The sequence below is a fragment of the Dermacentor silvarum genome, chromosome 9 (assembly GCF_013339745.2).
Source record: "Dermacentor silvarum isolate Dsil-2018 chromosome 9, BIME_Dsil_1.4, whole genome shotgun sequence".
Lineage (NCBI taxonomy): Eukaryota > Metazoa > Arthropoda > Arachnida > Ixodida > Ixodidae > Dermacentor > Dermacentor silvarum.
This window is the reverse complement of record NC_051162.1, coordinates 143842555-143914643: the sequence shown is the minus strand read 5'-3', so window position 1 is coordinate 143914643 and position 72089 is coordinate 143842555. Positions and strand designations below refer to the sequence as shown.

The window sequence follows — 72089 nt, the reverse complement described above, 5'->3', positions numbered from 1 at the left end:
AGCAACAATATAAGAGCGCGAACAACGTACGCCATGAAGCAGTTGTTATTGTAGCGCTCGCGACCGTGCCAGACCCAGTTGTGAAAACGGCTGAGTAATCTATGGTTTCCGCAATGAGAAAATAGCGTGAGTTGTGTCAAAGGGTGTTGAATCACCCATTTCTTGTGCTTCCATGCCTTCTTTTTTTTGTTGATTCTAGGAATTCATCGCGTGCATACTAAGGAGGATGTGTGAATGAACTTTTTGTTTGTATACTTCAGAGCTATTTTTATGTACTTTCGAGTTATGAATACAAATGCCGCTATGGCGGCGAAGTGGCTATATCCTTTAGTTGCCAAACCCGAGGTCGTGGACTTAATTCCCAGCCAAGGTAGCCGCATCTTGATGGAGGCGAAATGCAAAACACACTCGTATTCTTCGATTGAACTGCATGTTAAGCAATCCCAGGCTGTGAAAATTAAACCGGATGCTTATAAAACGGCATCTCTCATAGGCCCACAGTTGCTGGAGAACGAATCAATCAATCTCAATACCAGAAAACAAAATTTGTCATTGTATTTTCTTGGTTCTTTCATTTCTTTTATTAGATAGTTTCGCTAGGCGCCCAAACGTTTAGCAAGCTTTATTACAGTCTTCGTTTGGGTGCTGGAACTGGCGTCTTCGCTTGCGTAGATAATCTGCCGCGCTTGTACGCCTCGCTTAGCAATGTATCCTGTATTGATCTGCACAGTATCCGCATGACCAAGGAATGGCGCCGACAAAGTAAGGACCTAAGTGTGTTTTTGCGTGAGCTCACATCGGCGCTTCCGTAATACATCGGCCGAACCTGCAACTATACCCGGTATTGGTGTGCTCTGTACCCTGACGATGAAGGAATGACGGCGATAGTCACGACGAAAGTGCGTTTGTGCTGGGGTTCACGTCTGCGCTTGCGTAGACCATCTTCCGCACCTGCATGCCGCACTTTGCACTATATGTTGTATTGGCTTGCACTGTACGCAGACGTCGAAGAAATGAGGCCGACAAAGGTGACGATGAAAGCGTGTTTGGGGTGAAGCTCACGTCTGCGTTTGTGACCATCTGTCGCATCAGGATGCCTCACTTTTCACTATATCTGATATTGGCGTGGACTGTACCCGGACGGCGAAGCAGTGACAGCAACACAGTGACGACGAAAATGTGCATGTGTTGGAGCTCACGTGTGCGCTTGCGCATATGATTTGCATCACCGGGAGGCCTTGCTTTGCACTCTATCTGGTATTGTCTTGCACTGTGCCCGGACGGCGAATGAATGACGCTGACAACGTGACGAAGAAAGTGCGTTTGTACTCGAGCTCACATCTGTGCGTATGTAGACCACCTTCCACACTGGGATGCTCGCTTTGCACCTTATCCGTATTTGTAATGCACTGCACTCGGAGGGCGCCGGAATCACGGTGATGACGTGACGACAAGACATTCGTATTGCTTGGCCCTCAGCCTCAGAGGACACTAAGGTATGACGAATTCTGCCATTTAATTTAGCGTTGCGCGCTGACACCTAAAAAGTAACAGGGAATCGACGCCGACGTTGGCTGCGCTGTATTCGACATTGATGTGCTTGCCTCGAAGCGGTTCATGTTAGCGATAAGAAGACAAACCAGCGAAAGTGACGTTGTGTGAATTGGCAGTTGTATTTCCTAATGCTAATCGACTTGTCTTCCGAATATGAGAGAGTGAGTTCGACTATTCTGGCGTCTTTATGCCTGAAGAGGAGCGTCGCCATAGAACAGCTTGTTAGTTGGTAAGCAAACGGCATGCCGGCTGGATTGCTTTGTCTGGGATAGGGTTGAAACTAGTCACCATATGCGCCACGTCACTTACCCGTTCTTAATATTCGAAATCACGTACATGCAAGTAAATTAGAGTTGATCTTGCCCGTAAAGGTATTATACCTTGACGGAATAGGGTATACGGAATTATCGGAGATGTGGGCGATAGTAGTAAAGCTACCTGTGACATCCTCTGACATTTTGCCCTTCTAGGACATTTTTGAAATTGTTTTGTGCTTTGCGAGCGTCCTCGTCGGGTGCATGAGTGCATCTTCTGTATTAGGTCACCACCGACGCTTTTCACTAGCAGTTAGGTAGAATATGGCAGTTCATTTCAGTAATAGCTTTGTGTCCTCTCTGGTTAATCGCAGCGCCACAGGATGGCACTGCGAGCATTGGTGCTGCCGTCGCCTCTTCTGCAACCGTATATTCCCGAAAGGGTATGGCGTTTACCGGCAAGTTTAACATCCCTAAAATATACTGAAGTTCAACCACATAACGCGAGCAGACAACGAAGGCAAGGAAAGCATCGGGGAAATTAAGTGTAGTTGAAATTGGAATGTAGGAAATAATGAAGAAAAGGGAAATGAAAGTGGACGAAAAGATAACTTGTCGCCGGCGGGAGCCGAACCCGCAACCTCCGCATTACGCGTGCGTTGCACTACCAATTGTGCTACGGCGACGGCCATCAATTCGTCCACTAACTTGGGTATTTATGTTTACTAGATGTAGCCCTAGGAGTGTTAGCCAGCGCCACTCAGAACCATGGTGGGCGGATGACGGCCGTAAGTTCAACGTAACTCAGTAACGTCTGCGCGGGAAAATACATGTGTATGCCAGGTGCGGTATTTGAAGGCTGCCTCCCATAGAGATATATGTTTTATTATAGGAAAGACAGAGAAGTTCCCTTCAGGAGGTATTTTATAGCCTGGTTACTCTGAACTAGAGAAGGAGGAAAAGTGACAAACACAGAAAGAAAGTTCTGAAGGATGATCTTGAGGTGAAGACAAAGAGATGGATATGTAAAATAACCACCTAAACTTCTGGGTTCCTTAAACAGAATGTTATATTTCTCCTAAGAGCGGGAAACCAGATACGTATACACAGGCCCGAGCAACATCGGCATCGCTATTGTGCGCGGCTAGTAAGGGCAATTGTTAACGATGGTTCGCGGATTCGTAAACCACTGGTGAGCGCGACGTTTTCGCGACATTTCGCCAATGGTCATTATGTCGGCGTTGGCGAAAGCAAACATTACAGGTGGCCGGACTCTTTGATATGGTCACGGATAAAGACATGGTGATGCATGGACCACTGCCGAGCGATTGAAACCAGTTTTAACAGCGAAGCTGTTTAAGCCAGCCGTAATTTGTGGTGCGTATCAAGAAACTACCAAGAAAGAAAAGGAAGTAAACTTTCTTGCCGAGGCGGGATTCGAGCCTGCGTACCCCCGGTCCCAAGGCGAGCATCGTAACCACTAGGCTATACAGCCACGCTTGCAGAACATGCATTAATGCGAACCATATGATTGCGTTCGAGCGTCGTCGTCTTCGTCCACTGCTGGCGCATTCGTACGCTCGTGCTGTGCGAGGTGAAGAGGTTTTGAGCGCAATGAGAGCGCACGCGACAGAGAGAAACGCATTTACGGAGCGGGTCTCCTGGAACGCGGTGTCGGCATTGCATTGCAGCGCGGTGTCGGTGTGGCAAGCTGCGCTATGCAACGCGCAGTGACGGCCGTAAGTCCGAGACGCGCGAAGAGAAATTATCATCATCATGAGTAATAAGATGAAAAGTTCGCGCGCACTTGAAAATGCTGGGCTAAGATCGCCCAGCTTCGCTGTTTCAAGCGTTGCGTGGCTGAGTGCAAGGTTGAACGTTTTTGTTGTTTAGGGCAGAATATCTGCCGTGGTCTTTAAATATTTTGCTGCCTTCTCCTATATGCGGAAGGTAATATACAATAGCACACCGTTATAGTTACTAAAAATTATGCAACGTCCTTGGACACCGGACGGCACCTTCAATTCATCACACGTTTGACGTATCAGCTGCGTCGATGAATGTCTGTGTATATAGGCAGAATGCTTGCAACCTAAAGCTTACCACGTATGGTGTAAATGTTCTGCGAGATAAAGATGTCATTAAAGTTGACTCCGTGGTAAGACATACATCCCCCGCACGGCACATTACGCTTTCCAAGGAAATTGGCCACTGTTAGCAAGGTCTTCGCATCGAGACTCCTTTGTCAGTAGCTGAGGAAGAAATAAACCTTATTTAAAGAGCCGGCACTTTGCTTTTAGTGGCCTCAGGTGTCGGCTCGAAGTCCTTGGACTTGGGCGGCATCTTCGGCTTGCCAGACGGCCCAGAGCTGGTCTTCCAGCTCCGAACTTTTCAGGGCCGTCTCCCAGCGGCGGCGACGCCGACAGAGAAGGTCCCCGGCGGCCCCAGCAGCCGGGGCGACGGCGGGATGGAGCGAGCTCGAAGCTTCCTGTAATCTGGTAACGCCTACCATTATGGGCACGTGGCGAACGGCGGCGGTTCCAGTACCGTTGTTGCCGGCACATTCCCAGAGCATGCGAGTAGCTGAGGCGAAAATAATATTTACGTCTTGCCCTTCATGTACTATAGAATTAGCCAAAGTGTAAAACGTATTACAATCAACTGAGAGAAGACACTGTTGGAGGTGTTCATTACCTCAAACCTTTTGCTTCCCATCATCCAGAGGCCAACGTAACGCTCCTGCAACAGGGGATATATAAATGAAGAACACGTATTTTTTTTTCTTGAGTTCGGCAGTTGTGTTTACCGCTAGACCCCCAGCAATATTATCATGTGATTACAAAATAAGGCGAGCATTATTTGATAATATGATGATATAACAAATCGCACGTCGTCTTCAGCACCATTAACGTATACAATAACTGAACTGGTCGTACTAAATCACATATATACTGGCAAATTCCTTATGCAGCACTGCATCGAAAGCTGTGTGTTTGTAACCTGTTACTCGCGCTTTACGGGCGCTGAGGGGTCGCTACCGGCAACGTGAAAGTATCTGTTCCGGTCAGATGTCGGGACGCGCGACACACGGGAATGCTCGAGTTCGACGGTTATATGGTTTGGCAGCACTATCTATCGGTAACTTTCTCAACTAATAAGTGCGATTCGCAATGCGGATTTCGCAAGACGAGGCCAGCCCATGTTTACAGCGAAAGCTGTATATGGCTTGGCGAAACGAAAAATCGTTCGCCACATGTTTCGATAAAGGTCTTCATTGGCTGCGCCATCAGTTACGTCGTTCTCTACGTCGCACCCAAGCGCGCGCGCCATTGGCAGCGCCGTTAGTGACGTCGTTAGCGAACGCGTTCCCGCCATTGCCACGTTGACGCTGCTCTGCCCGCAACGCCGCTTCCTCGGCTCGCCGTTGTCGCGTGCGTTCGATATCTCGAGTTAGATAGGCGTCGTGGTTAGCAGCATCCGCCCATCATTGGCTCTTGCGTTGCACTAGAAACACAAACATCTAACCAATAATTGAGAAACGCTTCAGTACAGTGTCGGGATTAACCCACTTCTAAACACCGGGGCCGCACGTTTCAGCTTCGCTGGTTAACCATCTGTGCGCAGTGCTTGGGCGGTGTTTTTTTCCCCCTTCCTCCATGCTTGAACACATTTTCGCGCTATTGGTGGTGTGAAGCGCCAACTAGACGGTGACGTTTTCTGCGCATGCGTTTTATGAATGAAATGCCGCCAGAGTTCCGTGCGTCAAAACATAACTTTAGCGCCCTGGATGAATATACAGTTATGCCGGAGATGGTCAAGAAACGTCTTTGGATGAAATCACTTTTGACGAAAGCGACACAAAGCAACCTACGACCTGCAGTGCAAACTGTGCCCTCCATCCAGGAGAGTGCTTCGAGCTCTACGCCACAAAGGTCAAGTACCGCTGAGAGCCTCGGGAATAAATTATTTTCTGAAATAATGAACTTCACATGCATTCGTTTACTAGAGCGCTCTTTCTGATTGGCGTCGAAAAGCACGAAAGGGCTCTTTGCTCGCATGACCACCAATTGGGTAAATGTGCATGGCCGCAAATGGGGAACACAACAAACACTTTATAGCTCTTGTCTGCTCAGGTATGCAAAAGCCGGCACCTACACTATAAATAGTGAATTTCTTTTATTACCTCCATAAATAGGCTTGCAGTATTGGAAATTACATTGCCCCCTCCCAAAATGTTCAATCTTACTGGAAACGGCATTTCAAATAAAAATAAAACAGAAGCGGTTGTAATTAGGACGCAATTGACGCTAAGAAAACCAACTAAATTCGAGAGCGCAATGGTCCAGACAATTTACCCTTTTACTCTAGATGAGTTGAGGCACGTTTCTATCTGTGCGACGCATTTAGCCCTGCCACTTATTGTCAGACATATTGCCTCAATAATATTAGTAAACGTTAGCCTTCTTATTTCTCTCGCTAACACAGAAAGTATATATATATATATACCAGAAAAAAGCGATTCTGGGTCCGGGTAAATATTCACAGTGAAGTAGACGCACGTATGAAGCGGTTTATTGACGTTTCGGCCGGGGTCCGGCCTTCATCAGAATACAATACATGGCGTCAGTACAGTTTATATACATGTGCATATCAACCGAATGAGATATGTTTACATGATAAACGATAAAAATGTGCGAACTAAATGCATGTCAATCGTTCAAAGGACCGCTGATACGTGTATACACAGATGGCGTTTGCAAACACCTAATCTAAAAATACAAAGCATAAAAATGCACAGAAATGAAGTGCAAAAACCAATCGTCAGGTGACAACAAAAGACGTCCCCCAATATGGGCTATGTTATCAAGCAAACAGACAAAAAAAGGATTAGTGACGTACTAGTAGAAAGGAGAAACAAGTGACGGGCTACGATGACAGGCAACTCAATTTTCCTAAACTTTCATTCAAACCACACGCGACGGTATCAAACTTATAGATAAGGAAGGATTCACGGGCTTCTCTATCATAATTTGAACGAAATCCAGATTCAAGCAACGTGACTTTCAGTTTATCGAATGAGTGGTCAGGGAGGTGCACGTTTCTTGAGATGGGCAGGTTGGGCAACGTGTTAGCATGGGATTTATGATTGTTAAAGCGCAATCTAAAAGGCCCTTCTGTTTGTCCGATGTACCGTTTTTTGCACACCGTACATTCAAGCATATATATTACGTTTTTAGTGTCACAGTCGAAATCGCCTTTGATTTTTAAACGAAAATTTGAAGCCGTACTAGTCACCTGTTGCTATGTGCACATGTAGGGGCATACTTTACATCGCGGTTTTCGGCAAGGATGGCATCCGATAGCATCAGGGCAGTCAGTCTTGGATGATGATGATAGTATATCTCGAATATTTCTAGCTTTACGATATACTGCTTTAGGTGGTTCAGCGAAGATGTTTTTGAGGCGTTTACTTTGCATTAAAATATTGTGATGTTTCTTCAGTACATGCGAAACACGTGAGACTGACGCAGAATGGGTTAGGACAAGATTTGTCTGAGGTGAGGGAGTTGGTTTGTTCGCAGTGCAAAGAAGCGTCCTTCGGTCATGCACGTCTGCGCGCTTTATTGCATCGTCAATTAATTGTGGTGGGTAATTTTGTTTGACTAAAGCGTTTTTTAAGGGTCCGCAATTTTTTTGAAACTCTGATTGCTCAGAACAAATTCTTTTAAAACGTAAGGCTTGACTATAAGGAATGCTCGTCTTGCAATGTTTAACGTGACTGCTATCAAAGTGCAAATATTGACATCTATCGGTCGGCTTTTTGTATAGGGCAGTAGATAGTTTATCATTTAGCAATGAAACGCTGACGTCAAGAAAGTTAATAGTAGATGCAGAATACGTGTGAGAAAATGATATGGATGGATGGGCATTGTTAAAGTCAGATATGAAGGAAAGCAGTTCCTGTTCACCATGAGACCAAATCAGAAAAACATCGTCAATGTAACGTTTGTAATAAAAAGGTTTTAAGGCCCTGGTTAGCAAAAATTTATCTTCTAGCTGACCCATAAATATGTTCGCGTAGTTGGGGCCAATTCGCGTACCCATAGACGTCCCACTAACTTGGACATAGTGCTGTCCTTCAAATTCGAAATTATTCAGTTCCAAAATAAGGGTTAGCAACTTTGCCAATGTGTCACTATCGATGAGTTTTTCGGGTGCTACGGCTTCGTAGCAATTGACGACTGCCATGATGCCATCTGAATGAGGAATGTTAGTATACAAAGAAGCAACATCAAGTGTGACCAAAAGAGAACCTTGAGGAATAATGAGATCGATTATATCTGACAGAAAGTCGGTAGTGTCTCTTACGTAAGAAGGAAACGTAGCTGGGATATTACTAATCAGGGAATCTACGTAGCTGGACAAATTTTCTGTGACTGTACCTATACCAGAAATTATGCGATTCAAGCGATTCGAAACACGCGTTACCTTCTGGCAAGCACTGGGTTCCCCCCTCACAGCGCGATAGATTTTTAGACATGTATATCAAAGCAGTACAACGAGACGTCCTGCAATTGTATCAAAACCAAGCACCCTTCCGCCGCAATATGTCCATCAACGAAATGAAAGCACTAGATACTCTGGCATCTCGCAATGACATCGTCATTAAGCCTGCTGACAAAGGTGGTGCCGTAGTCATAATGAACAAGTCCGATTACGCCGCAGAGGCCCACAGACAGCTAGCAGATGCGACGTTTGATAAGCGCCTTGATCATGACCCCACTGAGCAGTACAAATCTCTGCTCAAAAGCACGGTGCTAGATCTCGTCAAGAAGAAAAAGATGCCTGACAATGCGGTACATTCTCTAATTCCACTAAGTCCTGTTGCTGGTCGTTTTTACCTTTTACCTAAAATACATAAGCTAAACAACCCAGGTCGACCCATAATTTCTGGTATAGGTACAGTCACAGAAAATTTGTCCAGCTACGTAGATTCCCTGATTAGTAATATCCCAGCTACGTTTCCTTCTTACGTAAGAGACACTACCGACTTTCTGTCAGATATAATCGATCTCATTATTCCTCAAGGTTCTCTTTTGGTCACACTTGATGTTGCTTCTTTGTATACTAACATTCCTCATTCAGATGGCATCATGGCAGTCGTCAATTGCTACGAAGCCGTAGCACCCGAAAAACTCATCGATAGTGACACATTGGCAAAGTTGCTAACCCTTATTTTGGAACTGAATAATTTCGAATTTGAAGGACAGCACTATGTCCAAGTTAGTGGGACGTCTATGGGTACGCGAATTTGCCCCAACTACGCGAACATATTTATGGGTCAGCTAGAAGATAAATTTTTGCTAACCAGGACCTTAAAACCTTTTTATTACAAACGTTACATTGACGATGTTTTTCTGATTTGGTCTCATGGTGAACAGGAACTGCTTTCCTTCATATCTGACTTTAACAATGCCCATCCATCCATATCATTTTCTCACACGTATTCTGCATCTACTATTAACTTCCTTGACGTCAGCGTTTCATTGCTAAATGATAAACTATCTACTGCCCTATACAAAAAGCCGACCGATAGATGTCAATATTTGCACTTTGATAGCAGTCACGTTAAACATTGCAAGACGAGCATTCCTTATAGTCAAGCCTTACGTTTTAAAAGAATTTGTTCTGAGCAATCAGAGTTTCAAAAAAATTGCGGTACCTTAAAAAACGCTTTAGTCAAACAAAATTACCCACCACAATTAATTGACGATGCAATAAAGCGCGCAGACGTGCATGACCGAAGGACGCTTCTTTGCACTGCGAACAAACCAACTCCCTCACCTCAGACAAATCTTGTCCTAACCCATTCTGCGTCAGTCTCACGTGTTTCGCATGTACTGAAGAAACATCACAATATTTTAATGCAAAGTGAACGCCTCAAAAACATCTTCGCTGAACCACCTAAAGCAGTATATCGTAAAGCTAGAAATATTCGAGATATACTATCATCATCATCCAAGACTGACTGCCCTGATGCTATCGGATGCCATCCTTGCCGAAAACCGCGATGTAAAGTATGCCCCTACATGTGCACATCGCAACAGGTGACTAGTACGGCTTCAAATTTTCGTTTAAAAATCAAAGGCGATTTCGACTGTGACACTAAAAACGTAATATATATGCTTGAATGTACGGTGTGCAAAAAACGGTACATCGGACAAACAGAAGGGCCTTTTAGATTGCGCTTTAACAATCATAAATCCCATGCTAACACGTTGCCCAACCTGCCCATCTCAAGACACGTGCACCTCCCTGACCAATCATTCGATAAACTGAAAGTCACGTTGCTTGAATCTGGATTTCGTTCAAATTATGATAGAAAAGCCCGTGAATCCTTCCTTATCTATAAGTTTGATACCGTCGCGTGTGGTTTGAATGAAAGTTTAGGAAAATTGAGTTGCCTGTCATCGTAGCCCGTCACTTGTTTCTCCTTTCTACTAGTACGTCACTAATCCTTTTTTTGTCTGTTTGCTTGATAACATAGCCCATATTGGGGGACGTCTTTTGTTGTCACCTGACGTTTGGTTTTTGCACTTCATTTCTGTGCATTTTTATGTTTTGTATTTTTAGATTAGGTGTTTGCAAACGCCATCTGTGTATACACGTATCAGCGGTCCTTTGAACGATTGACATGCATTTAGTTCGCACATTTTTATCGTTTATCATGTAAACATATCTCATTCGGTTGATATGCACATGTATATAAACTGTACTGACGCCATGTATTGTATTCTGATGAAGGCCGGACCCCGGCCGAAACGTCAATAAACCGCTTCATACGCGCGTCTACTTCACTGTATATATATATATATATATATATATATATATATATATATATATGATATCATAGGAAGCCAGGAAACAAGGTCACCAAGAACAACATAGGTGAAATTACTTGTACTTATAATTGAATTAAGGTAATGATAAACTAATTGAAGTGAAAGTGGATGAAAAAACTTGCCACAGGTGGGGAACGATCCCACGTCTTCGTATTATGCATGCGATGCTCTTACCAATTGAGCTACCGCGGCGCCCTTTTACCATGAACTTTCTGGGGTATTCATGTTCTACTACTATAACTAACCCGGGAGCGTTAGCCAATGCCACCACTTACAAACCTTGGCGGCGGGTGTGGAAAATCCTTTTTGCCGCAGTACGTTATCCTTTTGGGTGAACGCAACTGGTCAGTAAACCCACACATGCTACATGAAGGCATCATTGTAGCCGCATTCGAAACCCTCGTTATGTATAGAACGAGAAGACAGGGAACCAAGGGGCCCGATTTTATTAATGATATCATAGGAAGCCAACAAACAAAGACACCAACGACAACATAGGGGAAATTGCTTGCACTTACTAAATGAATTGCAGAAAAAAATCAAATATCTCACATATTTTTATTTGCCATAAATACTTATGAAATCACTACAGCTGTGCATTATTGCTTTTTGACCTCTTCAAATACCTTTTGCGGTGTGCCTCATAAATGCCTGTTCCAGAATAATAAAACCGAGATATCCTGCAGAAAAGTAAGCATATGGCTAGCCACAACACGTTGTCATAGGCAATAGTTACGACTGAGCACAAGCGAAGTGAGCTGCATTTAATCTACTTGATTTCGAAAGTCCATTACATCATAAACAGCCTGTAATTGTAGAGAGAGAGAGAGCAAGCGAGAGAGGAAAGGCAGGGAGGTTAACCAGAAGTCAGTTTCCGGTTTGCTACCCTACACTGGGGTGGGGGATAAAGGGGTTGGAGAGAGTACAAAGAGAGAGAGAGAGAGAGCGAAAAAAACAGAAAAAAAAACACAGGCATTGGTAACAAAGGAGGCGTTCCAGTCACAGACGTTCACACAGGCCAGTGGACTTCAGAAACCGCAGGAGCGCTTGCACGGCCTTCTGATGCGATGTTGAGTCGCGTCGATGTTGCAGAATTGTTTCTTCCGAAAACGGCTGGTCATCCAACTGGTTCAGCACGACGGAGAGCGATTGTCTCTGCACACTGTATTGTGGGCACTGTAGAAGGTTTAATAGAACGCAGCAACAAAGCAATAGTTCCTAAGTAACTCACCCGCAAGTCCCAATACACGCGTACACCCTCATCCGCTCCCTGGAAAGTGTTACAAAACAGCACTTTATCGTCCTGTAAAGCTGCGTATTCTCCTTGCGTGCATTTACGATATCACGAAGGTGTATTATTATTGTGAAAGCACTTAAGAAACGGGAAATATTAATCACGGAATACCGCAGAGTAGCTAGGAGTTATCGTGTCTAGACTAAGCACTGAGATGAGGTATTGAAGTGCTACCTATATCTTCTTAGAATGTTCAGTACAGCAAGTACAAAAAAGGCGGTGCTAGCATAGTTTTAGCATTTACTATGAGTTGGCGATATTTTGCAATACATATTTTTTTTAAATATTATACTTTGCTTTCACTGATGTGCGAACATGTACGTTTTCAAGTGGGCTTGTGCGAACTTACCTGCAATAAAAAACTTATTCGTATTTTATTAGTGCTCGATGCTCTAGGCAATAAATGTCATGACAAAGCAATCGCTAAATTGATGAGACGAAAAATTGTAAAATAGGAAATTTGTTGTTGAGGTTGTGCAAAGGAAAGACACAAAGAACTTGAAATTCTTATACATGTACCAGAGTCCAGATTAAGTGGAAGGATTTCCTAACAAGCCTTGGTGCCTGAGAATGAACAAAAAAAAAAGGAAATGGCAAGACAGCTTCACTAGTTGGTTTGGAAACGCGTGCATTAGGGATGCTGTACCTTTAAAACAAATGACCTGTCACCATGCCCACTTCCTTTCTGTTCTACGTCCCGTAGCTCACTACGGGTCACATTGTCAAGTAATTTGTCCTTTCGCTTGTTTCTGCTTGTAAATATTCCTTGCATAAGGTTCACTTTTGAAGAATGCGCCCAGAAGTTAGAATCTTATCGTTTGTTAGTGAGGTATCGTCGATTGCTTTCCGTATAATAGCCGCGATACGAATAGGACGCGAGGGTTAAATATAAAATAAAAAAGACGCACAAGATCGCTGCCACTGGAGTTATTCAATCAGGAAAGGTGAAGAAATTCAGTTCGATAGAGCGGCAGGCTGCATTTACGTGGAGCTGCAAGAGCAAATAATCACACGTATATTCCCCGTCCTGCCTACGAGACAAAACTGAGCGAAGGACACGTGTCAAGTCGCGTGTCAAGCCCTGTCGCACTCACTGAGTCCCGAACACACCGAAACGCACTTCCGCATCAAAAAGAGCTCATAGTGAAACACCTGCGCCGAGCAGCTGATGGAGTTTCGAAATAGTTTACTCAGCTATCGCGGAGTCGATACACTGTTAACTCTTCCATAGGCTTTGTATTTGCCGTTTCTTTAACCTAACCTATACGGGCGCCTAAATGCAGGAGGCTGAAAGTACAGAGGTTTATGAATACTAGAAATGGGTCAAAAGAGTGTTTACTAAATAGTGGACTGGATTCAAAAAACTTTGGCCAAGACACCCATTTGCGTTGCATAGCGAGACATTCGAAAGACCAGGTATAGCTATCGTACCTTCTGAATCACAATTATGTTATTTTGCATGCTGATATATAACAGCTCGATGTTGTTTACATTTCACTGGCGTCATCTTTTGATGCATGGTTGTCAAATCTTTTCTTCTTTCGAATATTTCGAAAACTTTGTTTACAGTTCACACCAGACACGCATCAGATGCCCATCTTTGCTTCTTGTGGTACCAGGTTGCGTGACATGTCCTAACACAAAAAATTGACAATTGTGCTATTACCCGTACTATAGAGCTGGATTTTAAATATTGGTTTTTTTAGTACGTTTCATAAGTATTCCTATCACTATTGACACATAAATATGCTTTCATTCATATTATAAGATCAATAGGAACTCGGTTGCTTGTCCACTAAGATCCGAGTTGTAGATTTTCGTCACGAATGGCTCGAGGTTAAACTATATACGACAGGTCAAATCACAGTACAAACAGTGATCTTAGCTACGCATTTCTAAAATTGCATTGATCTGAAAAAAAATACATTGGTGAAAATCAATGTTCCATATAAGTGTATATACATGTATATGTCTGCTTCTAAAGTATTTATTCCAAGTGGTCATTCGAACTCGCAAAGCCAATCTCTAGAATTTTGGTCCAGAATAAAGTAAATTTCAGTCAACTCGTTTTCCTTTGCTTTGCAATTACAATGTTTATACACCATTGCTGGAGAAGTTAAAATAGCACATGCCTACGTAGTTGCCTTCAAACACACTCAACAATTCTCAGCAGCAGCAGCAAAAAAAGGTGAATTCTGTGCTAACAGAACTTGCGCCATGTCTACAAAACTGTTTCAGTAATTTTCGTGATTGATCATCATCCGGGCACATGAGGAATGGAGGAATCAGCTGGATAACAAGGTCGCTACTGTTGGGATAGCCATTTGCACGCGGCACTTATCTAGGTGAACTTCAGTCAATAGGGGCAGTGGGCCCTATATTAATAAACGTATTTTAGCGCAGTGCGTGCAATCTGTGAAAGGCTATCGGCGCCGCGTGGACTGATTATCACAACGCTCGCTATAGCGAGTGGCTGGTTTCTACACACCTGCAAGTTCTGGTCAATAAAATACCTCTACAACATGTAAGATATATAGCCTTATTACTGGTTATGGTCAGAAAGAAAATTAGTGCAATCAATCGTGTATCAGGACATCTGCTCTGGAATGAACCAGGATGCTCCAGAAACATAATCAGTTAATTAAAAAGGAACCGTAAGAGTTTCATCATCATCAGCCTATATTTATGTACATTGCAGGACGAAGGCCTCTCCATGCGATCTCCAATTACCTCTGTCTTGCGCTAGCTGATTCTGGCTTGCGCCTGCAAATTTCATAACTTCATCACCCCATTAATTTTCTGCCGTCCTCGACTGCGCTTCCCTTCTCTTGATATCCATTCTGTAACTCTAATGGTCCACCGGTTATCTATCGTACGCATTACATGGCCTGCCCAGCTCCATTTTTTCTGCTTGATGTCAACTACAATATCGGCTGTCCGCGTTTGTTCTCTCATCTACACCGCTCTCTTCCTGTCTCTTAACGTTAGGCCTAACATTTTTCGTTCCATCGCTCTTTGTGCGGTCCTTAACTTGTTCTCGAGCTTCTTTGTTAACCTCCAAGTTTCTGCCCCATATGTTAGCACTGGTAGAGTGCAACGATTGTACACTTTTCTTTTCAACGACACTGGTAAGCTCCCAGTGAGGATTTTGCAATGCTATGCGCTCCGGAAGAATTTATTGGGCCCTAAAAAATATTAAAGGAGACGTTGGAAATAGACTCTTCCAGTAGCAGGAACTTTGTTACCAACCTCTGCTCCCCCTTTCGTTTACCTCCAGCGTAGGTTAACAACCCTTCCGCTCGTCTGGTTGACTTGCCTGTCTTCTCTCTACATGCCTTCTCTCTATCTCTTTCCCTCTTACCAGCCTACCAACTCTGAACTTCTGTTTTATGTAGCATTTAACGAGCACACATTATTCTGTGCTAATCGATCTTTGGTAAATTTCTCAGAATGGGTATGTACCATGCCACGATCAGCATCTACAACTTGATACCTATTGAGGTGCAAGTGTCATAGAGCACGACCTACTGCCAGGAAAAAAAAAACACGAATGAACTTACCCATAGAACACTCATCGTCCTCGCAGGTCAATACTGTTTTGCCTGAACTTCTCATTACGAGAAATAAGATAAGAGCGCAAACAGCGCAGGTCATCGTGCCATCAGTAGGGTAGTGCTTGCGGTCGTGTAAGACCCAATTTGGAAAAAGCAGTGTATGTTTATAATTTTCCGTACCGAGAAAATAGCGTAAGTTCAGCCAGTGGGTGAGAAGTTTCGCCCAATGATCGGGATTCCATTCATTTCCTTGTTTTTTTGTTTCTTAGAATCCATCGTGTGCATACCAACGCGGATGTGCAGATGAATACAGACTGCAGAAAACCGTGACTGATGGTAGTGCCGTGGCTTACATGCATTCTACTGAGACGTGCTTCTCTGATGGAAGTGGTAAGCGTTCAATTGATTATAATAATTTCCGCGGCGTGCAATTTTTGCGCCTGTGACGTCGGCTGTTCCCAACGTATTTTTGCGTACCTAAAATTATCGTGAAGACGGAATTTTACCGAAAGGTGGAAGTGAGAATAGAAAGCTCGATCTACGGTGGGAATAGAACGTGCTGGTGCTTATGCGTGCCTTGCCGATCTGTAGTTTCGCAAAAATGAACCGATATGTCGTTTGCACATTGGGGTAAAGTGCTGTTCCTAGGAAGAGCGGACTTTCACACAACATTACAAAAATAATTTTCCGTTGGTATCGTTCTAAACTGATGCCTTGTCTTTGCAAGCGTGGGAAAATTGCGTTTTGACGTTGAAATGTAACGGCAAAGGCATGTGTATTCTACACCGTATCTTTGCCGCAATCAAAACGACCAAGCTGTCATTAACATAGAAATCATTCAAAGCGATATTGCATACTCATCCACCGTGTCCACAGCAAGTGACTCAGAGCCCGAGATCATGGCTTCCATCTGGACTGCAGCGTCCGCATTCCAGTAGGGTGAAATGTTAAAACGCCCGTGTACCCGCACTTAGAGCCTGTAACAATTCCCAGCTGGTCCAAATTGTTCCGGAGTCCCCCACTACGGCGTCGCAAAACCTAAAGAGTATAACAGCTGACACAGTTCTGGCGTAATTAGTGAAGTCTATTGCGTGTCACCATGTCATCTGAACAGCACAGTTGGGATGGCTTAATCTCGTGCGCTCTCAGCAGAGGCTCTGGCGTTGCATGTGTTTCACAAAGCGCACCCTACTAGACAGCATGCAGAGAAGGGCACCTTTTCGCTTCGTTTCCAACGTAACTTCACAATTTTCTTGTACTAAAGTCTCCCTCAAATCAATCAATGCACTGGAGTTGCATACCCTTTAAGTGTATAGCCGAATAGCTCGAAGTCATACATGTAGATCGCGTGCAACAAAAGCACCTGCTGTCGCGTGAGCTGCGCAAAATAATGCGCAGAATCAGCGTCGGCTTCTTCAGCAACCGTCTTTGCATTCTTCTTCGGGAACGACCAGCCGGCTAATCCAATCTTCGGCAGCAAAACGTCCAGGTCACGGTGAAGTGTTTCCACCTTCAGAATGACGTCGTACCTGATCAGTGGGATGAAAAATGCGTACATTATTTATCCGCAATTGAAGATACAACAGTGTGCACAAAAAGAGTTTTACAGCAGATATTCACACGTAAATATATTTCTTTTTTTTAATTTACCGGCATACCTGCCAACCTGTGACCAGTATAATTCTTAAAAACCTCATTGAGTCCTTCGCATTCCCAAACGAGGTACTAAACATCAGCAGCCACTTTTCTTGGGTATGTATATCATATAACTTGTGAAAGTAACTTTATTATGCGCAGCACACCAGCAACAGCAAAATTGAAACAGCCGAAACTGACCGTTGGGATAGCAGAAACTGACAACACGTTGTTTCCACATAACAATAAATGTTTCTGCGACGTTTGTGCGGCCAATTTGGTCTACTTCATGAGTTGGTCTGAATAAGCGGGTTTAAAGCAGGTACTTGTCTTGTATATGACGTCTTGCGCTGCCACAAGAGGGCACCAGATGAACCATCACAGTTTCATTTTTGCGCGAAGTTATCGTTCTTTTGCACTGCCATATCCTTAAACACCTTTACACAATTTTTCACGTAATTAAATTTATTTTTCGAAAACTTTACCTAAGCTTCGTAAAATTGTAGAACGAGCGAAGAATTTTAAACTTTCTAAAAATTCTGAAGCCACACCTGAAGCGCTGGCACTTAGAAAATGAGAAAAGGAAATGCAGATGGCTCATGTTCAACGAGGAATCCACTGTTTAAAAAAGTAATATCAATATTGGCTACTGAAAAGCCCAACCACACCTAAAACGCTTGTAGTTATGTCTTAGATTGAGAACGAGTGGCAAAGCCTGAAGCTTTTTTCGCATTTGCGGCGTGGCTGCGAATGGGTGTACAGAAAAATTATATTTGTACTAAACACGCAGTACATCCAGGAAAAAAAGGTAACATTTTTTTATATTATCCGTGAAAGATAGTGTCATAAAACAATCATTCAGGTCACACCAAACTTTGCAAATAAATTAATTTATTATATTTGCGTTGCGATAATTAAGCACAAATTGTTAGCGACAGATATCATGTCTGCCATTTGTTCAATGCTCATTACAATGATGCGCATGGAATGGTTTGTACTTCTGTATATATCATCGCTTGAATTGTTGACTTGTGATTTGCCCACCCTATGCTTTTTGATTAATGACCTTGATGACAACTTGTTGGCATGTTTCACTGCGTATGTCTGATTAAATGAAAATACAATTCATTCTAGACCTCTTGCATCTTGAGTGCATTCAAGGATAAGAGCTGGGCGCTAAAAGATTTTGATGCCGGCATGCATTACTGGTTTTCTCCCGTTCTTTGCATATTTAATTTGCAGTGTTGTTTGTTTTAGCAGTTTTAATTAGTTTGCACAATAGTTTGAACCATGCTTTATCACGAATCTATACTTGAGGGTGCAGGACGACATAACTGTATGCTCTGTGACAATTTCCACCTAAATCGCCTTATTGGTGTTTGTAGATACTTCAGAACGCACACATTTTAGTGGGAATAGCTGGCCTTATGGTATTACGTAGAAGCGAAGAATTTGGCCGTGTTTGGCTATATTTGCGAGGTGACTGTAGCATAGAAATGGTTACCTGCTCAGAGTTATGCCAGCCATATGCCCTTCTCGTTAACATATCTCTGCCTTTTTTGTTTGTATGTAACGCCGTTGTATTGTCAACAAGCGTAACATTCGATATTTCAGCCAGATCATGTGGCATTCTATACAATACTCTTGTGATCATACCAAAATAGTACCTTTTCTCGCAAGCGCTTTAATGACGGGCAACGGAATTGAAAGTCTCAGGCTCAGCTAAATAGCGGGTAAAGCAAGAGCTAACAAGCAAGAGTTAACAATTATATAGGCTTGTCGGTGCGTTCGAAGTTAGGTGCAGTAAAAGGGCTCTGACACATCGATATAAAACGCGTGCATCTGCATAATAAATTAAGCACGCTGCTTTCGTTAAAGCGTTTTCGCTTCGCGTAAGAGGAGCTTGACTTCTAACTCAATCGTGCAGAGGAATGGAACATGGGCGAAGCCGGGAAAGTAACCGCCGGCTGTTCTGGCAAAGAACACTCTCCATAGTGACATAATCACGAAGGACACAGCGCGTAAGAACAAGAAACCTAGCGAAATATTTTAACATTAAAAACCTTAAAATTCCAGGTGGCAAAGCGACAATACGATGCCTACCCGAGAAGAACCATGTTTGAACAAACGTCAGCGTTCCGCGTGTCGTATTCTTTCGTTTTAGCGAATGCGGAAAGTAAACGTTGGCTCTTGCGCTGAGGATTTCGAATAAGACACAAAATAACAATGGCAACGCGCTCACGGAATTTTCAATGTGCGTGACCGCATGCTGTTTTCAGCACGCGTCGTTCAAGGTTCGCAAAAAAGTGAATTCTTGAATCCACTGCCAACTTCAGGGCCTGGATTTCACTTATAAGCTTTGTCACCGGCTCGAAATCATTGAATTCATTGCAGACGGAATGCAAGAAACAATCTTGCGTTGTAGAGGACAACAATCAAACCACTGAATTTGAGACCGTTTTCCTACATGAATTGGGCTTCATACAGTGTCAAGCGATATACAGATCAGAAGATTTCATCACCACAGTAATTATCGTTCTAAGGAGCTTAATGCATGTGCACTTTTAGGCGAAGGCCACTTTGAGTGATCTCAAGTTGGCCCCTTTCTTGGGTCAGCGGGCTTACTTGCGTGTATTCATGTACTTTTCTAATCTCAGCACAGCTTCAGTTGTCGGCGTCCTGGACTGGTTTCATCAAATTTCCTTCTCTAAATAAATCTGAATAGACCACCTACTATCTGCTCTCCAAATCACAATATGACTTGCCCATCTGCTCCTCGTTTTTGTATTATAAACTACATTATCAGCTACGCCTGTTCGATATCTAATGTATCATGTCATGTTTCTGTCTCTCAACGAAACAGTAATAAAAACTGTTATTAGAGCCAGATGACCATATTAGGCTTCTGTAATGACGAATTCGTCATCAGTATCGAGAAAAACGCTTCTGCAATGAAGAAATACGAAAATGGAATTTCGGGGTAGCTCTAACTTATGGCACCTCTCATGAGACGTTAGTAATGGCTAATTCACTGATCGTGGTAAAGAGCGAGGTCACGTGGCGATTGTATCAACTCCTCTGTTTTTTAGTAGGTGATTCAAATATAAACGCCATGCTGATCGGTGGCAGTGATGCATTAAAGCCATGTATTGGCACTAGGAAAACCATTATTGACCTACAGACAAAAATCTATCAACCTATATCTCAGCCTAATATTTTTTAGTGTCTCCTTAAAGTTACGTGAGCTAACTATTATAAAACTGATTGTTTATTCAAATATATTCGATTGAATTGAAAGATTGCACGTGCAATCTTTGATTACATTGATCGTCACGCAGTCCGCATATATAGTTTCTTCTCATATTTATTTCTTGTCCTCCTATCTACCCTGAAACCCCTAAGTTAGGAATGATAAAAGGCATTCACTATACACCGCTGGCATATATTTTTAATGCTTCTAAGAAAAACGGTGTAGCCCCAGCTCAATAACCATTTTATACTATAAGACTAATTGGGTTACCTCATTGTACAAGGCCTGCATCGGCGTGTGTAGGGCTCCCAATGGGGATCCCAGGTCTCCACAGACGTGTTCAGTATGATGTTCACGAATTCGGCGAACGTGAAAGTACCGTTGGGCCCTCTACCACGGAAGCCACTTTTGTACATTCTTTTGGCACCCTTGATTGTCGGGTGGGTAGTGCGAACCTTGTTCACGTATGCCGAGACCAGTCTTTCAAACGGGTGTCGAACTATGATCCCCTTGGTGTAGTTGGCGACGAGATGATCTCTGACGTAGGCGCTGGGGCACAGAAAACGAAACCTTCTCCGGAAAGCCGTGTATATTCCATCAGCGTCGCCAACGACCGCGGAAACGTTTTCGGCCAGTAGAACGAGGGCCTTGATGCTCGACGTGGCAGCCTTCGGGACAGAGCAGAAAGCAAAGCGGCGACTGTCCACGAGGTACAGAGATTGCGGGCCATGTTTGCACTTTGAACTGCTTGTGTTAACCGAGTTATCCGCGGGGCTGTCTGCCTGTAAGATGCCGGCGTATTTCTTGCAGTAGGCCTCGATTCTTCCGAGCCTTCTAGCTAGATCATCCACCTCGCTGTGTTTTCTTTTAACCTGGGGTAGACAGCTCGGTCGACGGAAGCACTGCAGTCGCTCGTTGAAAGCTGCGTAGCATGAATAAAATTTATGTAGAACACAGTTTCTTTACAGAATCCGAAACTAAATCTTTCGCAGCGCTTCTCTTATGAAATTGTTAATAAATTTACCACGTGCACTGACGCCCCTAATTTGATCTCACGAATGTGAATTACAAGATAATCTTAATCCAGCTCAGTTGTGCAAGATATCAAAATTGAGTTCTGTATGGTCTTTTTCCTGGTCGTACACGATTTAATTTCTTGAATCTCATCGCACACATGCGCCAGTTTGTGTATGCTCTCTGAGAAATACTGAGGGCGTCAACACACCATCAAATCACGCATATTTGTCCTCAACGTAGACATGGTGCCTAATGCATCCCTCTAAAGATTCAGTAAAACTTCCCACAGCAATCATACATACTTGAACGAGCAACCTGCGCCTAAAATGTTCGAGCATCTTTAAATTGGATAATATATTTTGGTTAATTTAGTAGCACTCGTCGTTCATGATTTTTTACTATTATTATCTACTAGAATAGTGATAACAGCCGTGTTCGATAAAACTGAAATAGCTGCGATAAATAAAAATTTACGCTATTTTGGAAAACTCTCCTAGTTTCATACTTGCCTCGGGATTCATAATTAGTTGCTACTGCCATAAACGCTCTTCATTACTTGGTATTATCTTTCTTGGGGTATGACAAATTCATATAGCCTGCAGCCGATACGCAAAAACGTATATAAATAGGCATTCTTAGGGACTGTAAATAACACCACAGTGCGACGCGCAGTCCAGTTAAAAAAAACAGAAAGAAAAATGTTTTCTTTTCTTTTAATAAGGAGAGCAAGAGGAACAAAAATTACAAGGAGCACGGCTGGGGCTGAAATTCTACGTGCATTCATGTTGAATATTGATGTTTATGATAACACTTATCTGTTATGCATCGTTCTTGCAATTTTCAATATCTTTAGGTAGTTTGGGCACTTCTACATTTGGGTTAAAATTTTGTTTGGTGAACTGCTGTAAAGATAAACATACTAACATATATACATTTTAGACGTGGCGCTAATGATAGTGTAATCTTGCATTTTATCTAGCCTACTGACCCGGAAACGAAAGCGTTCATTGTCTACTAAGCGTCACTCATAGTAGCATGAATCGTTAATTATGACACCCACCAATAACATTAGCGTAGTTCAATATCGACTGTCTTCGTAATGCCTGCAATGATCGCTTGTTAAGCAATATAAATGCATCAATAGTGTCCCAATCCTCAGGAAAACATGCACATAATGAGAAAGGCTTCTCATTGGAAGGTTCTACATTCACATTGGATGTTCTGCCTGCTCATAACTGCTTTCATGAGATCCCATATTATTAAAATTGCTATGTCTATTAGGGTTTCGAACGCCGACATCTTGGAAAGTCGCAGTTTGTGCATTGTGTACATTGTAGATAGAATGAAGGGAACAGCAGGACATGTAAAAACTATAAAGTCATACGTCATTGTTTATTCAGCCGAGAACACCAGCCATTCACAAGGAGATTCAATCGTATGAAACGAGCTTCAACTCAACATTACCACCTGTAAATCATGAAGGACGCATGCTTACAAAAAGCACAGAAACGCTGTTGGCTTGGAGGAGCATTACGCAACAAAGTCTCATCCATTAGAGCCCTTCACTTCAAGAACACCAACTGCGAAATGGACGAAATCCGGAAACAGATGACATTTTCTCACGCACCAATTGATTTGTTAAATCCACGGTGCAAGCTAACTTTCCAAAACAAGTTATATGAACCGGAAAACTGTGAACCAGTATAAAATCAATTCACCACACCTTAGCGAAGAGCCGATGTCGCCCGAGGATACCCAGATGCGCCAGCACTACAGCGGCCACGACAAGTGCGAGTATGAGTGGCTTAGACGACGGTATTGCCATGGATAAAGCCCCGGCCTAAAGTAAGAGCATCGTGTCTTACTGAGCTGCGAAAATTCTTGCATACTGTAAGATGGGCGCAAGCCGACGATGGGCAGAGTTGTCAAACGCTCGCGGGCTCAGTTGCGTTGCTGGGTGAAATATGAGCGCTTCGCAGTCCGCTTTTCCTCGGTCGCCGTTCTTGGGCCTCTGTCATTCGTGAAATGCGCCAGCTGGAGCTGACGCGACGTATTCTATGGAAAAAGTGCGTATACTCCATACTAGTGAAGCTCTAACTTAGATCAGATGCACAACAGCAAATGAAGGCGCGAGGTTTTCAAGCTACAACGTTCGGTGATCGGTAACGAAAAAAACAAAAGAAAGCGAGAAAACGTGATGGAGACTCATTTAAGGAATACCAAGTGATAACTGTAGGAGTCCTCCGCTCGCACTTCGGATTTCTGTTGGATAAAACGAAGCATTTCACAATACCTTTTTGGACTACAGTCCAAGAGAAAAAAAGCGAACTGAAGAAATTAATTGTTGCTGCGCAGGCACAGTACACTATTTCTTAAGGATCTACTCTTGCTTTTTTTTTTGTTTCGCGTCATCCTGTTTTGTCTTTCGTGAAGATACGCGTATCGACTAGCTGCCGAACCTGACTTTGTGAGCAGGGTTTGTTTAGCCATTCGCAATTATACGGAAACTCTTAGGCTTCTGGGAGTTAGTTTTTCACTTAATTGTCCACAATCTGCAACGCACTGTGCGCTGGCCTAGCGAAATTGACCTGGAAGGATTCCTTGAGCACTAGGCAGACAGAAAATCAAAGAATTAAAAATTTATTTGCGCAAACGTATGTCACGTCAATGTTAGTTTAAACCAAACAACTTTCATCTGCATTTGGAGGGCTTAGGTATTTTTCATTATTTTGCTTCATTGGAGCATCTCAAGTTTATCCATCTATACAAAAGAGAAAGCATCATGAAAGTCAGAGGTAACAGATCACCGAAGTGCCTGAGCGAATACAAATAAAGAGGATACAAACACGCGAAGTAAGTGACAAAATGTCAGCAGGCATTACAGTAAGGCTTCAATGCTGCTCGAGTCTTCGAAGACGTATGCATAGAAAACTCTGTCGTACAAGGCGCCAGCCCAATTTGGCCAAGCGGGTTTAATCGTGTACCCTACGTGTTTTCTCCAATTCTTACAAAACCATTTATACAAGTGTGACAGAACTTTAAAGAAGCACTATTAATTGTTTATTTCATTAATGACTTCCAAATGCACATTTTGCATTGCCACTATTGCGAAACGAATAAAATTGAGTATCAAACTAACGATGAAAGAAAACGGGTGACAGCTAGGAGTATACTGCACATCTGATTAAAAGCCGGCGCACAAGGTACACTATCCCATGGGCACTGTCACCTCAATATGACATGTTATGCTATGACATATTCACAAGATGATAAATATCTGCCACGAACCTACTAAACAGTTTAATATCGATCATCATTTGATCATTGTTTATATATACAATCTATACAAATATAATATTAATCGATTTATTGAAATATCTTCATGGCCCAAAGGACGTTACAGAAGGCAGTTGGGAAAAGTGTACATATAGTATATAACAACAGACTTGGCAATAGTGAATGAACGAAAAAAAAAACACTTCAGAATATACTCACTATTCCAGCTCTAGGTAATAGGAAATATCTAAGCAACGTATTGCAGCATGTGGTCCTCAAGTGTATTTTTTTTAATGCATCAAGTTGGTCGACTGAAAGGATGGATGAGGGCAAAATGTTTCAATCTCGAATGGTCTGGGGAACAAATCAATAAAAACTGGCTAGACTTGCGAACAAATAAAACGCTAAATTTATATTGATGATTGATGAATTACCAATTATTGTATGAGATGCTTAACTTGACTTTTAATGTCAGCTAGACACCAGCTACATATGTGCTTGCTAATCTGCACTACCGACTTCCTGTCACTTGCAGTTACACGTATATTTTCCTTTTCAATTGCTCGCATGTTGAAGTTATTTTTTTTTACAGCGAAGCTGTTGATGGCCAGCGTTACGTGGATTTTTCGTGTGCGTAAGCAAAACGTCAGGTCCCGCATGAACGCGCTCGTGCCACTTGTGCTCGTGTCATCTTCTTCCAGAACTGGCTTGTCAGCGTCCTTGGGATATGCATTTTGCGTAGATTAGTTATCAATACGCACCATTTTCAAGATCAGTAGACTCCCAGGTAGATAATTGGGGTTTCTCAAAGATTTTACGCTGTGCGACCCGTGTCGCCTTGTCTACGTTCGCACCGGCCTCTCTTTGCCGGTGTTGAAAGCGCTTGCGTATCTAGTTTCCTTTCCTTCCGCGCTCCCCTGGTGGCGGTATATAAACAAACCGAAATACAAGTTGTTATTCTCCATTTTCGATTTCCCTTCTCTTCTGTCATCGTAATGGGGAGGCCGCATACAGTCCGTACTCCGAGGAGCAACGCGCCTATGAATAGCGACAGATGCGAGAGTGCAATCGGCGCCGCCGGGACGCAAACACCAATTGTCCACCGATCAAGAAAATATGACCACCAATCAAGACAATAGTCGAAAGATTAGTCTACAAGCCAATGTTATCTAATAGTACAGAGCTGCTGCCTGTCTTGCCCAATAAAGAGAAAGAAATGCATAGTATAAAAGACATGTTAAATATTGTCAACAAATAAAATCTAGCAGCTTATTATTAGGCAATCGGAAGAATCACCGGTGTTTGAGTAATCGGTTTTGGTTTTTGAACATTATTATGATTCGATCTCATGCAGTTACTCCGTGGAAAAACAGAAAACGAGAAACTACAATTCAGGTCTCACGCACTGTGGGAAACGGTTTAGGCGAAGTTATTGTTGGTGTTGGCGAAGAACATGGTTCGTGTTTCACAACCATCAGGAAGCATAGAGCACAACATTCGGAAGTTGTACACCTGATCTTCTGAAAACACATTGTTCAAGTTAACACCCGGATATGGCCGACCCCAATCCAATGTCTTTCGCACAATAACGCCGACCCCATGCAAAGTCATCCTGCATGAAGAGTTTCTCAAGTACTTTTGAGAACCCGTGAAAGTCCCATTCTAGCATCGCTGCTACCTCTGATCACTGCGCATCGATGTCGCCCGTCTTCGCGTTTACGATAAGTATGCCCTCGCGTTCCAACCTATATTCGTCGCTATGTACCAACGCTGCTCCACTTCACGTTCACGATCCAGCTCGTGTCCTAAACTACGCTTTGCTGCGCATCGGAAACGTTCACTCTCTGGTCGATGCTTTTTTTCGAGCCCTAGTCTCCAGTGAATTCAGTACATGCTTTGACCCGATTTTGTTTCCGTTTCCAGCTAGCGTCTGCCATCTTCGCCCCCGGCCACATAAGGTTGCACAACCTTCGAGACCAGTGCAATGGGCCCTCCTTACCTCAGGTATACCTCAGTTGGCACATCTTTGGCACCTGCATATTGTCCAACGCAGGAGCCAGCAACCAGCATTCACAATGTTGGGGAAGTGGCAGAGATAATTAGGCATCAAGAACCAACAGCTCTAAGAGGATCACCTCTCTGATGTTGCCAAGCAAATTAGCTCTTCATCAAATGACAAAATAAGAATGACCGTTTGTGATGCCTGGGTTCGAGAGCAGCCAGCGATGAAAGTGTATGCCTTAATTATTACAGCGCTAATCATTTGATTACCGCCCTAAGCTATGTAAAGTAACTGTGCTTGCCGTGCAGTCTGGACGCGAAATATCGTCCATGAAACGTATGTTTAAAGTATCCTGGGAAGACGAAGAAAGCTAAGGTTTTCTGGCGCAGCCACCAGCATTGTTAGCCTATTGAGCATGCACCACTTGAGCATGTCTTCCTTCCCCCTCTCCCTTTCTGACATTGCAGCGTGATGGTCGGCATCACAAGTCATGCCCCTGGAGAGAAAATAAAAAGAAAAGCAATCATCAAACCGAAATATGAGTGGTCTTATAAGGTTCACTCCATAGCACGCATCGTGAGCAGAAGACAGAAATACGGCAAATCAATGTGGATTCATCACACAAAGTTTTTACACTTTTGTGCTCGAAGGATAAGGGCAAACGAGGTGCTTGATTTTTTATTTCCTACGAAATCAAGACAACATTGAAGCCAAGGTAAGCGTAGAGCAATTCGCAGTTCTTAACACAAATAAAATGGAAATCAGTAAAAGTGGACGAAAAGTTCATATGCCACAGGTAGAAGCCGGGCCCATCGACGGCAACTTTCGGGGCACCAGATAGCTAAAACTTACGGCACCCATAACAATGACTAAAGGCGCTTATGGGAAATAATTTGGTTGTAAGAAGTCACTTTTAAAGGTAAATATGACATATGGTGTTTCACAGCATATATACGTATGTATATTTCTCATAGAAAGACACAGTTTGCCTTTATAAGACGTTTCAATGGTTCACTGAAAATGGTCTAATGCAAATTAAAACCGCATGCTTCAGTATTTCACGCTAATCACACATTATTTGCTAGCTATAAATGAGTACGTATTGTACTGTGCCGCATGTTTCTTAAAATAAAATCATTTGTGTTGCCGGTAAACCTGGCAGTTATTTCGTACTCAAGCAGTGCTTGATGTTCGGGTAAGCTAACATAACTACCTTATGTCGTAACCAATATGCACCAAGAGTTCACAGCTACGTACCATGCCAACAACAGAAGACAGTCTTCAATTAAAATTATTGCGATTTCATTGACAAAGTTTCGGCGTGAGGAAGTAGATTTGCGGAGCCTTTAAAGCAGGGAGGCACCGCATGTGACCATTTCTGAAGCAGATATTCGTTACTGTAAAGGAGAAGCTGGTGCATTTTCTTGAGCTTTATTACGAAGCGAAGTTACACTGATTGTTCATAAAAGCGGTGCCATTTCATATAACAGAATTTTGTGTGAGCGTTCATCGCTGCCCACTGTTCAAGCAACGCTCCGCATAGAAGCAACGCTTTACTCAGTTAATTTTTTTATCTTGCCACAGCTCTTCGTCGAACACAAATGCATCATTGTAGAGCCCGATAAAGCAAATGCACGTTTCAAAATGAAGCTGCAACACAATGGTTTTGCATACTGGCAAAAACAAACTCAACATGCTGATACAAGAGAGTGAGAATGCGACAATCAAAAGTAGAATATTTTTGTCTCGTATTGTCTCGGCAAAAACATAACCGCTTGTGAACGGAAGCATATGCTGGCAGGCTTTCCAGGTAGCAGAATATGGCGCAGGTCTTTCGTCTAAAAACTTTGTTCGTGCTGGGTTTATTTTATTTGCTGATCACGTTAGCACACGTTTCGACACACGGGCTTCCAGAAGAACTTGAGGGAAACCACAAAAGTTATTCGGAAATACAAGGTAATTTAAATTTTACTGTTATGCCTGTTAGGCCTGCTCCTCCGCCACCTGTTTTGAGTACGTATTTTTCTGTTTTCCTGCCTTGCATCGTGAACCTAAGAAGCGGTACTATGCATGCCAAGTCAAAATTTTTGTGTTATATTGTATAATACACCATGGCCTGCACATTGCCGGGACTTTCAACTCGGGCATACTGAACTTAGGTTCTTTTTCATTAGTGCGGGATATACATGATGAAATAATGATCAAGTAGCAAGTACTCTCCTGGAGTCAGACTCCAAGTTGTAAACTCGAGATTGCACGTAGATTATTTGAACAAGAGGATATTCGTTCAAGCATTTCAGCAGAGTGTGATCGGCATTGGCAAATGTAAAAGGCGTCGAGAAAACCGGTGTTTTCATACGTTTTTGACTTAGGCGCGGAAGGTTGTGGCACAACAAGCTGCTTGCACTCACGAATCGTAACTGCCTGTGGATGAAAGCGTAACGCTGTACACTGGTGAATGCTATGGTTGTCAGCAGATGAATATGTACAAGATAAGGAAATTTGGATGCACGAGGGTACTTTGTGTTGTGTTGGGACAACTGTAGTATCATGCACACAGAACGAGGTTGCGTTACTGACAGTTGCGACGCTCTGCTGAATTGTTTGCTCATGCTATGCACATCTGTGCAAAGAGGGAACTAAAACATATTTTCTGATTGAAGAATGCATATATGGTGGACGCGTCTTATAAACAAGTTGCGGATGTACCCATGTATAGGAGAAAGAAAAGTAAAAAGAGTGCAACATACACTACCATACACTGTGAAATAAATACACTGCGAAATTTTAATAGACAGCATATTGTTTACTCCAAACAATATTATATGAAAGTCTAAAGAAAACGTCCTGTTTGGCTGGTAAATAAAGGAGTAGAACTACAAGAATGGACATGTCAAAGCCTCTGACAAGAATAGCTCTGGACAAGAATAGCTCAGTCAAGAAAAAAGAAACACTGAGGTAAACTTTGACCGAAAGGCTCAGTGTTTCTTGCAACACATTCCAAACTACCAATCTAACAAGCATTATTTATCTCTCAGTAATAATGCTGCAACATTTCTGTGCTGCGTCAACAAAAACTAACATATAATTTAGGAATCGCAAAAGAAACATGCGTGCCATACAGAGAACATTGAGTTGAAATATTCAACAAGAAACGCATTTCTCGTCCAAAGTGTGATATGAGAAGATTATACTTATTAGCATTGGGTATTACAATCAATAAAATTCTTTAAATATATTTTTTTACTTTATTGACTACCTTGGAAACACCACATAAACACTAAATGTGCCTTAAATCTAGAAATATGGGAAGTGCTGCCCTTTCCCATATATTACTAACAACATTGCCAGAAACATGTACTACTATACGTATCAAATGGTAAATCACAGTGGATTCATCAAGAACAGTTACGCGACCTTCCTGGCGCTATAATGTTTATCTTATTCTATTACGCTTGCTTATTGTAGCTACGGTAATTTTCTTGCAATTATGAAATTGCAATTGAAAGTGTATGCAATTATCAATGAATGGCACATTTTCTTAATCATATTTTCCTCCTTTTATCCTATTCTGAATCATGAATCTTTGTATTATGATCAACGAGTGAGCGATATTTCTTTGATGTTCCTACTAATGTGTTGGAGACAATTATGTGAACATTTTTTATCTTAAATATCTTTCTGTTGCTTCCCCCGTAAGTGCGCTCATTGAATTTTAGGAAGCTTACCTATCGTAATATGCGCGTATCTGCTGGCATGTAATGCACGCTACGCCCTCGTTAAGCTCCTATGACAGCTTTTTTGGCTAAGAGGTTCCTCCAGTATCTTTACTGGGAAAAAATAGCGTTAAAATATTATAAAGTTTATACTAGTATAAATCACAGCCTGTAGGTTTAAAATTCACTTTGAGGAGCCATTTAATTACTACCTAAAACATCCGCCATATAATAAAAAAATATTGCCGTTATCTGCTCTGCTGATGAAAGGAAAAAAAAAGGAAGAGCGGATTCTCAAATGAACAACTTAAAAAATTGTATTATGCAACGGTATAATACAAGGCAAGTGAAAAGTAAAGGGACTTTTGTGAAGAGGCACATTTATTCTGATAGAAAACTGAAACATACATTATTTTTCTACATAACTTCCCTGCACTTCAATGCACTTTGCATAAAGTTTCAGAAAGTTTTTTATTCCTTCGAAAAAAAAAAAAAGTTTTTTTTTTGTTGCAACCTCTCACCAATTTTGCCCCTCATCAATGAATTCTGCATCGGTGGTAATCTTCCTTTGAGCGCTTCGTTCGATGCTCCAAACGTATGAAAACCGCTGGGAGCCGAGTCTGGCCTGTATGGCGGGTGTTCCAGCAATTCGAAGCAGGTTTCAGCTTAGCTCGCAACACATCACAATAGTTCTCACTGTTCGCAGTTTCACCTCTTGGGGTGAAATGGGAAGTCAAAGTCATGTCAAAAGTGATACCTGCAATCAGATCCAAACGTTGTGGAAAACTGCGAAAAGGTGTCATCCTGCAGCAAGACAACGCTCGGCCACATTCTGCCAAATGGACGGCCGAAACAATAAAGGAGTTGGGATTCAAATTGCTGGAACACCCGCCATACAGTCCAGACCTGGCTCCAAGCGATTTCATATCTTTGGACTACTGAAGGAAGCGCTCCGGGGAAGAAGATTGCACCAATGCAGAAGTCATTGATGCGGTGCAAAATTGGCTACAGGTGCAACCCAAAAAATCTTTTTCGACGGATTTGAAAAACTTGTGAAACCTTGAGCAAAGTGCGTTGAAGTGCAGGGAGGTTGTGTAGAAAAATATTGTATGTTTCAGTTTTCTAGCATTAGAATAAATGTACCTTTTCTCAAAAGTCCCTTTACTTTTTGACTTCCCTTCGCACAAAGCTAACTGAACGCGAAAAAAAAATAATAATAAAGATTTCTATTCGAATACGACATTACAGATATCATATCCATATATTCACATATCAGGAAAGAAGAGCAGAAGTACGATAACACAGAGATGTTAAAAAACTAAGCCCTAAAATAAAGCGAATTTTGCATGGGTTTCAAGCTGCGCACACAGGAATGTTCCGGACAGACTGAGTTGAAATGACGCCTCAGGTCACTTTACTCACCATCGCTAGTGTGGAATAGAATAAAGCGTTCGTTGCACGTATCCGCATGCCGTCAACTGAAGCTTCCATTTGCATAGCAGTCGCGATACGAAACCCGACTGCTCTAAGAGGTTCCGAATAGCATCCAGCGCACACGAGAAACCACGTTTGCATGCCTCATAACCATATCGTGGTTTTGACGCCGCATAAAACCCCAGAATCTAGAAACCACGTGTCCAGATCGAGGGGCTCCTAAGCACTACATGCCAGTATCCCATGCGTGTCGTAGGAGCTCAAGAGTTTATCCCGAAGCACTCCTTTTACCAACGCCATGATGGCAATAGTTTGGCCCCTTACACCTAAAACTGATAAACAAAACCGCGTACTTTGTTCATGAAAGTGGGCGCACTATTGAGAATCCGTACAATGCGTTGGCGGGCTAGTTGGTGCGAATCCATAATTACTTGTTTAGCGCAAAAACAACGGACACGTGAAAGACGACAGGACAAGGCGCTACTCTCAACTGACATCATTTTATTGTATCCCTCCTTTATATAGAGCAGAAACAAGAAGAACATGCGCAGTGAGCACCATGCTCGGCAACCACCACAACATCTGATCGCCAGAGTGCACTCATGACACATAATCCAAAAAACCATATTCCGCGCTGTACAAGATTAAGGAAGGCACACTAATGCACTGCGAACCCAGTGACTGTATGAAAAAAGCTTCCGATAATTCTCGGGCGGTGGTATCACGGCTCTTTTTCAAAATCGTAGTGTCATGGAACATAGCTTTGCACCTGCATATTTTGCAATGTTGAGCTAAATGGGAACCTGTGCCTGTCGCTATAGATCGCTCGTGTTCTCTAAGGCGCTCGTTAACACAGCGGCCTGACTGCCCTACGTACACTTTGCCACATGACAACGGAATCTTATATACTACACCGACGCTACAATCTACAATCTTCTCGTGGTTCTTTTCACAAACTGGTTTCTTACTTGTTTTTGAAATACGGCTGCACAACAATGACAATTTCTGAGGAGCAAAAAACACTACTGGGACATTGTGTCTAGTGGCGACATTCTTTAGATTGTGAGCCACTCTATGGCAATACGGCACAACTTCAGGCCACTTCTTTTGAGTAACACAGTTGCTTTTGTGACACTTCCCTTTCAGTCTCTCAAGCAATACCTCAGAGACCGAGGTCACCATCACACCTGGGTAGCCCGCCGCCTTCAGCCTATTTAACTGTGCGATGAAACTCTGGTTCGCGGTGTGATGACACGATTTCTTCAACGAAGATTCTAGACACATCAAAGCAATGGCGCGTTTGACAATCTTTGAGTGCGCAGACGCATAAGGTAAGAGTTCCTTACGTGCACGTGGCGAGTACATCCAACACGCGTGATCTGCTTGTAAGGATAGCTGCAAATCTAAAAACTGAAGTTTACCGTCCCTAGATAGCTCATGTGTGAAAGTCAGACCTTTGCCATTGTCAGTGAACAGAGTTAAAATATCGGCTACCGTAACGGAGCATTCGTTGTTAGTCTGTTTTATCACAACAAGAAAATCGTCAACATATCTAAAAATTTGAACCAAGTCATTGTCTAAAGCACTCTTAAGAGCGCGGTCAACAAACGATAAAAAATTACACAGAGCAGGTGCCACACATGAACCAATACAAACACCATTTCTTTGAATATATAGCTTATTTTTCGAACCAGATAAAAGTTGCACTTAGATAAAATTCGAGAAGGGACAAAAATACTTTCCGAGGACAACCCGGTTTCATTGCGAAAATCTACCTCGCCACTATATGGTTTTTTGGATTATGTGTCATGAGTGCACTCTGGCGATCAGATGTTGTGGTGGTTGCCGCGCATGGTGCTCACTGCCCATGTTCTTGTTTCTGCTCTATATAAAGGAGGGATACAATAAAATGATGTCAGTTGGGAGTGGCGCCTTGTCCTGTCGTCTTTCACGTGTCCGTTGTTTTTTGCGCTAAACAAGTAATTATGTATTGAGAATCCACATGCGAAAATCAGACTCGAAATAAGTTATTGCGTCTCTCGTTACTTCTGAATGTATCTCAGTTGCTGCTGTAAATTACCGCACTATATTTACGACGACGGTGACCATGATAATGACTATCATATTGATGATAATTACGATTGGCTAATGGCAACCTGTTTATTCGGCGTCGCTGAGAAATAATCGCATGGCCTGCGCGAGCTTTTTATTTGATTCTAGATCTAATTTCATAGGAAAATTGGATTTCGCATCGGCCACAAGGAAATATTGCAAGCCTCTTGTTTTGTAGTGAATTGGAGTAAAGCGGGCAGCCATAAAAAGACTATAACAATGTCCTCTTCACCCATTTTTATCTGAACAAAGGCGACCATGTCATTTACAAATGTCTATTATTGCAGAGCATGCCTATGTTCCGCCACATCCATATTTCTAAGGCTGTTAACTGCGACGAAATGTTCCTTGATAGAGCATTTCTTTTCAACAATATGTCCACTTTTTTGAAAGTTCGAAAGCACGTCCGCATTTATTATTACACAGGAACATCTGTTAACCACCAAAGCAAGTCTTCACCACAAGGTCGACTTTCACGACCACCCCGTCCACCACCACCTCAGTTTGGAGCACGTCAGAGTACGTACCATCTTCTCCAACTTCCAGCCGACATACAGCAGAAAAATTGATTACGATTCTTCGCCTACTTCAGGCGTTTTGAATCTATCTATCTATCTATCTATCTATCTATCTATCTATCTATCTATCTATCTATCTATCTATCTATCTATCTATCTATCTATCTATCTATCTATCTATCTATCTATCTATCTATCTATCTATCTATCTATCTATCTATCTATCTATCTATCTATCTATCTATCTATCTATCTATCTATCTATCTATCTATCTATCTATCTATCTATCTATCTATCTATCTATCTATCTATCTATCTATGCTCAACGCAGACAAAGACGAGTGGTCAGGGGAGGTGTACTATTGCACTAGTGCTAGTCCGAACCCAATTCACAAGCGTCACTCAAAGACAGCAACCCGACGCTTATCAGGTTGTGCCACCAATGCACTAGGTATCTCCTGCTTTTGAACGAACGTCATTCACGCCAGTGCTCTAGCGAGCTGCGCCATGGATGTACTCGGCGTGTGCCGCTCTTCGGTAAACCACTCGCCAACTTGGGTCACTGAGTATTTGCCACTGGGTGTGCGGCAAGCGAGGGAACAATTTTCAGCGTGGGCAAGCACCGGCACGACACTTCTTATCGTCTCAGAGGCCACACGTGTACTTCTCGGTAGCACCAATATGCGGAGCAGCTCGTCCGGAATGAAGCGCGATATTGGAGCCCGGTTGCCGCGTCACGCTTTTTCTCAGCGTTCGCACGCACCGGCGCTCCACGCATTTCGGAGGCCATCCGTGGGCTTCGCGGCGGCACATGCCACGCAGTGTTCTTAGGGAAGCGAGAAAGACAAGTCCCGCTGCAGTACACGCCTCACACATACCTCGTTTGGACGGTGGCAATACGCTGTGTCGCTATATTGATTCAATGCTAAACACATTTAACATTTGTTAGCCGGTGAAAAGTGGTCACCGGTGAAAGATAAACACGTACACGTGTCAGTGCCCTCCCCTTAAACAGCGTCGTCCCGATACTACAAACAAGCACGAAAGGGAAAATAAAACCACGCGTAATAAAGAAAAAACAATAACAAAACAGCGAAGTACCTAAGTTCGTCAGCGGGCGTAGAAAGGCTTAAGACGCACCACGTGGATGACTTCTGGTCGCACGCGGCGCCGCTGTGATTGCGAAATGCCGTCTGGCACGACCTCATAGTCCAGTGCGTCAATTGGTCGGATGATCTTATAGGGTCCGAAAAAATTGCCCGCCAATCCACCCTGTGAAGGTGGTTGGAAAGCGAAGCTTTTACGCCACCCTTACGGTGACTGCGGCGCACTTGATATTTCACACACTATAACGTAACTTTAACCACGGCCTTTATTATTATTTACTTCACAACGATGTTCACTACTGCTTTATGATCCGTGTGATATACACTACTAGACTACCCCATAGTGGGGTAGTCTAGAAAATGAACCGAAGCAGTTACTAGGCTGGAAGGGTTTCGAATGACGTCACCCTCTTTCAAGCAGCTGCATAAGCTTTGCAACAGCTGCAATCTAATCTTACGGACCGCGCCGAGCCTGTTTCCGTTGTTTGCCCGCAGCCCTTATCATCCATCATGTTGGCTCATCACTTTGAAGCTTGTTTTTGTGGTTTTTCTTGCGAAAACGGGTGCTTAGTTGTACGCTGAATGCCTGAATTCAAGTAAGCTATACTGCTATACCTGCAATTGTTAGCGGTTCGTCGGGATCGTTTTTTGCTTACAACGACGGACACGACAGAACCCTGGCTGGTAGAGGTACAAAGCTTCGCTTTAATAGCGTCGTAACAGTTTCTCGCTAAGTCCTCGTCGGCGCATCGGAGTCCAGACTCAAACACGGTCACCGGGCGTCGTTGAAGATTGACACGTGTACATGTTTATCTTTCACTGGTGACCGCTTTTCACCGGCTAACAAATGTTAAACGTTATCGCTAGGCGCAGGACGCACCTGCATGTATCGGAAGTTTCTCGAACGTTATCGATGCTTCTATCCGTTGTCTATTGTCACCGACGCGTATGTAATCTGACTGTATGAGCGACGCGAATTGTCCAGTACTTTCTGGAAGACACGGGGGCACCAGGGATTACTTTGGAACCTTCGATGAGTCAAGTATAAAAGCCGACCCGGCGAAGCGCGTCGGCTTTCGACGATCGCCGACTGTGCTCGCCGCTATCGTTGTGCTTCGAGTGTAGCTTGCTTTTGTGGGCACAGGTTTGCCCAATAAAGAATCAGTGTAGAATGAGGCTGTAGCACCCCTAAGGTAATTAATGCATTTGTTCGAGTTGCTACTGCCCCCCCCCCCCCCCTATATATAGCTGGCGAAAACAAATCGCACGAGCAGAGTGACTAAAGAGGGTAGGTATATCACATAAGGCAGCAGGAAGCTGCTACTTTCAGCCTACTGTGATTGCTAATGAAATAGGAATCATAGACATAATAATTTAAAAAATAGAAATAATGAAAATTCAACCGCTTTTGTAGTTTTGAACATAAGTAATAATCTTTCCACTTTAATGGACGATGTCAAGCGCATTACCTTACAGGAGGATCGTCTGGAAACAACGCAACGAAACCTGCGCCAGGCACTCGACGGGAAGCTCCACCCCGTCCACCACCACCTAACTTAAAAACCCTAACAGTAAGTATCTCCTTCCTAACCTTCCAGCCCACAAAGGGCAGCGTAACGTCGAAACCGAGACCGTGTGTGGTCGTATAAGAGCATAAGCGATATCGACACTAATTGTACGCTTGACAGAACCCGAAAAACTTGGTATGAGCATTTGATTGGTTATCTCTCCTGCACACATCTGCGTTATTACACTAAACATGAATCCTAACCAACAAGTTTTGAGTGGTTGCTTCTACAATATTCAAAAGTGGAACCCACGTAGGAATTCCTTTTTTCCCCATCAACATACGAAGTTTCATTTGCATGTCACGTAAATATTTGAAGACCTCTTTTATATAAAATGTTTCCCCGATTATGTGCCGACGCACATCCTGCCTGTGCTAGACGTAGCCTCCACTGATAATGAGGTTGTAGCACCCTAAAATAATTGATGCATTTGGTTGAGTTGCTGAGGATAACAATAATGTATTACAGAAATTGTGCTGATTCAAATGTGAAACTGCATGTCGCTCGCTTTCTTCTTGTTCTTACCCAGTAAAATACAAGTGTTGTTAACGTTCAGTGTTTGCAATATAGCGTACAAAAAACAACCGTGGGTTCTTGAAGGGGTGCTAATTTCTTGATATTTACACTAAGAGATGTGGCAATATTGCTCCTTATTCTTTGCAGGACATTCTGCACCTGGTCGTGGCAGAATTTTGAGGCCTTGCCGAGCTGCTCCTAATAAAACTGCTTTGTGCATAAACGGAATGCAAATATTACATATATTTTAAAATTAATCATTGTATAGGACACGAAGCCAGCGAAGAGTTGTCTTCAAAATTTCGTTGCTACATCAAAGTAGAGGTATCAACAGCAGCAGTAGTAGTATTAAGTAGTACTAGTAAGTAGTAGTGGCAGTAAGTAGTAGTAGTAAATAAGTAGTTGTAGTAAGTAGTAAGTAGTAGTAGTAGTAATAGTCAGTTTCGGCGTATAGGCAAGAGAAATGGCTCGCGCCAATACGCTACCGTACAGCTTTGGGGAATAATTGGCGCATATACGTAAATTTTATCAAAATGCAAGACGAATCTTCACTGGAAAAAATTCACAAAAGCACGGAGGCCTAAGATTATGGGCCTAGACAGGCGGATAGAGAACGAGAGGCGGGAAGTTGATGAATTTATCCACTCATTTTGTCCGCACTTGTACTATAAAAATACTCAATATTTTACACTGCGAGTAAAATGTCCCTTCGCCTTACCAACGCGCCCATAGGGAGCAGGTAGTCGACCGCGGCAGCTGTTCCAACGATCTTTTAAGTGAAGCTGCGCAACACGCCGGAGGAGCGAAAAACTTAATTTTTGTGTTTGAGCTAGTGAAAGCTAATAATGGTGTAGTAGTTGTAGTAGTTGTAATAATATTAGTTGTAGTAGTGCACTAAAAATTACGCAACAAGGAAGTAGCGATTGCAAATCTGAAATTTAAGAAGTCACAGTCCTGTGTGGCACACGCAGCACAGTTACAGCGTAAGCTGGTGGAGCGGCTCAAGAATAGCTCCAATTTGGGCACCACGCTCAACAGGGTCTTCGCGGCAGTCTGTTCGCCTCGTTTTGACGAGAACGATCTGAACTGTCCGCCCGGCGTCGATGGCGAGCTGCGGCTTGTAATGCGCTGTGCACAGCAGTCTGCTGAGCCCGATCAAGCCTCACAACTGCAACTTACATGTCAGGCGCGCCGCCTTTGCAGGCACCTTAACTAGACGGCACCACGATACTGGCGGAGACTCGGCAGCTCGGGAGCGTGTTGATTGCGCGTCTCGTCTGAATCGCATATCGTCGTCTGCGCCTGCGGACGCGGCGTTTTGCAGGCATCTTACCTAGATGGCGCCACCATACTGGTGGAGGCTCGAGTCGTCTCCCTCTGCGTGCTTGCCTTATATATGGGTATTTCCCGCGTCCCGATAGCAAGCGCTTGAGTGGCTCAGTGTTAGGGTATCCGGCTCTCACGCAGCATGCGCGGGTTCGATCCCGGCGGGAATCGTGTACTTTTTTCGCGTTTTAGGGATAGCGGTTACGCGGCGGACGCCAGCGGCGGCATCATCGCGACCCGAAACGGCTATGGAATGATCCCATAACAGCTTACGCTATAAAAACCACTGCTACCGTTTGGAAGGCTATATACCGACTTCAAGTATGCAGATTTAGTAAGTGCTTTTTCTACTACTAATACAACTATAATAATAATAATAATAATAATAATAATAATAATATAATATTAATAATCATAATGTTTAGGTGCGATGTAGTGCCTTCACAAAGGCAGTACATAGCCTTATAACCTTTATGCCTTTATGAAGTAAGACTTGGTAAACAATCTCTATGGCTTGACAGTCGTTTATGATGCCGTGTAGTGACGTCCCACGTATTCCGCACGCGTGCGAAGCCGTGTGCCCAGAGAGGTGGCTGAGCGCTATCCAGCCAGCAGCCCTTAGGTGCGGTAGCAGATCATGAGTGCTGCATTGCCGAACGCGTGCTGTCAAATGTATTATCTCATAGCTAAAACGATCGAAACAAAGAAAAAAAAGCGTGTATAGTGGCCAGAAACACACTAAGGTGGGCCCACGGGAAAGAGGATCGACATGTGAGGGACAGAACTAGAAGTTTTTTTCTCCGTGTAGTAGCATCGGGGTACCCTTCGGTACTGATGATGACGATATTTATGATGATGATGATGATCGCTAATAGCTTCCCCTTTGCATTGGCATGGCGGCAAATAGTTACCTAGCCTGCGTGATTTAATCATGTGTCTCTGTCTCGAATATCTATTCTACGAATATTGGCTGTCACTTCCAACGCAAGCAGACATTACTAATGTTCTAGGCTGCTGGTAAAGGGTTAAGCAGGTTCCCTAGCAATGACATCGCGATTTCTCCTGACTCCCTTCTTCCCGGAACCTACCTGCAACTTCCTAGAATGGAGATTTATTTTCATTCCATTCACGTACATTCATTTATTTGGTATGCCAAACTTTCGTCAATATATTAGGAATACAAAGTGTAGAAATTATCGGTTAGTGGCATGAACCTTTGACAGGTAGCTTCTTGTTGCGGCTTTTTCATATTTATTAGCTTCAATTCAATTTTCATTCATCTGTTTTTCTTTCAGTACTCTTATTTATTTCTTTATAGTTGCTGTATATGATAGACGAATGAAGTAGCAGAGGTACTCTTTATCTCACACTTTCCACAGCAGCAATAGCATAACAGAACATAATCAAGTACTACACGGCAACTTTTTGATGCGTGCCACCACTTACAGGCTTTTATGGGTCTGAACAGTTACGTAATCTGCTTAATACAATCTTCATTGTTTGATCATATGCTTTCCTCTTCACGATTTTAAAACATATGCTCGGCTCATTATCTTGCCAGAGATATCAGTGGGCTACAGCCAGAAGGATTCTGTGGCAAGACAAAACGAACACCTCCAGTCCGTCCACCACCACCTAATCAGAGCAATCGTCTGAGTGCGTAACTTCTTGCTGACCTCCTACTACAAAGGGAAGTTTACCGGCCAGGTCTTGAAGCCATTATTATTCATGCACATTCTATATGAAAAGAACTTTGATTAAGCCATGCTGATTCCCATGCTTTACTTTTTATAGAAGCGCGTTCTCAACAGGGCGGATCAAGGTTTCAAACAGGAGATGGTGCTGATAAAAAAATTAATGGAGATTCAGCGCATATGTTGGAATCTGTGCGGTGCGAAATATTTCGCGAAGCGATTGTTGAACTGGTGTGAATTGACCAATTTATTCCCTTCGTGTTTGGCGTAAAGGAAACTGGCACGCGCAGGTGTTCTCGCATACCCATGCTACGGAATGTGACAAACCTTACATTGACTTGTAGTTCTTCGTTTCTTCTTATGTATTGGAATGTACCAGTGGTTTTTAGACCACATGCCCGTGGTGAGTGTTTGCCATAGCATAGAAAACTACATTATATTCATTGTCGACATGCTGAGATCCTGTGTTAGAGCTAGTTGGCGGTGCCAAAATATGTACCGCTCGATTCTTCGCCACTCCCGCTGTTAGGGACGTGCCATTGTACGGAAACGATAATCTTCATTACAAAACCACGTACACGCTTCGTGCCCGATCCCACGTTGACGGTATGTGCCATAGTATGGAAATCATAATCATTATCATCCACCCCCGGTGATCATACCAAAGATCTAGTGCTTGTTCGCCGGGGCGAACTTTGAGAGGTGCTTAGAACAAAATTTCAACCACATGACTGGGTCACTATTCTTGACGTGCATGTCACTATTCTTGACGTGCTGGCTCATTAAAAAGTTCTGGATATACTTGCACCACAGTGTGATTAATATGCCTGTATTTTCAGTTGTCTGTGCAATAATGAACAACGCAATAAACAAAAAAAAGCGTTTCCGGCCTAATCATGAGATAATTTGGCTGCTCTGTTAGCGGGCTGGCATTCGTATACCCTACGCTTTTTCTTTACGCATGACGTTTGAATCTACTCAGCGAGAACCCTACCAGAGACCAACCGACCCAGGCGAAACCGTGAAATGATAGGCAAAGAAAACTTCATTTAAAAAATCTCGCACTTTCCACCGAAAGGCGAAGCATTGATAGCGATAGAAAAGATATTAGGTAACTGCACAATGTAAGGTTAAAAGTTTTATCGGACGTATAAACGGCAGTAGACATTTGCTTACGGAATAAATAAACAAGCATGATGTCACGCGCAAACAGGCAAACATGAGCAGATCTCACTCTATGAGCACAAAGACTCGCTGTCCCAACGCTGGTGGAGCAATAGCGCCAACACAGCGGAGTGAGCGCTTCTGCTGCCTCTTGCTTCAGCACGTCTCCGAAACTTGAGATAACGCGACCTACAGCACTAGACACGCGAAAACACCACGCATATGAAGGCACCAGCCCATCTCCGCTTTTGCACCCACCGCGGAGTGCCTTCAAGATACAACAAAATGTTCCTAGAGAGCGTTCCTTAGTTGTACCACTTGTTTCCTTCTATCTGCTTTTAAAACGTGGTGCCTGGCTTGTTACCTTGCAGGAAGATCTTTGAGCAAGACACAGACCAATCGAGGAACTCGACCGATACCTCCACCCCGTCCACCACCCCCTAATCTTGGAGCACGTCTGAGTACGTAACTTTCTGTTCACTTTCCATCTTAACAGCGCAACACCAAAGCCACTAAGCCACGACGGTCGATATTACGTTTATCTAGGCCAGTTATTTATATCAGGCGCCCTGATCATGAGAAGGAAATTTAGAGTACAAGAAAGTTTATCGGAGTGCAAACGGTAGGAATTACCATGTCACGATCAGCAGCTTACCGCTATCCTTGAGAAGTGCACAATCATTGCATCCTACCGCTACTAACGTATGGGTCGTATCGAAAGTTAATGATTTTACCTCAGAACAAATGGTTTTTTACTTTTTCGATACCAAACCCGAACTTCGTCCTCATCCTATACCGCTAAGGAGCATAGCAATGTGCGTGTACTTTAACGCATAGCCTCCTATATACTTTCTGTGCCGTGCAATCACTCCCGGAGCGCCGTTCAACCTCCTTGCCTGACCTCCTCGCAGGTCGCCCGCTAGGGGCTCTGCTACCCCAGAAAAGTTAGAATAGTTCGCTAGCCGCCGTGTATGGTTAAAGGCGGGAAAAAATTGCCTGTGCGCGTCTCCATTAGCGTCAAATCGAGACGATATTAATTTGCCTCGCCTGCCAACAGTTCGCTGGTTTGCGGAGAGATAACCTTTTAGCAGCAGTCCACAGCTAGGAAAAAAAACTTGCCTTCTGCCTTCGATTGACGCGGTGAGCTGCGGCAGGGTATGAAGGACTGTGGCTGTGGTGACACTGTCGGTGCCGCATTGAGAACGTCTAGCAGCATTGCAAATGAGAGCCTTCTGGCCGAAAAGAAGACATCGTGGTCACGAGTGAGTTGTGCTACATTAAGCGGTTTGATAGGGCGCTTTGCGAGTTGATACGCTGTGGTATGGCGTATTGTTGTGGACCTGGATGCACCTCGTACTGTAAAAGAAATGTCCCGGGCATCTCATTTCATGAAATTCCGAGCGATGAAGAACTTCGAGAGAAGTGGCTCAAAGTTGGAATGCGTCAAACGAGGAAAGCGTCAGATACTTGCTGAGAGAGATGCACTTTCAATTGTTTCTGACTAGAAAGCTCTCGTCTGATGTCATTGAATCTTTTTTTGGGTGGTGAGGAGGTCAGCTGGAAGCAACGATCACACAGACGCACGGGAAGTTTTGTGCGGAATAGAAAAGTCTCTGAAGACGGGCATTGCGTCAACATCGACAAACAGCAACGTGTTGGACACGGAAGATAGCACATGCTCGTCGCTACGCGGCAACTGAGCGTAAGCACTATGCCAGAACCATCCGAAAAATTTCCCAAAGAGGCGATAGCAGCGCTGTTCAACCACGTTACCCGGCGCAAAGAAACTCTTCGTTCGCCAGAATGTGCAGCACTAGCGATAGTTGGCGGATACCTGTCGAGAGCTGTTGAGCTGTTAATGAGCGGGTGTCTTGTAAAGAATGCCTCAATTTGTTGAGAAAGCCCAAGTACTCGGTGCCATCAGATTCTCTGATTACGCTTCAAGACAGAAGCCGTCTGCTGTATCGGTCAGACGAACTCGTAGTTGTGCTGAACTCTTTGCACAAGTAGGTTGAAGTATATTGCTCGCTAAGCGAAGAAATTTTAAGCAGCCGCTGAGGAAGACTGCCGCGAATGCTGCTCAAGTGCTGCGAGAGCATGAACTATTGAATTGCTCAGTGCATAAGCATGGTGACAAAGTTCTTCCGCCCTCTATTCACTAATTTTGCGAGAAGATAATGGGCAAGAACGACATCGCAAAAGTTTTTTCACAGAAGCCCCTGTCACGAAAGCTCCACAAACTTTAAATCCAAATGATGGCAATAAAAGTGTTTGTTGTGCAGTAATTAGAGCCGACATTGTTTTTTTCCACGCGACATACAAAAATATGTAATAATAAGCAGAAGGAAAATGAAGCTTCATAGTAGTACAGATGAGAGCTGTGGTTTCCTTTTATCGTTCTTTTTTTTTTTGAAGAAGAAGAAGAAGCAGCAATGCGCGGCGGCCTGTACGCTTCTGTGCCGGCGTTAAACGCCCGAAGATGTTGTAAACAGTAGAATCGGCACCGGTAAAAAAACTAGCGTGATATATAGTTATGCTAAAGCGCACGCCGCCGTAGAGCGTCCTGTGTTTATATTCTGGGGTAGCACCGCCAAACTGGTGGTGAGTGACGGAATTGGGCGCGACAACTGGTTTCCTGCGTTCTCGGTGCCGATGGGCAGGCATGAAGTATATAGGAGGCTATTTGTTAGGGCCAACAATTGGATTGCATTGTATGTCAGTAAGAATCATTCAGGCACGAAGCGCCATTTTGTCCTTTCAGACATTATGGACTTCACGGAAATTCAGTGTTTGTTTTCTATGTGGAATATCCAGATATTGGAACGCTTTCATTTATAACACGCATGAATAGGTCCATTCATTACTCTACCGAAAGTCAACGGCCATGGGATTATTCACTAATGCTTGTGTGCATTTCATTCATACTCAAGCACAGAACTCTTTCAGGTTTACTTAGCTGTTTTACGTGGAGTCCTAACAGACAATCGGGCGCGAATTTTTGAGTACAGGATGTTTTATCACATATACTTTTATAACAGTTGCCTCTATGGGTGCAATCATACAAACTGATTGTGGAAACAATGAATAAGTAAACTGGACCTCTTTCTATTCATCGTTTCATCGTCGGCAAGATTGCTGGTGGGATATCCCCGATAGGACTTTTCAAGCGATCAAAACCTGTCTCCACAAATGCTGTTTGATTAAATACAAAACTAATATCCCCATGCCAACTTCATTTATTTTATGCCTCCTTTCTAATTTAAGCAAATGGGGTTCGAAGACCAAATGCCATTGTTTGTTTCCTTTTATAAGATATAGGTTCCTTTAGAATTTATAAGCCTTTATCTTTTCTCTTGCGTTCCTTTCAGATGCTCCTCAGACGGGTCGAAGAAAGTAGGAAAGGGAAATGGTGCACTTCAAGTTTCGTGTTTTGAATGTTGCTGTTATTACAAAACTTTATGAAAAATGTTGACAAGTAGAATAAAAATCGTGTTCTGAAATCAGTAGATCGTAAGTTTTATTAAAATTTAACAAACCTAATCACATTCAGTACAGTGTCTGCTTAGAAAAACGATTTCTGATTTTTCATGTATTTAGATAGCAGCCCCAAAGCTAAAGCTTCCCCCCTTAAGTTCAACTTAGTATAATATATTTCTTCGCAGATATGTTTGTAAAGCTGCTTGGGAATGAAGAAGAGGAAAAGACGAAGAAAGTAGGTTTGCTAGTTAGAAGAGCGCCTGGTTGGCTAAAGAATAACTAAATGCTTACTTCTCGAATTCTGTAGCGGTTAGAGTAAATAATTTAGAAATAGCACAGTTGCGTGCATCGAAAAATTTTAAAGCGCTATGCTGAAACGTTCATTACAGACGTCCTCTTCCTCTCCAATTCTTCTTGGTATACGGCTGAACTTTTATGGAGATATAACCTGACAATCTAAAAAAACGCAGTGTCTGTGCAATATTACAGAATCCAGCAAAATGTCCAGCGAAGCTCTTTAGACGTACACTTCCAAGGAGAACACTAATCAGTTGTAAAGGTAACACAGTGTTCACAGTTTACAGAGTCTATCTTTATCTAGACGACCTTAATGCTTCATTTAGGTGTGAACATTGCCAAAAAGACTTCTTGTTAACTTCGGACTAATTTTCTGGGAAGTATTTTGTAGTCGAAACACATTTGGTAGCAGAAACTCTCGAAACGGGAAAAATCGCAAGAGAATCTTGTGCCCTGAAACATTAATCATGCTTAGGTAAAAAAAAACAGTTGGCAGTCACTTTAGCCTGCGCTAAAGAGGATGAAAGCGAAAGCCTGCGCGCTCACGAGACATTCATTAAATTAATACATGACATTCTGATTCGCATGCGTTATTTCCTATTGTTGTTTCCGACCAAAGGTCGTAGGTTCGAGTGCCTTATTTAACTGTGTACTAATTAACTGTGCATTTAATAACTTCGCCCTAATGAACCTCAAAGGTCGTGCGTGTGACTTCCCGCTAAAGGTCGTGGGTTTGAGTGCCTTAACTCCATCTGAAATAACTGCGCCTTGATTAACTTCGCCTTAACACCAAATTTCAAGGGTGCGACTCCCATAAAGATTGTGGTTCGAGTGCCTTAAGTAACTCTATCTAGTTAACTATGCCTTAATTAACACCAAGGGGCGTGGGTTAGACTCCTACCAAAGGTCGTGTGTTCGACCATCAATCGTGACACCATACATTTGGCACCATCAATATTCGTGCCATTGAATTTTCGGGACTGTCAAATTTTCGACCATGAGCGATCGAATGTTCTTGGTCGGAATATGCACAATTTATTGCTTTTTTACTGAGTGAATTAAACGAGGAAAACGCATAAATGTGTTATCCTATGACGTCACATGAAAGAACCGTGCCAGTAGAATATTATAAGGTAATATTGTTCACTGTACGTAGTTTTTCACTTGATTAAAAAAAGTTGCCTGCAACCAACAATTCTAGAACTTCCAGAACAAACTAGAACTTCCAAGAGCGCTTATGTCACAACTTTTTTTTTTCGAGAAAAGTACTTTGGTGAAACTTATTCACAAGATCACCGACTCGACCTGCTGTTTCCATGATAATCAGCGATGGTCACTTCTGGGGTTGCGACGTTTCGCGTGGACTGACCCCACTGGGAAATTTTTCGATAGCCTAACATCTCGCTTGGAAAGGCCATTGCACTGAAAACAGTGATATAGCATCGGGCACTTACCCGGACAGTGTACAGCGAGGGCGCATCCTGTGTAAGTATTTCAAAAGCAAACATTTTTTACTGTAAAATATAAGCTTCCTTGTTTCTTCACAGTGTTACGCATAAAAGAAAACCGTGTTGTTTTTAATAAGTACTATACAATACAATTATTAGTAACAGAATTGTTATAGGCATTTATCACTGGCACAGATTCAGCAACACTTCGCATAAAAGGAACGTTTCGCCGACACAGTTTTTGACCTAGCCGCAGCTTTTCGTTGAAAGTAAACGTGCCAGTGTCGACGTCGCTATAACAAGTGTGCCTGTCGTACTGAAGGTGCAGTGCAATGACTTGGCATACTGGCGAGAAAAGCACACAAAGAGCACGTGGAAAAGTGATGCACACGACGGAAGTCGGAATAGAAAGCTTTTTTTTTCTATCTGCTATATCGATTGTCTACGCAAAGGCATAAAAGCTTGCGAATGGAAGCCATTGTATGCAGACTTCTGAGGCAGCAAATCATGACGCCGGTTTCTCGCTTGAACATTTTAGTCTCTCTGGCCTTAATTTCTCTTCTGTCTACGCTTGAACCATTTCCGAGGCATGTTCTTGCAGGAAAGGCAGAACTTGAAGGAATTGAAAATCCGGCTTTTCAACCCGACAGTCCTCCCTCATCACCACAGAATAGGAGTACGTATTCTTCTAATTTCTTGCCTGACATCGTGAGCCTAAAAAGAAGCGTTATATACATACCATGTAACAAAAAAATGTCTGAATATGCACAATAGACCACGGTAAGCACATAACCGTGATGTTCAACTAGGACGTATTGATTGTCATTGATTTACAGTAGTGTGGGCTATTGTAGAATGGTACATACCGAGTGCTCGATTAAAGACCGGTACATACTCATGCATTTCCAGGAGTGGTGCCTGACACCGGCAAAGAAAAAAAATACATATTGCCGAGAGCTAGTGGGGCTATACTAGTTCAGGTGCAACCAAACTAAGCAGGCCCACTAAGCTTCATCAAAGTCACTCCCTCACCAGAACAGGAATTGGCCTCCCTGGTGCAGTATTCGGCCACTACCTCCCTGATGACTCCGACAATTAACCCATGGCCCTCAGTCCCCAGTGGCTGCGGAGCACCTGACCAAGGCGGCGGTCAGACCTGCGACGTGGCAGAGGGTGCTAAGAATCTCTGGGTCCGGACAGGCCGCCAATGGAAACTGAACCTGGCAACGTTCAACACGCGCACCCTCTCGAGTGAGCTAGCCTAGCAGGACTATTGAAGAATTATCAGGCATTGCCTGGATATGATGGCCTAAGTGAGGTTAGAAGAACTGGTGAAGCTTACACAGTGCTGACTAACGACCCACGGTCCTCTGCTACAGAGGTCTTCCAGATAAGAGAGAATCCGGGGTAGGATTTCTAGTCCATAACAACATAGCGGGCAACATTGATGAATTTTACAGCATTATGGAGAGGTAGCAGTCGTCATAATAAGCTGAATAGGAGGTACAAAATGAAGGTAGTAACAAGCCTACGCCCCAACTTCCAGTCACGATGATGAAGAGATAGAACAGTTTTATGAAGATGTGGAATTAGCAATGAGAAAGGTGCAAACTCCGTATACTGTAGTCATGGGCGACTTCAATGCAAAAGTGGCCAAAAGCAGGTTGGCGAGCAAGCAATTGGAACTACGGCATCGATTCTAGGAATGCAAGAGGAGAGATGTTGGTGGAATTCGCGGAAAGGAATAGGCTCCGAATAATGAATACATTCTTCAGGAAGCGCACCAACAGGAAGTGGACCTGGAAAAGCCCTAATGGAGAAACAAGGAATGAAATAGATTTCATACTCTCTGCCGATCCAAGCATAGTGCAGAATGTAGAAGTGTTAGGTAAGGTAAAGTGCAGTGACCATAGGTTAGTGAGGTCTAGGGATTTCTCTCAATTTGAAGAGAGAAAGAGTGAAATTAGTCAAGAGGAACAGGCCAACCTAGACGCAGTAAGGGTGAAAGCAGACCAATTCAGGCTGGTGCTCGCAAACAAATATGCAGCTTTAGAACAGGAAGATGAAGATAACATAGCAGCTAATGAATGAAACCGTAACTAGGCTGATCTCAGAAGCAGCAATTGAAGTGGGAGGTAAGGCAACCAAGCAACCTGTAGGGAAGCTCTCCCAAGAAACAAAGGACCTAATAAAGAAACGACAAAACATGAAAGTGTCCAACTCAAGAGATCAGATAGAATTCGCTGAACTGTCAAAACTGATCAACAAGAAGAAAGTAAGGGATATTCGAAATTATAACGTGGAAAAATTGAGGAAGCCGTAAAATATGGACGCAGCATGAAATCAGTAAGAAGAAAACTAGGCATAGGGCAAGGCAAGATGTATGCACTGAAAGATAAGCATGGTAATATCATCAGCAATTTCGATGACATAGTAAAGCAGCAGAAAATTCTATACTGACCTGTACAGTAGCCAAAACAGCCAAGCTACTTTCATTCGAAATAGTGATGAACCGGATACAGAAGCTCCTTCTATAACTAGCGATGAAGTTAGAAGGGCCTTGAAAGACATGACCAGGGGAAAAGCGCCTGGAGAAGATGGAATAACAGTAGATTTAATCAAAGATGGAGGAGATATCATGCTTGAAAAGCTTGCGGCCCTTTATACGCAATGCCTCACAACTTCAAGTGTACCAGAGAGCTGGAAGAACGCCAACATTATACTTATCCATAAGAAGGGAGACGTTAAAGAATTGAAGAATTACAGACCCATTAGCTTGCTTTCAGTATTGTATAAAATATTCACCAAGATAATTCCAATAGAATCAGGACAACACTTGACTTCAGCCAACCAAGAGAACAGGCTGGCTTCAGGAAGGGATATTCTACGATGGACCATATCCATGCCATCAATCAGGTAATCGAGAAATCTGCGGAGTACAATCAACCTCTCTATATGGCTTTCATAGATTATGAAAAGGCATTCGATTCAGTAGAGATACCAGCAGTCATAGAGGCATTGCGTAATCAAGGAGTGACAGGAGGCATACGTGAATATCTTAGCAAATATCTACAAGGATTCACAGCTACCTTGGTTCTCCACAAGAAAAGTAGAAAGATACCTATCAAGAAAAGGGGTCAGGCAAGGAGACACAATCTCTCCAATGCTATTCACTGCATGCTTAGAAGAAGTATTCAAGGCTCTTAGACTGGGAAGGATTAGGAGTGAGGATCGACGGCGAATATCTCAGCACCTTCGGTTTGCAGATGACATTGTCCTATTGAGCAACAATGGAGAGGAATTACAACAAATGATTGAGGACCTTCATCGAGAAGTGCAAGAATTGGGTTGAAGATGAATATGCAGAAGACAAAGATAATGTTCAATAGCCTGGCAAGGGAACAAGAATTCAGGATCGCCAGTCAGCCTCTAGAGTCTGTAAAGGAGTATGTTTATCTAGGTCAATTACTCACAGGGGACCCTGATCATGAGAAAGAAATTTACAGAAAGAATAAAATTGGGTTGTAGTGCATACGGCAGGCATTGCCAAATCCTGACTGGGAGCTTACCACTGTCGTTGAAAGAAAAGTGTACAATCATTGCATTCTACCGGTGCTAACATATGGGGCAGAAACTTGGAGGTTAACAAAGAAGCTCGAGAACAGTTAAGGACCGCACAAAGAGCGATGGAACGAAAAATCTTAGGAGTAACGTTAAGAGACAGGAAAGAGCGGTGTGGGTCAGAGAACAAACGGGGGTAGACGATATTCTAGTTGACATTAAGCGGAAGAAATGGAGCTGGGCAGGCCATGTAATGCGTAGGATGGATAACCGGTGGACCATTAGGGTTACAGAATGGATCCAAGAAGGGAAGCGCAGTCGAGGACGCAGAAAGTCAGGTGGATGATGAGGTTAGGAAATTCGCAGGCGCAAGTTGGAATACGCAGCGCAAGACAGGGGTAATTGGAGATCGCAGGGAGAGGCCTTCGCCTGCAGTGGACATAAATATAGGCTGATGATGATGATGATGATGATGATGACATACTCATGCCACAAGGCGAGTCCCTGAACTCCATGACCGATGTCGGCGTCAAGGGTTCGTCGAAGAGCGGCACATAGGTACACAGTGACTCATGCCCCGTGACCCAAGCTGCTCCGAAGGTTATGTTTCCATCAGCACAGCACCCGACGCGCTCCCATGAAACCATGGACTAACGAGAGACCCAAGTTTGCTAGACACGGCTAGAGAGAGACACAGACAGATGGATAGATAGATAGATAGATTGATTGATAGATAGACTCTGAAAAGTGCGTGAATTGCCCTACAATGTTAGTCGATTAAACATCAGCGAGGCTCTTAAACAAAAATGTTGACGTTTGCCTGATGGTCTTCCTAGCACGGTCCTGTGAATGAACACTATGACAAATGAAATTATACCCACACACAAACCACACTCACGCCAGAATACCATTAGATAGGGCATATTCAGTACTATAGTATCAATATGCCGAATTATCGCTACTGTACGACGCATATTTCCTGAAAAAAAAACAGTCTCGGGCCTCCGAATGGGTGTATGTTGCGGTTTTGGCTGCAGCAGTGTTTTGCACTTGCACTCTCTGAGCCATTTTTTATGCTGCCCAATTCAGCAAGTGACACACCCGTGCTCGAACTTATTTCCAAAAGCAACTGTTTTATTGCGAACAGTAACAAAATATTAGCCTATAATCACAAAAAATACAGCTAGACTCCCTTAAATACAATGACCATTGTGCGAAGCATTATATGATAGCAGCTTATTTGCTCGTTTACGAGCTATACGTTTTTACTTCTCACCTTCCCTTAGATTACGGCAGCGCTGCCTATACGTGGCTGTTCTGGCGCATGGCGTAGAAGCAGCGCTCACCTGCTTTGCAGTATGAGCAGGAGAGCAGCTGTTGATAACGGCGAGCGGCGCCCGGCGTCCAATAAATTCCACCAATGAGCGTGCGCTTCCGCGCCAGGTGCGTGTCAGTTGCGTGGCAGCTGTGCTGTAGCGCGTGAAGGTGACTGAGTTTCGGACATTGTTAAGGGTGATGTGCCTTCATGCCCGGAGGACACAAGAACCCCAAATATTGTATGGTCACGTAATTCACCTTAACTGTACCCTTACTAGATAGATCATACATATCGGCTATATTATCAAACCCTAAGTGAGCTTATCACTCACACCCCTGGAAAAAGAAGAAATTGAGTTATATTTTTACCTAATTGTCTAAGTACTCCATATATTCTCATTATTTTTGGAGATTAAAAACTTATTCGGTCTAGCTTAAGATTGTAGCAAGATTTTGCCTGATTTGAATGCAAAACTTCAGTTGTTTGGCAAACGAAAAAAATGAAATTGACCTTTCGTGTCCTTGCTAAGAGCTTCCTAACAATGCTCACATTAAAATAACGCAAATAAGCCGATAGTATAGAGCAGCGAATTGCCCAACCTAAACCGCCTTACCCTACGAACCATGATCTTATGTTATACGAGCGTGCCGATAGAAGATGTATCAGATATTGCCACGCGTGTTTTACACGCTTAATTCATAATCATCATAATCATAAGGGGAGACAATTTTAGGAGCTGGTTTTATAGAAGACGACGCGAGCGGCGTTGGTTGTTGTAGACGCTTCAGTAAAGGAGCCGTTCGCTGCCATTGGACTTCTCTCGCCTTTCCTCTCGGAACAAACTGGTGGAGGTGCGGTGTAGACCAACACGTTTCGCAATCTGGACTCGAAGCTCCAGACAGCACCAGCTTTTTGACCCCAAGTCCCCCGAAGAAACCATCGCCTACACGGACTGCCAATCGAGTTCGATCTGCTGGCAAGCCAGTCGAGAAGATGTCCACCACTCCGACAGGCCACACACAGAGACCCAAAACTCCTCCTGTCGCATGGATTGCTTAGGCGCCATGAACGCCACGGTCTTTCCATGGCAATGCACTTGAAGACGTTGAAGATTGGTCTGATGACTTCAAGCTAGTCGCCAGCCTTAACTATTGAGGACGCCAGGAAGATCATTAACGTCTACATGACGCTCGAGGATTTTGCGCGCATGTGGTTTGCGAACAACAAATATTCTCTGAAGAGTTAGCAGGAATTTCGGCGACAGCTTTGCGACATCTACAGCAGCGCTGAAAGAAGGAGCAAGTCGAGCAAGCCCGCACGTCATAGAACGAGAGGCCAAATGAGAGGGTCGCAATGTTCGTCGAAAAAATGTCTCGGCGTTTCGTCGAGCAGGTACCTCCGTGTCCGAGAAAAAGATGGTGCGGCTCTTGATGCGTGTAGTGAAAGAGGAACTCTTTGCCGGCCTTGTGCGTAATCCTTCTACTACTGTAGCGGAGTTTCTTCTGAGGCCGCAAATATGGAGAGGATGCTTCAGCAGTGGTCATTGCAATATGAGCATCTCACAGCCACCGCCTGCTCCCTCGCGACAGGAAACTAAAGTGAAAGTCTCCCAGACATCGTACGCCGTGTGGTGAGAGAGGAACTCCCAAAGTTTCAAGCAGCAAGCCCCAACCGCAAACCACAGACGTGCTTTCTGACGAGATTTGGCAGGTAATGGAACCTTTGCCACTCCTTGATCAATTACGCCGAAGCGGTGCGTGTGCTAGCCCCAACTACAGCCCATTTCTCGTCTCCGATGGGACAGACAGCAACGCGGTTTCCGAGTGCAGCAACTCCGCGTACAGGTACATACAGATACCCTCAACAGAACATGGGGAAGACAAATGTGCCGCGCGGCCGACGATCGTTTAACATATTACCACTGTGGTAGAGCTGGTCACTTGTACCGTGATGGTACGTTCCGTCAAATGGGTCTCGCCGATTTCAGCCGGATGCGCGGTGCCCGCGCTACGACGAGCGCCCTCAGGAAATCGAAGCGTATCTGTCAAGACAGCATCAACTTTCGGTTCCTGGACGACGGCAGTCTCGATCCTAGGAGCTTTGTGTCCTCTAGCAGTAACACTACCACATTTGATTCTGTCAGCCGTAGCGGCTCCACCCTTTCCAGGGAAAACGAATGACTGCGAACTGCAGGGGTGAGGCCGCTCTCCATCTAGCAATCAAATTTCCTTCCTCGACGCAACGTGTGACCGAATAGAAACTGACCTGTGAGTGACCGATTCCCGGCTTCTCACCCGATGCCAACGTTTCCACTGACATATTACCGTTTCTGTTTATGGTCATGTAACTGCTCTGGTCGACAACGGTGCCAATTACTCTTTCCGAAAGGTACACTTGCAGCTGCATTGCGGAAGGTTACGACGCCTGGAGAAGGTCCCCAGCGCCGCGCAGCCGCTCGTTATTTTGTCACACCAACATGTTTAATCCATAATCATCATAATCATAGGGCGCGACAATTAAGGAGCTGGTTCTATATATAGTAGAAACGTGAGCGACGTTGGTTGGTTGTTGCCACTCAGTAAAGGTGTCGTTTGCTACCATGGACGTCTCTCGCCTTTCCTCCTCGCAACAAACTTTTGGGGTGCGGGGTACCATGGTCCGGAATTCAAATCCGAAATTCTACCTTTTTGGTTCTTTTCGTCGTAGTGCCTCATTGTTCGTGGGAAATAATCTTGAGGATGGTTTTTATTTCGGCATGTCAAGCCGCAATAACATGCGCGACTGATCGTGATATTCTCTACATAACGTACCGTACCCTCAGATAAATGCCAACACAGTGAACAGTATTGCGTGTCATTGAGATCACAGTTTACGTTGGACAACTCTGTAGAAGATCGTCGCCCGAGAAAACTCAGGTGACGATAATGAAGGGCCGCGGTGTGCTGCTTTGACCTCACGACGATGATGTGGGTTAAGTTGTCACCCGCGAAAGCTGGTGGAAGAAATCGTCACAGGATGACGTAGAGCTGTGTTGGGCAGTCGCGTGATGTGCTGGGGATACCGGTCTTTTAGCATGCTCGAGACGGCGGCACTCCTTGAAATCGTATCGATGCTGGTTGACGTTCGTAAACCCAGTAAATTGAAGGCGCCGTCAGCAATGCCTTTGAGGACGTGATAACCTTATAGCCCTCCCACCCATTCGGGTCAGCCTTGGCACAAAGGGCCGGACATCTAGAATGTACGACGTAGGACTCGTCGACGTCTGAACCGTGTGGCAAAGGGCTCTTGGCATTCAGTTGGCGAACGAACGGATTGTCAAAAAAGTAGCGGAGCTTCTTTTTGAACAGATTCCAGCTCGAGATCTCCTCTTCGTGAGTCTGGAACCACACCCGTGGAACTCGTCAGGTAGAAAAGAACGTTGGCAAGCATAGCAGTCGGATCCCGCCTGTGATGGCGCTGACAGTTCGTTAAGGCGGAGCAGTCGTCGACATCAGGACTGCCACCCGGAAAACACCAGGATCCCGAGGGGGAAACGCTGGTGACGTAGGTCGGGAGCTGCAGGCGGAGACGCTTGCGTAGATGAAGTGCCGGCAGCAGGAGCCGATGTTCAGTGCGCCGCTGCGGCCGCTGCGAAGCTCCGTGACGTGTAGGGGGAACTCCGCACCTCCATAATAATTACGTGTCCCTGATGCCCAAGTCTATTTCACTTTATTTACAGGGAAGATAACGGAGGCCAAAATGGCGACCCTAAGCAAGCGGGACCCGTCGTCTTCCTTCTCCTCAGTGTAGCCACACTGTGGCGGCGGCTGTTCCGTATCAATATCATTGTTGTCATGCCGTCATCGCCCAGCGTCTTCTATCCATCATCATTCAGTGACGTCACGTTGTTTCCATGCCGTCATCGTCACGCGCCTTCGTCGTTCTACCGAAAACACTCCTCATCTTCATTCTATCCTAGTTATGCTCGCGTCATTCTGTAGGGAGTATACTGCCGTTTTCATGCTATCGCCATCATTGTGTCTCACCATACAATCGTCATCATGCACCTGTTATCATACCGTCGTCGTCATTTCACGTGTCCGTGCCAGCGTCGTTATGGCAGCTTCGTCATACAACTCTCGTCATGCGGTCGTCTTTACGTCACGTTTGTCATACAGACTTTATGATATGCCGCGTCTCACCATCGTCGTCAAAGATTCGTTTTAATCTCATGGTCATGGTATCGCTGTAATGCCATCGTCGTCATGCGTTGTCGTCTTGCATTCGTTATAGCACCGTCATCGTCAGACAGTCATTGTTACAACCATTCGTATGTCGTCTTCGTATTCACGCTGTATGTTGCTACCGCCATCGATTCAGTAACACAGTCGTCGTCATGTCCATGTTCAGGTAGACATTGCAAAGCGAGTCCATGCAAGGTGGCACAATCACGGAGTATGTAGGTAAGCCGAAGCAAAAGAAGTCTAAGGAGGGACTACTAGAGATGTTAATAAGCACAAGTTAAGAATCGTGGCATGTCGATACATTGCTCGATGGTAATCGAATTACTATCTAATGTCATCGTGAGATGATTTCTCCCGTAAATGTCTTAATGAGAACTGCGACAAAGCGTTCCTTGAGTGATTTCGTTGTTTTACCAGTGCTTTCTTCTTTCTACCTGCTTTAAAAACGTGATGCCTGGCTCGTTATCTTGCAGAAAGATCCTTGGCGGGAACCAAACCAATTTTGCTGGAGGGAGTCCACGGAAACCTCCGCCCCACCACCAGCACCTCAGCTTTAACACGTCAGAGTACGTACCCTCCTGATTGCCTCCAATCCTTGCTGTGCAGCGTCAAGCCACTAGCACCACGGCGGGTAGTACGTTTATCTAGGCTCCTTAGTTACGACACACCTTGCTTGTAAGAAGGAAATTAATGTTAGAATAAAAGGGGTATCTGAGCGCATACGGTAGCCATCACCACTTCGCTAGCGACAGCTTACCGCAATCCTTCAAGAAGAAGTGCCTAGTCATTCCATCCTAATACTAATAATAAATTATACATATCGAGCATTAATGCAATGAGCCCCAAGAATACGAACACTGTGAGGGAAGTGATTAAACAAAACCAAAACAAGCGATTTGTGTCCTCTCCTCTCTGTGATCGGGCTTCGGCGCTAACATCATTAATGTTCGACATGACCCAACAAGCCCAACAAGCCCAACAGTAAGTACAACTAGAGTATATGGGACATATACTTGGAAGTAAGCTAACAACCTTGAGAAGAAGTTGGGTGATGCAGCAAAAAACAACAAAAAAGATTAGGCGTAACGTTATACAGGAAGACAGTGGTAAGATTGGAGAGAAGAAGTGGTGTTGCGTAGGACATCTAATGTGTAAAACAGAGTGTCGGTGGTCTAATAGGGTCCCGTAGTACTTGCAGATGACAAAAGACTAGCTTGTGGGAAGAAAGTAGAAATTAGTGAACATAATATGCGGTCAGCTGGCATTGGCCTTGTAACTCTAATGGTCCACTTATATAGTGGTCCCCTTACATATAGACATAGTGGACCATTAGAGTTACAGAATGGATACCAAGGGAAAGGAAGCGCAGTCGAGGAAGGCAGAAAACTAGGTGGGGTGATGAAGTTAGGAAATTTGCAGGTGCAAATTGGAATCAGCTAGCGGAAGACAAGGGTAATTGGAGATCGCAGGGAGAGGCCTTCGTCCTGCAGTGGAGATAAATATAGGCTGCTGCTGCTGATGATGATGAAAAGCCTTTGTCCTGCACTAGACACAAATATGATGATGATCATGACATCGATTTTTAAAGCATAATCGGCATCATTGCAATTCATAGCCATCGGTCAGAAGTTCCAGTACTAAAAGCAAAGTAACAAATGCGTAGCAATATTCCTGTGCAAATATGGCCTGCTTTAAGCGGCCCGAGTCTGCATTAAAAATATCACTGAAAGATAATTGTGCCTGTAACAAACCAAAGACATAATGTGATAAATAATGTGAAAGGTGATTTTCAGCAGCGTGCTGCAACCATGTATCTAAATAAACTGATGATCGTGAAAAAAAGGAAAAGCTTGCCGTATTCAAGAACCGATGGTCAATTGAAATCATCCATCATCAGCCTATATTTGTCCACTGCTGAACGAAGGCCTCCAATTACCCCAGTCTGCGCTAGCTGATTCCTACTTGCGCCTGCAAATTTCGTAACTTCATCACCCCATTTAGTTTTCTGCCGTCCTCGACTGCGCTTCCTTCTCTTGGTATCCATTCTGTAACTTTAATGGTCCTCCGGTTATCCATCCTACGCATTACGTGGCTTTCCCCAGCTCCATTTTCGCCTCTTAAGGTCAACTAGGCTACCGGCTATCCCCGTTTGACTCTGATCCACACCGCTCTCTTCTGTCTCTTAACGTTAGGACATCGCTCTTTGTGCTGTCCTTAACTTGTTCTGGAGCTTCTTTGTCAACCTCCAAGTTTCTGCCCCATGTTAGCACCGGTAGGATGCAATGATTGTACACTTATCTTTCAACGACAGTCGTAAGCTCCCAGTCAGGATTTGGGAATGCCTGCCATATGCACTCCAACCCAATTTTATTGTTCTGTAAATTCTTTCTAATGATCTGGGTCCCCTATGAGTAATTGACCTAGATAAATGTACTCCATTTACAGACTCTAGAGGCTGACTGGCGGTCCGGAATTCTTGTTCCCTTGCCAGGCTATTGAACATTATCTTTGTCTTCTGCATATTATCTTCACCCCACTCTTGCACTTTCTCAGTTAAGGTCTTCAATCATTTGTTGTAATTCGTCCCCAGTGAATACATGTTTCTGTTATGTCGAAACTGAAAGACAAAACACTTTTCCAGCTACTGTTTGAGGTCCATCCTCATTGTTGTCCACCCTCTAATTGAATTCTAAGATAGAAAGTGTGACAAAATTCGTAAATTACGACTGACGCACAGCTTACAGACATGATAGCATCGGAGTGTATCAGACGTAATAGCGTCGGATTGTCATGAGAATATTCACGAAAAAATATTATTACGCGGAAAGTCAACACAAACCTCTTTTCCAGCTGCCGTGGCGGTACTGTTGTTGGACAGTGTTTGCCATAATGTCGATTACTGTCGCAGCACACACTGTTCGACAGATGCAATGGGCATATCGTCCACGCATCAAGGAGGTGAGTGAGATGATTGCGGACCGTCGCGTTTATTGACGTGCGGTGCGGTGAAGGATGGAGCCGTAGACGTTTAGATTGGTACATAACAAGTATTAAGACTAAGCACTCTATCATACACTATAGAAACAGAACGGCCCACCATCACACAGTAACTAAAGTACATATTACACATGCATGATGATACCTACGCTACAGGTTCTTGCTCGCGCTGACGTCCTCGTCGTCTTCAGCAGGACGAGCCCGTGACGGAACGACTTGGTCGCTGAGCAGGACGTAGCGTATCACGTGCCGAGGTTATGGGTGAGCGGTGGCGGTGGCTCGAGCGTTCAGGATGGCAGAGATCAGGTCGACCAGGAACAGTGCTGGCCGGGAACAGTAGCGGGCAGGTAGTAGCCGCACTGGACACAGATATCCGCAGGAGCGACCGGTCATGAGGTTGCCCTGCGGTTTACCCGGGTAGCCCTATCGAGCCGTGGCTGTTCGAACGCCGTGTCGAATTAGTCTTTTTTTTTTTGGCTGCCTCGTGCCTTCACCCCTTCTTTTTTTCTCTGCCGCCGCCACTTGTGCTCTCGGTTTTTTTTTCGCAACTAGCCGAGCACAGGTAGCTGTCGTTGTGTTTTACCACAGAGGGTTACCTTGTGTGCACACGTTCGTTACGCGCGCACGCACATCCAGAAGTGCAGCATACATCCTCATTCTTGTAACCCCTCCACCTGCGTAAGTGCGTTATTGAACTAATTGAATTTATCAAAGTAAACTGAGTCAGAAAATTTGTGAAGTACGACTTACCGCTAACTATACAGACATGAACGCATCGGATTGTAATTCCAATGTACGAGAAAACATATTCTGTTACGCGGAAACTCCAACACAAGTTCCTTTTCGAGCTACCGGTTTTTCGGTGAGCACGCCACGAAACATCCAGACTAACTAGAGGCTAACAGCTTAGCTGTTAGTGGCCCCGTATCTGCGTCTTTCACTGCAGCTCCAGCTTTGTCATACGACTCTCGTCATGTTTGTACTGGTAGCTTCGTGATACAGTTATCACCAAAGCTTTCTCGTCATGCATCCGTCGTCTTCCTAGTATCCTCATACCATTGTCATGCAATCGCCGTCATTGTACCATCGTTATGCATTCGTTGTCATACCCTCGTCGTGACGCCGAAGCCGTAGTCGTTAGTAGTCTGTAGTTTTCAGTAGCCATTACAATTTCGTCCTCAACTCTCGCTTTGCCGTGATCACCACGTCATCGTCATCACACAGTAGTCATCATTTCATTGTTGTCATGCCGTCCTCTTCCCGTGGTCGTTTTATAATCCTCATCACTTTAGTAACGGCACCCTTGTCGTCATGCCGTCATCATCAGGCCGCCTTCGTCGTTCTACCAGCATCAATCCTTCATCTTCATTCTATCCTAGTTATGCTCGCGTCATTCAATCGTGATTATACCGCCGTTATCATGCTAGCGTCGTCATTGCGTCAACGCCATACAATCGTGATTATACCGTCGTTGTCTAGCTGTCGCGTCATGCTGTCATGTCCGTGCAATTGTCATTACTGCAGCTTCGTCTTACGACTCTTTTCATGCGGTCATCTCACGCATTGTTGTCATACAGACATCCTGATACAGCCGCCGTCACGCCATCGTCGCCATCGAGTTGTTTTCATTCCGCCGTCCTAATAACGTTGTAATGCTATCGTCATCATGCATTCCTTGTCGCACTGACGTTGTCACACAGTCATTGTCATACCATTCGTTATGTCGTCGTCGTATTCACACTGTTGTTTTTCTTTTGTCATCGATTCAGCGACGTCATCTCACTGTCGTCATGCTTTTTTGTTACACCGATTTCGTTGATCCATCAAGGTCATTCTATCGTATATATGTTGTTTTCATTCAAGCATGATTATGCCGTCGTTGTCATAATACCTTCATAAATGCGTCGTCGTCAGACAGTCACTATCAGCATCCGTTGTAATACTGTCGTAGTCATGCGTTCGTAATTATGCCATCGTCGAAATTCTAGTTTCGTCGTCCGCTCATACACTCGTCGCAGCATCGTCATCATACACACGGTCGTCGTGCCATTATCCTCATGCCGTGGTCGTAACGGTGTTGTCGTAATACAATTGTCATCATTTAGCAATTTTCATGTCATTGTCATCATGCCGTCGTCACCATACCACCTTTGTCGTTTCATCGACGTCATTCCTTCTTCGTTGTTATATCGTCGTCACTGCGTCGACGTCACACAGTGGTCGTCATGCCTCCATGTTCATGGGCGACATTGCAAACCGAGTACCATGCAAAGTGGGCTTCAGAATTGTAGCGATTTGGGCCTGTTGGTTGTACATCGGAAATAGTTTGAAGTGCAAAAAACACACACAAAAGAGCACATGAGACAAAGACGAGCGCAAACTACCAACAAGGTTTATTGACCACCACACGTGTTTATACTATGCCCCGCATTACCGCTGCACGTGCGCAGAGTTCCTTCTACGAAAGGACAGCTCTTTATCGGACAGGTATAAAGAAGGAGTGCTGATACAGGCTGAGCCTAATGCAGATATATTTTCAGCTTCTATTATCTCACGGGTGAGTCTATGGTAACTTCTGCTGACAAAAAAGTGTGCTGTTGTCAGCAGAAGTGACCATAGACTCACCCGTGAGATAATAGAAGCTGAAAAGATATCTGCATTAGGCTCAGCCTGTATCAGCACTCCTTCTGTACACCTGTCCGATAAAGAGCTGTCCTTTCTTAGAAGGAACTCTGCGCATGTGCAGCGGTAATGCGGGACATAGTATAAACACGTGTGGTGGTCAATAAACCTTGTAGGTAGTTTGCGCTCGTCTGTGTCTCATGTGCTCTTTTGTGTCTGCGTTTTTTGCGCTTCAAAATATTTCCGATGCAAAGTGGGACAATCACGGATTGTGTCGGTAACAGCCGAAGCAACGAATGTCTAAGGAGGACCACTAGAGATGTTAAATAAGCGCGATTTCAGAATCGTGGCGTGTCGATACATTGTTCGAATGCTAATCGGGTTACCGTTTTATGTCATCGTGAGATGATTTCTGCCGTAATGTTTTTAGGAATGTGAATTACGACAAAGTGTCCCTTGAGAGATTTCGTTAGTGTTACCACTTGCTTTCTTTCTACCTGCTTTAAACACGTGATGCCTACCTCGTCATATTGCAGAAAGATATTTGGGCGGGAAGCCAAGCAATTATGTTCCAGCAACTGCAAGGATACGTCCAGAGCGTCCACAAGCAAACAAGTTCGATGTAACTTTCAGTACGTACCTTCCTGCTCACCTTCTATCGCAGCTGTGCAACGCCAAAGCGACTGAGCCACCACGGCGGGTAGTACGTGCATCTAGGCTACTTAGTTACCGGGTACGCTGGGTATGAGAAGACAATTTACGTTAGAATAAAATGGGGGTTGGAGCGCATACGGTAGATATTACCTTGTCACGACCGCCAGCTTACCGCCTTTCTCGAAAAAAAAGTGTACTGTCATTCCATCCTACTACTGCTAACAAATGGTGCATATATAACAATAATACAGTGAGCGCCAAAACCTAATCACAGCGAAGGCAGGTCATGAAAACAAGGCAAGCTCTTTATGTCCTCTCTTCTCTGTGAGTCATTAATGTTCGACATGAACCAACTGGCCCAACAGCTGGTGCTACTAGAGTATATGGGACATATACTTGGAGGATAGCTAAGTAGCTTGGGAAGTTAGGGCGATCCAACAGCGACCGATGCAACAAAAAATGTTAGACGTAACGTTGAGACAGGAATACTGTCTAATATATATTAGTTCCGTTCAGATTAATATAAACGAGGAGCTGGCGTACGGGATTCTGTTGACCGCTACCTAAAACACCGCTCTACCAATATACGATCGTAGAAAAACATTGACGACATCTGCTTGCACGACTCCGGGAAAAAAATGGTAGGCGATGATTCATTTATAATGTAAAATATTGGCATGACTTTATGCCAATAATTCAAGGCTAATTTAGTGCGAAAGCAGGAGTCAAGCACGATATCACTGAAGCTGAATGGATAAGCTCTAAATAAAGCTATTTCCACTCACGCTTTGCGTTATCTAGAAACGAACATTTACGAAATACTTTTTATTGTGTACAAAAGAGTTGTCACTACATACAAACATTTTGTCATCGTGAGATACATGCAGTTTTAGCCGCATTAAAGATCATTTAAACATGATTGTATGAAACGTGGATACGGTAAGATGAGATTCCGTATATATTTACTTGTCCTCTGCACAACCGCACAAATTTCGAATGACGAGACAAAGAGGCAAGAAGCTATATACTAATTGGGAACCGGAGAACTAAAAATCCGCATGTTGTTATTGCTTGAGGCCACTTATATGTACGCGGTTTCATAAAACGAATAAATGAGAACGAACTACAAAGTAGTTACTTTTTATGATTGAAAAGTGGGGCCTACGTAACATTTCTCCATTCAGCAACATACAGAGTTCCCCTCGCGTGTCACATGAACAACAGATAGAATTCTTCAATAAAATGTTTTCGTGTTTTTAGAGCTGAGACAGATGTTGACTGTCATCGGCGTGGTATTGACGTGGCGCTGTAGCAAGTGGAGGTTACTTGGGAGAAGTGAATCCACGAGCATGGATCACGTGCAACTTTTACTGCAATGTGGATATACTATTTTGAACATGCCTGTCGCTGTTATTTTTATGTCTAATTAGTCACAAAACACACGTGGTGAATAATGGTTGCCATTAACAATGGATTGAAAACAGAAGCTCAGGCTGTCGAGTTCACGTTCATTCTTGCATGTTGTCCTTGCAAAGTGTAGACATATTTCCCTAAAATATTTTCCTTTCATTCTGCACTAATTGAAGCCAAAAGAATGTGTCACTACCTAGTCATTTAAACGAAGAGTGGTTTTGGTACCGAAAATGTAATGCCACCACCCAGCATCACTCTACTAAATTTGCGGACCAAAAGCAAAGTATTCACGGCACTACAAAGATCTTTATTAGAAGAAAGTGCTAGGCGTGCCGTTCGCTGGCACATTATTTTTCTTCTTCAATCATCCGGTAGTGGCCACAATATCTATTTATTCTTTAGTGGAACTGACGGAAGGTGGCTTAACGCTAAGAAGCGTGAGCATCAGCAGACGCGATGATTTGCGCAGGGTTAAACAACGTGACATGATATGGATTGAAGGAGAGGTCGGGAAGTGCCGAAGAGGTGAATTCTAGGTCTATTGAATCAATGCGCGCTGCTTTAAAGGCGCAATGGCAATATATTTCTGAATGATTAATATTTCCTTCAAATGGTAAACCCAAACCTTGAAACCCGACAAACATAACTGGTAATTTTCAGACACCCCAAATAATTTAGTATAATACTTTTTTTTACAGCTACGTTTGGTTTCGTTCCTAATGTGTTATGACGTCATGATGCAAAAGGTAGTCACGGGAGAACAGGCCGTTCCGAGGTTTCGACAATTGCTGCGGCTTGCTTGGTCATCTACTTTGTCGCTACATTGGCCCTCACAACAGGCACCCTACAGCGTAGGAGGCGACCGAACAAACTGAAACGAGTGCCAAAACTTCGCAATATCCTGCAGCCGCGTGACCAGATTCTATACGATGAGGTCACGGCGAAACGAAACCAAAACTGGCTGTAGGAAAGCTATTAAAATACATTATTTAGGCCGCTCTGAGGCCGGCCTTTATCTTGCAGAAGTCGATGACCAGATCCCTGATCGCTTTCCCTAGTTGTCAGCTTTGTAGACAAAGGTATAAGACTCAGTAGAAACACAACATGTATGTATTGAAATTCACTGCATAGTAAACCGTTCTCCAACACTTCGCTTTCTTTTTCGTTGGTCACGACCTACTAGGAGCGCGGACACTACGCCCTTGAGTGATCACGTCATAAAGTATGCTGAAACGCGACTATGAAAAAAGAACAACGCAATTTTGTTTTGGACTGTATGAACGTTGACATAAGGCCGTCAGACCTGGTAGCTGGTACTTTCAGGCTTCTACAGATGTGCGCAAAAAGAAAATATTATGGTTGAAGGGCTGAATTTTTAGCTGTATTTTCACTTCAAAACTTTAATGATGGAGGCCTGTAGTCTACCCAAATAGATTGTAAGCTTGTTAGTGGATTTTTTCTCATGGAAATTGGAAGTAAAAATTCGAACATTTAGATGTACATTGTTATTTTGCATGTGACTCCGTGCGATGAAGAACTTGCACTGTGTCTTGCATGAGCCACGCGTGTTGTAGAAACTCATCGCTTGTGCACAAATTACTTGGAAATTTTCATTCGACACGGAGAACACATTATTTAGAATACATTGTCCCAAGAGGAAATGGCAAAGCGATCAGCTCAGAACAAACGGTTCTTTACTTTTTTCGATACCATACCCGAACTTCGTCCTCATCCTCTACCGCTAAGAGAGCGTAGCGTTGTGCGTTGGATTGGATTGGATTGCATTGTATGCCTGTAAGGACCATTCAGACACGAAGTACTATTTTGTCCTTTCACACATCACGAACTTTATTGACATTCAGTTTTTTGCTCAGAAATACTTTCTTTTATAACACGCAATGAATAGATCCATTCATTACTCGACACAGAGTCAACAGCTATGTGTTCATCACTAATGCTTGTATACATTTTTCACCTAACCACACTGCTCTTTGAAAGTTTTACTTGAAGTGTTCTACGTGGAGAAGAAATATACGAAACGTGCGCGAATTTTCGAGGACAGTGCGTTTGTAGTACATGCAGTTTTAAATGTCAGTTACTTGTGTTCGTGCAATCATACGAAGTAATTGTGGAAATAATGAATGAGTAAACTGAACCTCTTACTGTGGTTCTGTCTCTTTGTCAGCAAGATTGCTGGTGGGATATTCCCGAGAGTACCGTTCAAGCGATCAAAGCCTGTCTCCACAAAATGCTGTTTGATTTACCTACGAACTGATTTCCTAATGATAGTTTTATTTATTTTATGCCTCCTTTAGGATTTAAGCAACTGGAGTTGAAACACCAAATGTCATTATATGTTTCGGCTTACAAGAAAAATATAGGTTTCCCTAGAATTTAACCCTCTTTATTTACTCTTATGTTCCTCCAACAGGTATTCCTCGGGCGTTGAGGAAATCAGGAAGGAAAAATGGTAGTATACCCTATAACCAATTACAAGGGAGCCATTAACAGCACAAGCACCTTCAGGCTTTTAGTGTGATCATCTAATCTGCTCCTACTTTACTAGTAAATAAATTTAATATCAACGTCTTGCTATAATAAAAAAGACTTCACTCTCTCGGCGCTTTCCTCGTGATCATTTATAATTGTTTCTTTCTTTTACGGGAACAGTCCTTTGATTTCTGCGGTATTAAAAAGGAGACCGCGCACACATGGCAGTGAACTGCATTTAGGCTTTTGTGAAATAAAGCTTTCTTCTTGCGTGCAGTAACTGAGTGCTTCGAGCGGAAAGACTGCATCGCTTACACTGACATCACTGGCGAGGGACAGAATGTCCTGCACTACTGACTGTCACAAAAGCACGCATAATTAGGCACGCGCAGCGTATCACCCAAGCCCGCCGGGAGCACGTCGGCCCCGCGGCAGCCACGACTGAGGAAGAGAGAGCGCATACGCCACAGACAGCCGACGCGATCAACGGAGACTGGCAAGGTGACAGGCCACGAGATATGGCCTAATCCCTCGCCGCCACCCCGTGGAGCCCTCGACGACCATCCCGTTCGCCATCACCAGGTCAATACGTGTCGCCACTGCGCCAATCATGCACTGGCACAGTCCATGGTGGTCCGTCAGCCCATATCCGGAAGACTAAAAGCAGCAACCGATGGAGGTGCGGTTGCTGTTCGTGGAACTGACGAAGATCCTACGCCACTGACGAAGGTGCCGAAACGACTATCTCGACGGCATATCAACGAGACGCCGCCATGTTGACGATGTATGGAAGAAAAGAATATGCCGAAAAAAGACCGGAAGGCAGAACATTCCAGCCACAGTACAAGACGGCGCGACGTGATCCGACGCCAAGACCTAACTGCTACGCAAGACAAAGAACCAGTGACCTCGACGTGCTTCTTGACGATGCTTGGAAGCAAAGAATGCGCTGAAAAAAGAGGACCTGATGGCGCGACGTTCCAGCCACAGGTCAACACGACGCAGCCGTGATCCGATTTCAGGACCTAACTGCAACGCAAGAGAAAGAACCACCGTGGTTTTCTATGACCACGCAGTCACCGCCTTAATGGACACAAGAGCCGACTATACTCCGTCATGAGTGGGCCCATTGACGCTCAGTTGAAGAAAATCAAGACTGCTTGGGAAGGCCCTGAAATCCGGATTGCTGGAGGACCGTTCATGACCGAACCTACCCTGCCACCTTCGTTATCCTCGAACAGTATTCACAAGACGTAATTATCGGTATGGCCTTCCTGAACCAACACGGCGCAATAATCGACCTGAAGTCGAAGTCGATAACGCTATCCGAAGATAACGCGATACCGCCGGCGAGCTCTCGTAGTCACCACGCCTTGAGTGCGCTCGAATATCAAGTGAGCATCCCGCCTCGCTCCAACATTGTTATCTTTGTTGGCACCAAAGCACCCGCCGATGTAGAAGGCGTCATCGAGGGCAATCAGTGTCTACTGCTCAATCGTGAAACTTGCGTAGCAAGCGGGATCACTCGACTGCACAGAGGAAGAGCGAAAGTGATGCTGTCCAACTTCAACCAGGAGTTCAGGGCCGTCAACAAGGGCACGATAATCGCATACCTCGAGGAAATTGTCGAAACCAGCAATTCGTTTGCCCTCTCGGATTCTGCCGCATCGACCTCGACGAGCATAGTTCACCAACCAGTCTTCGACATGAATCCAAGCCTCCCCATGGGTAAGCAAAAACAACTCGAAAGTCTTCTCCGACGAAAAAAAGACTGCTTGTCGACGACATCGATAAATAGGCAAGCGCCAGTTGCGAATCATCGCATAAGAACCGAATAATGCGCTCGACCACTCCGCTAGAGCCCTTACCAAGTTTCGACGCGAGAACGAGAAGCTGTAGGGCAACAAGTCAATGAAATGCTGCGCGACGACAACATCCAGCCGTCGAAAAACCCGTGGGCGTCTCCAGTGGTTTTATTGAAGTTGTTGCATGGAACTCTGCGCTTCTGCGTCGATTATCACCGCCGAAGGAAGTGTACCCCTCTTACGGATGGACAACGCATAGCACCGCCTGTGCAATGCGAAGTAACTTTCGTCGATAGATCTGAAGACCGGTTATTGGCAAATTGAAGTTGACGAAAGGGATCGAGAGAAGACCGCGTTTATCACGCCAGACAGCCTTTTCTAGTTCAAGGTGATGCCATTCAGACTTTGGTCTGTGCCTGCAATGTTCCAGCAGGTGATGCACGCAGTCTTGGCAGGACTGAAGTGACAGACTTGTCTCGTCTACTTGGATGACGTTGTAGTCCACGAATTTTCAAGGTCACCTGAGGTGGCTTCGAACAGTGCTAGAGGTGATCAAGTCATCTGTACATACCCTAAAGTCTCAAAAGTGCCGTTTCGCTTACGAAGAACTTCTGTTCTCAGGCTACGTCAGCAGAAAGTCTGGAGTCCGTCCCGACCCACAGAAGAGAGCTTCCATCACTAAGTTCCCGCGGCCCGTCGACAAAACGGCACTGCGAAATTTCCTTGGCCTGTGTGCCTTATAGAGGCACTTTGTAATATATTTTTCAAGCATTGCGCAACCATTAACTTATCTCACGAAAGCCGATGTCGACATTAAATGGGAAACACGGCAAAATAACGGTTTTGATGAGCTGGAACGACGGCTGCAGTCACCGCCGGTGCTGCCACATTTCGACGAAGACGGCGAGATGGAAATCCACACTGATGCATGTAGCGTAGGCATCGGTGCCATGCTAGTTCAAAGGAAGCACGGGGTTGAAAGCGTCATAGCATACGCTAGCCGGTCACTGTCAAAAGCGGATGCGAATTATTCGACGACAGAGAAAGAGTGCCTTGATATCATTTGGGCTACGGCGAAATTACGGCCTTACATATACGGCAGGCACTTCAAAGTGGTAAGCGACCACCATGCATTGCGTTGGCTGGCAAACTTAAAGGATCCTTCAGGTTGCCTAGCACGATAGAACCTCAGAATCCCGGAATTTGACATTAACCTTTGTGTATAAGTTAAGGAGGAAGCATTCTGACGCCGACTTCGTGTCGCGCGCCCAGATTGACCCACCACCGCAAGACGAACTGAGCGAGGACGCCTTCCTAGGAAACAATAACTGCAGACGGCTTCGCCGAACAGCAACGAGCAGACCCTGAGTTACGAAGCCTTCTGGAGTACTCAGAAGGCAAAACTGACGTTGTCCCTAGGGTATTTCGACGTGGACTGGCTTCGTTTTGCTCGCGCAACAACGTCCTCGTGAAAAAGAACTCCCCAGCGCGCGCATACTACCGTCTCGTTGGGCCAGCAGCATTCCGGCCAGCAGTCTTGCACGCCCTGCACGACGATGAGACAGCCGGGCGCCTTGGGTTTTCCCGTACGCTCGCATGAATAAAAGCAAAGTACTATCGCTCGCGCCTGACCGCGATGACGCCCGCTACGTCAAGCCATGCTGTGACTGCTAGAGATGCAAGACACCACCGACAAGGCGAGCGCGATTGATTCAGCCGATTGAGCGTCCTTACCGACAGTTTGAGCAGGTCGGGATGGATTTGTTGGGACCCTGGAAACAAGTGGATCGTCGTTGCCACCGACTACCTTCCCGCTACGCCGAAACGAAAGTCCTGCCCAAGGGCATGCAGCTGAAGTAGCATAATTTTTTGTCGAGAACATCCTGGTGCGACATGGTGCGCCAGAAGTCCTCATTACTGACAGGGAATCGGCTTTCACGGCTGAGCTTACTGAAACCACACTGCAGTATAGCCGGACAAGTCACCGGCGGACCACTGCCTACCACCCTCAGACCAGGCCCGTAGCCAAAGGGGCTCTAGGGGCCCGGGGCCCCCTTTGAAATTTTGATCTTTCCGTGCACATGGCCTACGGCGCTACATGCATCGGCCGAACGGGCCGCCGCGTAAGCAACCCGGAGCATCACAAAAGAGCAGACGACGCCCGATAAACAGTCGGGGGCGGCTGCGCTCCCAACTTTGTTGCCACTGCAAACTTTCCTCCCCCCCCCCCCCGCCCCCCCGTTTTTTCAGCTACAACTCGACGCACAGCCCGCTTCGCGCTGTCATGCTGTCAACTAATATTAAAATAGTATTTAAAAAGCCGCATAATCTACATACTGCGATTTTTACCGAAAGTTATTACTGAAAAATAGGTGCTTTTCTCAAAGAGTCAAGGCCTTGAGCCTTGGCTACGGGCCTGCCTCAGACGAATGGCCTAATGGAACTTCTGAACAAGACGCTCACCGATATGTTAGTGATGTACATCGACGTCGAACACAAGACGTGGGATGTCGCCCTTCGGCACTCTGAAAACTGGAGAGTATCGCAGGAGTGAAGGAGCCGATAAACTCTTTAAGGCATTGTAAAGGCTCTTGTAAAATGTTGGGTGGAGTGAAATGCATTGTTCACTCTATCCGCAGCAGGAGAATGAAATGTTAGTTGTACTCTCCCCTCCTGAGCGAGAGTATAAATTTCGGTCCACTACAGGCCTTCGTCCTGCAGTGGACAGAAATATAGGTTGAAGATGATGATGATGATAATTTTCTTGTCTACTCCAAATAGTCTCCTAAATTTATGGCTCGAGCAGTGGCATAACCAGACGGGGCAGGCACACTGGACGCGTGCCTAGGATGTGTCACAAGGCGTGTTTGTGACCCACCTGAGTTCATCATACAGCTTTGCGCTGTTTGCTTTTTAGTAGGTTACACAAAAGCTACATGCTCTGACTGCTAGAGATGCTAGAGACAGTCAAATGACTGCAGTTATGAATACTTGATATTGCAATCAACATCAAGTGTAGCACAAGCAGAGCATACAAAATTTGGTCTCATAACTTTGACGGGTTTCTTTAAGGGCGGTTTAACTCCTTATCACGTCATCTCCCTTCATTCTTCGAGCACCACATTTGCGTTATTTTCGGTCACTTGTGTACGCTGAGTGTAGTCTTTAACTCCACTCGGTATGTTCCATTTTCTTTGGCGGATGATTTCTTTTGTTTTAGATAAGCCAAAGAGGCAGAATTCTCTTCAGGAATTATATTTGATGATAACATCAGAAATGAGATGCACACCATACCACAACTGCCCATCATCCATCCATACACAATCTCTCTCCCCTACAGGAGGGGATGCGTCTATGAAGAAAGCCAACAATGACCAATATTGAATTTTTTAGTAGAAGTTTTGTAACATTGGTGCTGGACTGAGGCCTAACAGCCGGTTTTCTTTTTTTTTTCTTTAAATCTAAAATTTAAATTGGTTTGGCATTTGACTTTTGCAGTCATTTAATGTACGTTTCACATGCAGTTCAGTAGAAATATTAAGTGCTAAGGTCTCTTTTTAGAGTAATGACCTTTTTCCTTGATTGTCCTTATGTGGTTTCACAATACTTCCTCGTGGTAATTTCTACCCACAATAAATTTCAGGCACCCATTTTATAAAACTCAAGAAGGCAGCTGCAAGGACAAAATGGTGCCAAGGAGCAAGCTCAGCACAACTCCACATGGGGTAGAGGAGCGCACTCCAAATCATCAAAATGTGTTTCCACCCAATTTGGACGAGAAAAATAGAATGTGGGTATTCTGGGTGTACCATGTAACTAATGGCACGAAAACTTCCAAAAGACAGTATGTCACACCAAGATGAAAATTCTGACAAGCTCTTGGCAGTCAC

General features: G+C 44.2%; 1 protein-coding gene and 2 long non-coding RNA genes across 4 annotated transcripts; 2 read left to right on the top strand and 1 right to left on the bottom strand.

Annotated features, from left to right (window-relative positions):
- Positions 1-16838: 16838 nt before the first annotated feature.
- LOC119463955 (carbohydrate sulfotransferase 9-like) lies at positions 16839-23286 on the bottom strand. The gene is made up of 3 exons (XM_037724777.1): positions 23217-23286; positions 20715-21366; positions 16839-17088 (listed from the first exon to the last, which is right to left on the bottom strand). Exons 1-3 carry the CDS (start codon positions 23284-23286, stop codon positions 16839-16841), a joined length of 972 nt encoding a protein of 323 aa, XP_037580705.1.
- Positions 23287-28549: 5263 nt separating this feature from the next.
- On the top strand, positions 28550-37192 carry LOC125940157 (uncharacterized). 2 transcript variants are annotated; one of them, XR_007463397.1, is made up of 3 exons: positions 28550-28695; positions 34428-34520; positions 37103-37192. It is a non-coding gene; the product is annotated as an uncharacterized LOC125940157 (long non-coding RNA). The 2 variants fall into 2 exon arrangements; XR_007463396.1 differs by having other exon boundaries at positions 28550-28752.
- Positions 37193-40602: 3410 nt separating this feature from the next.
- On the top strand, positions 40603-45329 carry LOC125940158 (uncharacterized). The gene is made up of 3 exons (XR_007463398.1): positions 40603-40692; positions 42266-42355; positions 45263-45329. It is a non-coding gene; the product is annotated as an uncharacterized LOC125940158 (long non-coding RNA).
- Positions 45330-72089: the final 26760 nt, after the last annotated feature.

Bases quoted from the DNA above. Each gene is read 5' to 3' on its own strand.
- LOC119463955 (XM_037724777.1), bottom strand. From the start codon at position 23,286: ATGGCAATACCGTCGTCTAAGCCACTCATACTCGCACTTGTCGTGGCC. The intron at 21,367-23,216 runs GTATCCTCGGGC...CATGCTACGCAG, and splicing joins TGTAGTGCTGGCGCATCTGG to CTTTCAACGAGCGACTGCAG. The intron at 17,089-20,714 runs GTAACCCAATTA...CCCACTGATCAG, and splicing joins TGCAGGCCTTGTACAATGAG to GTACGACGTCATTCTGAAGG.